Raw genomic sequence first — 72089 nt, 5'->3', positions numbered from 1 at the left:
GTCCTGGGGCTTGGACTCAGGGCCTGAGCACTGTCCCTGGCTTCTTTTTGCTCAAGGCTAGCACTCTGCCACTTGAGCCACAGCGCCACTTCTGGCCATTTTCTGTATATGTGGTGCTGGGGAATTGAACCCAGGGCTTCATGTATAGGAGGCAAGCACTCTTGCCACTAGGCCATATCCCCAGCCCTATATGTTTTTATTTGTAGTTTTAGATCAAGTCTTGTCTTTTTTTTTTTTTTTTTTTTGGTCAGTCATGGAGCTGGTTCATGAGAACAATTAGAAAGTAGTTTGGTAAGATTCTGTCAAATGGGGAATATAGTTACTTTTCATGTTCCCATGGCCAAATATGTGACATAAACAACCTAAGGAAGGTTAGATTTGTCTTGGCTCACAGTTTTAGAGAATTCAGCTCCCAGTTGCTTGAATCTTCATGCACTGGACAGAACATCAAGGTCACAAAAATGTGGTGGAGAAACTTCTTTACTTTATGGTCTACAGAGAGCAAAAAGAGAAGGGGCCAGGAACCAAGCACAGCTTTTAAACACCTGTCCCCGGTGATGCACTTCCTCCAGCTAGGCCAGATCCTGGTTTCTACATCCTCTCAAATAGTACCACCAATTGGGAACAGTGTTTAACACATGATTCTTTTTTATTGAAAATATAACGGTGATGGACAGTACATACCTCTGAGCTATACTTATGTTTGGGGAAGAAGTTTCAGGGACCAGGTTTATGGAGGTACTCAGAAAGACATTCTTGAATAAGGCCTTCTAAAGGATATGCAAAGTATTTTTGTATTCTCATCACAAATTCAGTCAATGAATTAGGAGTTTTGATGGGCTAGTGTTGGGGACAAGGCATAGAGCTATGCTCCATCAGTTGTCCTGTTAAGACAACTTGTTGTGAAACTGATCAATAACTTTTCCTTGTTCTCATCCCATGACTGGGCACAAGGCAGGATTGTGGCCTGATGGAGATTCACTTATTGGGCAACTTTGGCTTGGAGACTCTCTATTGACCTGAACAAAATTTCTCAGGATGGGCTGGGCATATGGCCTAGTGGCAAGCGTGCTTGTCTCATATACATGAAGCCCTGGGTTCAATTCCTCAGCACCACATATATAGAAAAGTCCAGAAGTAGTGCTGTGGCTCAAGTGGCAGAGTGCTAGCCTTGAGCAAAAAGAAGCCAGGGACAGTGTTCAGACCCTGAGTCCAAGCCCCAGGACTGGAAAAAAAAAAATTCTTTGGACTGCATTGTCATTGTATTTGATGTTGTTTTACCTTCCCTTTCTCCTTTCATTCATGCCAGCCCTGCTCTTGATCTGAAAGTGCTTTCTACAACTCTTTTATTTTTATTTTTTGTGCCAGTCCTAGTGTTTCAACTCAACTCAGGGCCTGGGCACTGTCCCTGAGGTTTTTTGTTTTGTTTTGTTTTGCTCAAGGCTAGCACTCTACTACTTAAGCCACAATTCCATTTCTGACTTTTTAGGTGGTTAATTAGAGACAAAAGTGTCCCAGACCTTGCTGGACTGGCTTTGAACCACAATCCTCAGTCTCCTGAGTAGATAGGATTACAGATATGAGCCACCAGCATCAGCTCAACTTCCTAGAAATCTTGTTACCTCCCATTTACCTTTTACTGGTATCTCCCCAACAACTCTTTTATATGTCTAATCTCTCTTGACCTCTCTTAGAGAACTTAATGTGATGCATTTGTCCAAGTGGTTTAGAGGTTTAATTACTTACTATCCCCCAATTACCCACTCACCCACAGCTGCATACATATACACTTCTATATGCCAAGTGATATCCTCAGTAATTCACATTCATTATTTTATTTAATTATTACAAATTAAATGTGTGGTTTAAAGTGGTTAAATAGAAACTTTCAGGGACTGAGTATATGGCTCAGTAATAGGGTACTTTCTTAATACACAGTCTTTGGTTTAATACCTAGCACCATAAAAAGGTAGGAGGATAAATCTTAGGTTATATATATTTTATCAGAATTAAATAGTGGAAAAATTTGACCTCTCAAGGAAATAAGCCTTTTTGTTTGGAAGTCTGCATGTTTGGTCAATTTACCTTAATAAGAGAAAATATTGTATTTTGCAGATGTCCTATGCCAAATATCATCCCACAAATACATTCTTATGTTCTTAAGTTCTAATTTATATAGAAGTTGTAAGCTAATTAAAGTAATGCTTTCTCAGAAAAAAAAAACCCAGCACCTAAACATAGCCTTCTGGATCCAAAATAATCATTACAAGTATTCAGCTTTCCAATGGATCTAAGTGGACAATTTTTAGGAATGGCTGGACAAACAAGACTCCACCATATCACTCCAAATAGACTTCTGCTCTTGGTCAGGGGAGTTTAAGGTCAAGGCCTTCAGGAAGTACTAAGCAGGTACTGCATGTCTTGCTTATGGTTAATCCCCACCTCATATAATAAAGAGCCCCACAAATTGATACTTCATTTGACTTCTGTTTGGTCGTGAGGATGAAACTGTTGCTTGATTAAGACATTCTACTTTAAATACTTTATTTTAAAATTATTTTAAGTAGTTGTACAAAGGCACTTCAATTTTTAACAGAATTTCCCAGTTCTATTGCTTGGAAAAATGTTTTTTCCCACCTCCCCACAGACATGCAGACAAACCAAAACTGCTAATCAGAAATGTGAGTCCACTCAAGCATAGAAATGACTGGTCAAACCTGTGAAGTTTTTACACTACACCCAGACATGGTGATGATTCTCTTGAGCGTTGTTGAGAAAGCATTCATCTATGGCAATGTCTTATGTATGAAGAACATTGAGAACTGAGATATCCTCTGTCTACTGGTGTTTAAGGATTGTTTTAGATATGGAAGTGGTGCTAGTTTGAGAGTAGGGGTTTTACTGGTGAGGGGCTACCTGTGAAAGAAAATGAGGAGCAAGCCAAGGAAGGCTGGGAGCGCTGTCAGTTTATGAAGTAAGTCTGATGAAGAAGAGAGGGAAGGAAGTTGGTGTGGAAGCAAACTCAATGCCTGGAGCTAGTGGCTCACGCCTATAATCCTAGTTACTTAGGAAGCTGGGATCTGAGGATCACAGTTGGAAACCAGTCCAGGCAGAAAAGTTCCCATGAGACACTTATCTCCAATTAACTACCAGAAAACTGCAAGTGTTGCTGCGGCTCAAAGTGGTAGAGCACTAACCTTGAGCAGAAGAGTTCAAGGACAATGCCCAGGCTCTGAGTTCAAGCCCCACAACTGGCAAAAAACAAGATCTGCCTTTTTTCATTGTACTTGATATGTTTCAATGTGCATGATCAATTATACTTCCTATAATTAGATTGAAGGTTGGAAGGACATTCTCAAGGTGTTCACAGAAAATTATTCCAGCAAAAGGAATATGATTCTAATGACCTTCCTGGAAGCTCTGGGGAGAACCTTAGTCTCTCTAAAGGTCTCAAAGCTGAGCCTGAACAAAACTAAGGATCCATGCTGGGCAGTGGGTTGCAGTTGTTAACATGGTGCAGTGGCAACCATGCCTCTCATGAATTGCCTACAGCTGGGAGGATTTTTAGACTTCCTTTTTCTTTCCCTTTCTCCAGTCTTCTTTCTCCCTGTCCCCTCTTTTTTCTACTTGCTTTTTTTTTTCTTTATCTTTCATTCCACACTTATGCCAGATTTGTTCCCACTGCCCCAGGTAAGGAGAGGTTGCTGACCCTGGTTATTTACAAGTTAATCCTGTCTAAAGGTGAATGTGACTAGTAACCCCACCATTTCTGACCAGGTTTCAGACTTTGACGTAGGTTAACCAAGGACACTGGGAACCTGGTGTTCAGCAGCCTGAGGCTCTCATCATTTCTTTCCTCTATCTTGTTTCCATTTCATGTCTTGTCTTTATTCTACCCTTCCCCTATGCATGCTCACCCTTCCACACTTTCATTCTATAATCTCCATGTTGCATTGTTATTTTGCTGTCTCTGTGGCTTCTCTCAATGGCATTCAAGGCAGCAGGAGGAAAAAAAGCCTCATATTTATCATTCTTAGTGTACACTTCGTCCTGGCACTTGTGGCTTCCAATGCCCACATGTGTTCATGATTCCTGTGGGTTCTGCATGGTGAGCAGTTGCTGGTGGGGGGTCAGGAGAAACGGTCTGAATCACCAGAGTCAAGACAGAACAGTCCATAGGATGTTGGGTCTGGAACAGAACTCATGGAAGAGATCTGCTAACACAAAGCCTGCCAACCAGACACAGCCTTCTGCAAGTCCAGATTCATAAAATGACATCAAATTTGAGCCTTTCAAAAGCTATGCTCTTGTAGGTGATAGCAAAGTGCAAATACGTATTTCTCCATGAAGACAAATTGTATCATGTGTGCCTAAGATATCAGAGAAATGGAAACTTGCAATAGTAGGAATTTAGTTCCCTTTTGTTATTTTTATCAGCAATACCTAATAGCTATTGACGTGTCTTTCAGTTGCTTTGCCTCTTTAATCCTTCCAGAAATGTTAAGGAATAGATATCATTATCATTCCCTTTGTACAGTCCAGGGATATGAGGCTTAGAGAAGATAAAAGCTTCCCTGAAGTCACAGGGCAAATAAGTAGCAGACTAGGATTCAAACCAGGAGCTCCATGTACTGTTCTGCAGGCTGTGCACTAGATAATTCCTGGGATAATGATTCCGAAACCATGATGTGAACAGCACTCCCTAAAGTTGCATAATGTAACAACCCAGACAAAACAGTGCCTAGCACATCACTAGGCTTTTGAGTAAATGTATGTAACAAGAGAAGAGCTTTTGAAATGTATATGTAATATGTATATATGAAGCTCGAGAATGTACTCTTTAAACATTAAACAGAAGAATCAGATTACTTAGACTGTATCTGAACACATCCAGTATCTATGTTGTGTTTAGACTTATTACCACTTTACTTTGTGCATGCTTTAGCTTCTATTTGTATCATACCAGAAGTCGTAGTTTTATTTTTAGGAGTCCTAAAGGAGACAAACAAAAGTCCAGAGCAGCTAATGTTAGAACTTTCCCTCTAGTGTTTTGCCTGAGTGCAGATCTTTGGACATCACTATTTACATCATCCTAGGAAAGAACAAACATGTCTCTGACCTATGCATCCCAGAGAAGTTTGTCCAACAACTGCCAAGTTTGGAGGTTCTCGGGCCACTAGGTGTTGTTGACCAGGGTCACTAGCCAAAAGGATATTGGCAGCAATCTCTAACGCCTGTGGTGTCCTTTCTAAAAAGGAATGTTATTAAAGCATTTGGTATTTTTAATTTATGGGTAATATACAAAAAACCAGATCTAGATCTTATCTGCCTATTTGAATCTCTCACAAAATAAGAAGCAATATAAACCTGGGTAACATACTAGAATATACAGAAATTCAGAGTGGGATAGGAAGGTGGGAAAGAGGAGGAAAGAGTTAAACTCTTGCTTGCTTCTTACTCCATCTGTGGGAAGCATAAAAACCTTTATCTTCAATCCCACCTTGAATATATATTTACATTGAAAATGAAAGTATAATTTCACTGTCTTTTTTTAATCAGTACCTTTTTTTCTGAAAAGATAGATCTAGGTTTTCTTTGGGGATAGATATTTATTTGGAGTTGGGGGGGGGTTCTTTGAATACATATTTGATTGTGCTAAGAGCCTAGCCAGTCTAAGAAAATCAGGTACTGAACAAGGTAAGCTAAACGTTTTCTGCTGGTAATTATAAAAGGAGGGGTTTCTTTTCTGGAGAGATTGCTTTTATATTTGGTTTTCCAGTGAGACTCAAATTGCAGTTTTGAAGCTTGGAGACAGAGGGACAGAAAGGGGAAGGGAGGGAAGGGGAAAGACGGAGAAGGCCGAGAGACAGTGACACAGGGCAAGATAGCTGGGGACAGGAAGTCTCGCCCTTGCCAAGAGCTTAGCCAGTGGGCTGGAGGAACAGAATATCTGAAATAAAATCAGAAAGCTTTTTTTTTTTAAAGTTTCTGGCCACCCCATGAGGGTTGACTCTCTTAGGTTGGCACTATCCTGCCTTCCCCAGGTTTCTGTAACTCAGTTTCTTATTTGTTAGATGTCATTTTAAGCTATACATTAACAGAGTATATGTTTACTGCCACCTACATGCAAGAATGTAGATTGCTCAAAGGCTGTTTGTATTCCTTATATTTACTCTGATCTTACTGGTAAGCTATTAAATATTAGCAAGCCTCTACTTTCAAACACTAACAACATTTTTCAATATGGAGTTAATGAAGTTATACCATGAGACTTAGTCACTTAGTGGCTTAGGGAATCCATGCTTTGAAACAAGGAGAACCTGAGAGAATATGGCCAACATCCCAGAAAAGGACTAGGAATTAAGAAGAATGCAAAGTGTATGAGCATCCTTTGGAAGCTCTAAGAAACCTTGGAGAAAGGACTGAAGTATGGGGCTTGGGTTACTTTCTTTTTTCTTTTTTTTTTTTTTTTGCCAGTCCTGGGGCTTGGACTCAGGGCCTGAGCACTGTCCCTGGCTTCTTTTTGCTCAAGGCTAGCACTCTGCCACTTGAGCCACAGCGCCACTTCTGGCCATTTTCTGTATATGTGGTGCTGGGGAATCGAACCCAGGGCCTCATGTATATGAGGCAGGCACTCTTGCCACTAGGCCATATTCCCAGCCCCTTGGGTTACTTTCTTCAAATGTTAAAGGAAGAAACTGGAAAACTCACACAACTTGATTTCACTCACCAGAATCCAGAAGGTTTAACAAATGTTGACTCAAGCCAGTAGCTCTTTCCCCTGAGTTATTATGGAATCCCATCCCTATATGTTACCCCCTCTCCCTTCCCATCCTCTGCTCTATCCTGAGAAAAATTACCCATGGAGGAAAAAAAATTAATATAGCTCTAGGAAAAGAGAAGCAAGAAGAGTAGAAGAAAACCTGATAATGGGTAGAGAAACACCAGAAGTCTGGATTATTTTTGCATATGCATAATCTACCCCTTGAAAGGTGGCAAAGAGAAACAAAATCCCAAACAGGAGCAACTGCAGAAACAATGCAACAAGCAATTTAGCTATTACTGTTAAACTGTAAGCAACACTTTGTTGCAATGGAATGTTTACTCTGGTTTTTTCAGTGACCTAGCTTACAGTATGAAATGCATGCTTACCCATCCCCATCCTTAGCACTTCTGCCAGCCCTGTCCTACCCAAGAAGGCAAGTCCATGCCAGTCTTACTCCATGGTGAATACATGGGTATATGGTGAAGGCAAGCCAATCCTGAGATACTACCATGTCAGCAAGGACACACACACACACACACACACACACACACACACACACACACACACACACACACTCCCTGAACAGAAAAGTTTATTTGGAGGTCCACTATTTTCTTACTAGGCTTCTTATCTTTCCTTGATAGAAACTGCACTTGTTTAGTAAGCATACTACTAATTACCTACAAAACCAGAACTATAACCAAAGGCCTCAAAATTTTAAAGTTGTAAACTTAAAAATTGACATTGTGTTTCTAGGACATGGTTTCTTTTAGTCAAATATCTCATCATATGCAAGTATCTAGACTTTATCAAGAGGCATTGCCATGATATAAACCCCCTTAAAAAATTATTTTATTGTCAAATTGATGTACACAGAGGTTATAGTTTCATACGTTAGGCCTTGGGTACATTTCTTGTACTGTTTGTTACCTCCTCCCTCATCCCGCCTTCCCCCTCCCCCTTCCCCTCTCCCCCTATGAGTTGTTCAGTTGGTTTACACCAAATGGTTTTGCAAGTATTGCTTTTGGAGTCATTTGTCTTTTTATCCTTTGTCTCTCGATTTTGATATTTGCTTTCACTTCCCTAGTTCTAATACCAGTATATACAGTTTCCACTGTATTCAGATGAGATACAGTGATAGCACGAGTATATCCACAGGAAGGGATACAAGAGGATCATCAACAAAAGAAGCTACGGTTTCACATGGCATGTTGAAAGTAATTACAACAGTGATATAAGTCGTTTCCATAACATGGAGTTCATTTCACTTAGCATCATCTTATGCATTCATAAGGGGCATAGCTATTTCAGGGATCATTTCTATAGTATTTAAGCCCCTTTTTGAAGATTTAGTGGACTTTACTGGTAGGAAATTTGACAAGATTTCAACATTGATTTCCTTGATTCCCCAGCAGAGAATGTATGAGAACTGAGACTGTGGACACATTCACATGAGGTAAGGTTCACAGTAGAGCTCCAGTGTGCTCAGTATGGGCTTTCATGGGGCTAAGCAGATGGAAGCTATGGGGTAGAAACAGAAGGAAGAGAAAAATGCCCAGCACTGAATGAACTTGGGTTGTAGCAAAGAAGATCAAAAGCCCTTGGAAGCCTGGTGGTCACATTCTGGTGGAGTCAGTCATTAGGACACAAGACTAAGCTGTTTCCAGCCTGAAGGTAGGAACATAAAATATGGTCACGTGGATCATGTGAGAAATGAGTTCATCAGAACAGTAGGGAGATTTGAACAAGAATAAAGCGTTTTTTTCAAACTGGAGTTTTAAATCCACATAGGAAACCAATTCCATGTTTTCAGACATACATCTTTGCTTTTAAAGCTCCCGTTTCAGAAATTCAGCAACTGGTCCCAGCAAAGAGAAAGAAAACACACAGCAGGCACTAAAATCAGCCTTCTAAATCCTAACACCTTCCTGCTGTACAGCTCAAAAACGATTGGAATTTGCAGTTATTTGAGTTCTTGCAGTTTACAAGAGTATATCCAAATAGAAGTTGTATTTCATTTGCAGGAAATAAAAGGCATTTCATTTTCAAGGAATGAAAAACTGCTCTGAAGTATTCTATTACTCATTAGAATAACGTTAATATTCAGGAGGGATATATGTGAAAGTCTTTAGTATTTAAAATTATGTCTGAATTTTGGCACACAGAAACTTCGGTGTAAATGTTGTACCCTGAATTTCTTAGGGTAGCAAACACTTGGTAACACCACCACATGTGGTACAGATGTCTGCTCCAAACCAGGTGTTGACTTTAAATCACATGAGTTGGTTTCACACATAGGAAATAACACCATCAGCACATAAAATTTCAGGTGCCTTGGTCAAGACTGCACAGCAGTCTTCCTCCTTTTATAGGGTGCACTCTACTTTTCTTAACACACCAAACTTATATAGGGAATTATCTCTTTTTCCCTGCCCCAATTCCTATCATCTGTGTCTGTCAGCATTATGATACTGAAAATGTTCTTAACAAATTTCCAGGAACCTCCTACTTATCAAATCTAAGAGTTTAATTGCGGGCATCCTTCTTGCTTTCTCAAGCCACATTTGTATAGCTGACCATTTCTGTGGGTTGAATTATGTCCCCTTGAATTCATAGGTTAAAATCCTCAGTATCTTGGCAAGTGATCTTTCTCGGGAACAGAGCCATTTACAGATTTACTTAGTTAAGATGAGGTCATAGTGAAGTCAGGAGAGCCCCTACTTCATCTGACTGGTATCCTTATGTAATGGGAAGATGTGAGGGCAGACAAACTCAGACAAGATGATATGATGAGACACAAGGAGAATGCCATGTGAAGGCAGAGTTAGGATGATGTACCGACAAGCCAAAGAGTGCTAGATTGCCACCAGACCATCAGAAGCTGGGAAAGAAGTATGGCACAGACCATGATAGCCTGCAGAAGAAACTGACCCTGCCAGCACCTAGGTCATGATTTCTAATCCCCAGAACTTTAAGACAATAAACATCTACTGTTTAAGTCACCCAGTTTGTGGCCCTTTCTGGTAAAAGCACTAGCACACTGATATCACGCATGTCTGGAAGCTTCTGGTGTAGACAACATTGGCCTTGAGGTTTTAATTCCCTAATCAGTTATTGCTTTCTCGTCCTGTTTTCCTTATTCTATCTGTTCTCTAAATGTGTAAGTTTCCTATAATTCTGCCTCTATCCTCCCAATGCAGAGGCATAGATTTTAAAGTTAGACCTCCTTGCTAAGTGACGTTGGGCTGTAAGTGTTGATTTCGTTTTCTGGCCTGTAAACCAGCAGTTTTTACTTGACAGAATTATTTTAAGAAGTAAATTTATTTCATATTTTTGAAGTGTTGAACATGTTAATGCTCAAAAAAAAAAACCAAACCATTCTCTTCTTATTTCCTCTGACAATCTCAGCTTCTATTCTTCTAGTGATCATTTGCTACACCTTTTTGCCATACTTCAGACTGAACTCCCTTCTTTCATCTTTTAAGAGCATCTGCCTGCTACTACAAAGCCCAGGTTGACAGTCATGTATCTAGCCGAAACATAGATATTCCAGTGGAACCTTCAATACTTGAGTTGGTTGCCAGTGAGAGGATGAAGTCTCTCATGGAGCCCTTCTTCCTACAGTGGAAGAATCACTTCCAGTATCCAGAAGCAGCTGGAGTAGAGGCTGATGGTAGCATCCAATGGCACATGTTGGCTACATTGGTTAAATTGGCTACAGAGACTAGGCCCAACCCTGCATTGTGATTTAGGAACTCTTCCTTATAATATAGTCTCCAATATTGCTTCACTCATCTTTCTGGAAAGTCTATAAGCTATCTATTATTGCTCATAAATTATTCTCTTGCTTAAACTAACTAGAATTGGTTTATATTGTTTGAAACTAACAACTTTGATGGATACAATTATAATTTCAATGATTTTACGTTGATAATTGATAACTCCCCAAACTAGGTCTTTAGTCTCTACTTCTTGCTTAGAATTGTTCTCTGGAAGCTGGGCACTGGTGGCACATGCTTGTAATCCTAGCTACTCAGGAGGCTGAGTTCTGAGGATGGCAGTTTGAAGCCAGCATGGGCAGGAAAATTTGTGAGACTCTAATTTCCAATTAATCACAGAAAAAGCCAGAAGTGGTATTATAGCTCAAGTGGTAGAGTGTGAAGCTTGAACAAAAGGAAGTTAGGGACAGAGCCCAGGCTGAGAGTTCAAAGCTCAGGAAAACTTCCTCAAGCAATGTATTCGTAATTTATTAGAATTATCTGATGCTCACATGCCTGTAAGCACAGCTTAGGTTAAAGATGGGTGGATAGGGGGATGGAATGCTTTATCTGCTTCCCAAATTAAGGGAATCATTTCTGTTACAAACATGAAAACAACAATTGCATGAAATTTATATCAATTATCAAGCTTTATAAATCCATTTCAGCTTCTCCATAACAGTATGAGTCACGAATACAGTATTTAAAAAAATACAAAGTAAGCCTGTCATGGTGGCATATGCTTATAATCCTAGCTATTTAGAGGCAAAATTAGAAAAATCATGGTTTACTATTGGACAATTATGATTGTAATTGGGTAATTATGCCTATAATTTTAACTACTCAGGAGGCCAAGATCGGAGGGTCAACAGTTCAAAGCTAGTTTGGGCAGGAAAGTCCATGAGACTCATCTCCAATAAACTACTAAAAAGTCTGAAGTAGAGCTGTGGTTCGAGTTGGAGAGTACTAAGCTTGTGCGAAAAAGGACAGCATCCATGCTTTGAGTTCAAGACCCAGTACTGGCATAAAGAAAACAAAACAAAAAATAAAGCTTTCCCCAGCTTTAGTGGGTTCAAGTGGCAGAGCATCAAGATGCCTGGGTTCAATTCCAAGTACTGGAGAGGTTGTGTACAAAGTAACAGCCAACATTGCAACATGAAATGAATCAGTAACCTCCCTTCAATGATTTAGCCACACAACAACCAACTGTGCTCTTTTCTCAAACTATAGTCAGTAATTGCTCTTCTAAATCCACCTACAAAATCTTAAAGCCTCCTAGATTTACCTGTGTTATTTCTCCATTTCCATTGTCATGGTTTATTGGTTTTGTTTTGCTTTTTTTTTTTCTAGTCCTAGGGTTTGAACTCAGGGCCTGGGCACTATCCCTGAGCTTTTGTCACTCAAGTCTAGCACTCTACCACTTGAGCCACAGCGCCACTTGTGGCTTTTTCTGTTTATGTGGTACTGAGGAATTGAACCCAGGGTTTATGCATGCCAGGCAAGCACTCTACTGCTAAGCCACATTCCCATCCCCATAGTCATGATTTAGACAATGATCTCTCAAGTGTAATCTGTGTTATCATTTTGCAGTGGAGTTCTCTTTTTGCTTCCTCCTACATCTCAGCCTGAGCCAAATTAGGAACCACTGACACCAGCTTTACCCTTGTTCTCTCTTGGTTTACCTTCCAGTTATCTGTATCTCATTTTAAGGTATGGATAGGTACATCATAGAATTTGTTTTATGAAATTATGTAGTTTTTTTAAAATATGGTTCAAGTCTAAGCTATAGTTCTTGAAGATCTTGGCATCTTGGTTCTCTGGTTTCCTTATAATAAAAATTTCCAAAACTAAAGCCATTCCCTTTAAAATCAGGAACAAGGCAGGGATGTCCACTCTCTCCCCTGTTCTTCAACATAGTACTAGAATTCCTAGCCAGAGCAATTAGGCAAGAAGAGAATATAAAGGGGATCCAAATAGGAAAAGATGAAGTTAAACTTTCTCTCTTCGCAGATGACATGATCCTATACCTAAAGAATCCCATAGACTCTACCCCCAAGCTACTAGAGCTGATCCAAAACTTTGGCAAAGTTGCAGGATATAAAATAAACCTTCAAAAATCAACGGCCTTTCTCTATGCTAACAACCCAAAGACCGAGGCTGAAATCAGGAAAGCAACTCCTTTTGCAATAGCCCCCAAAAACATAAAATACCTAGGAATAACCTTAACCAAAGAAGTGAAAGACCTCTTTGAAGAGAACTTTAAAAGCTTGAAAAATGAAATTAAGTCAGAACTAAGAAAATGGAAAAACCTCCCATGCTCCTGGATTGGGAGGATTAATATAATCAAAATGGCAATATTGCCAAAGGCTATCTACAAATTCAATGCAATACCCATTAATATCCCAACACCATTCTTTAATGAAATAGAGGAAGCAATCCAGAAATTCATATGGAACAATAAAAGGCCTAGAATAGCAAAAACACTCCTAAGCAGAAAGAACAGTGCTGGAGGAATTACAATACCCAACTTCAAGCTGTATTATAAAGCTATAGTAATAAAAACAGCTTGGTATTGGCACCGGAACAGGCCTGAAGACCAATGGAACAGAATTGAAGACCCAGAATTAAACCCACAGAACTATGCCTACTTAATCTTTGATAAAGGAGCTAAAACAATAGTATGGAAGAAAGATAGCCTCTTTAACAAGTGGTGCTGGCAAAACTGGCTCAACACATGCAACAAACTAAAACTAGATCCTTATATATCACCCTGCACCAAAATCAATTCCAAATGGATTAAAGACCTTGAAATCAAAACAGGCACCCTGAAAACACTAAAGGAAGGAGTAGGAGAAACACTTGGGCTCCTTGGCACAGGACAGAACTTCCTTAACAAAGACCCTGAAAGGCTACAAATCAAAGAAAGGTTGGACAAATGGGACTGCATCAAACTCCAGAGCTTCTGCACGGCAAAGGACATAGCTCTGAAGATAAACAGAAAGCCCACAGACTGGGAGAAGATCTTTACCGGACATTCAACAGACAAAGGCCTCATCTCTAAAATATATGCAGAACTAAAAAAATTACCTTCTTCCAAAACAAAACCGCAAAGAACCAATAGCCCCCTCAACAAGTGGGCTAAAGACTTACAAAGAAACTTCTCTGATGAGGAAATGAGAATGGCCAATAGACATATGAAAAAATGCTCTACATCACTGGCCATAAAGGAAATGCAAATCAAAACAACATTGAGATTCCATCTCACTCCAGCAAGAATGTCATATATCAAGAAAACTAATAATAACAATTGTTGGAGGGGATGTGGCCAAAAGGGAACCCTACTTCATTGTTGGTGGGAATGTAAACTGGTTCAGCCACTCTGGCAAGCAGTATGGAGATTCCTCAGAAGGCTCAATATAGAACTCCCCTATGATCCAGCAGCCCCACTGTTGGGTATCTATCCAAAAGAACACAAACAAAATCACAGTAATGTCACCAGCACAACAATGTTCATCGCAGCACAATTTGTCATAGCGAGAAGCTGGAACCAACCCAGATGCCCCTCCATAGATGAATGGATCAGGAAAATGTGGTACATTTACACAATGGAATTTTATGCCTCTATCAGAAAGAATGACATTGTTCCATTTGTAAGGAAATGGAAGGACTTGGAAAAAGTTATACTAAGTGAAGTGAGCCAGACCCAAAGAAACATGGACTCTATGGCCTCCCTTATTGGGAATAATTAGTACAGGTTTAGGCAAGCCATAGCAGAGCATCACAAGGCCCAATAGCTATACCCTTAGGAACACATAAGATGATGCTAAGTGAAATGAACTCCATGTTATGGAAACAAGTGATATATCACAGTTGTAACTACTTTCAACGTCCTATGTGTATGTGTAGTTTCTATTATTGATGATGTTCTTGTATCACCTTCCTATGGTTGTACCTACACTATCTCTGTAATCTTATCTGAGTATATTGGAAACCGTGTTTACTGGTATTGGAAGTAGGAAATTCAAAGGGAATACCAAATTTGAGAGACACAGGGTAAAAAAAGAGAAATAACTACAAAAGCAATACTTGCAAAACTGTTTGGTGTAAGTGAACTGAACACCTGGGGGGGGGAGGGAAAGGGGGGGAGGGAAGGGGGCATGAGGGACAAGGCAACAAACAGTACAAGAAATGTATCCAATGCCCAACGTATGATACTGTAACCTCTCTGTACATCAGTTTGATAATAAAAATTTGAGAAAAAAAATTTCCAAAATAATAGTGATCCATGTGTGGTTGCCAAGGTTGGGGGAGAGCAGGGAACAGGGCACAGGGAAACTGTTAATATGTTAAAAATTTTAGCTCACTACTCAAATTACTCTCCAGAATCTCTCATCTCCAGAAATTATATGCGTGAAAGAGTCTCAAGAAAGCAGCCAACAGATTGCTGAGCTGAGTTGTAAGCCAGGAAATAACCGAATGGAGACCGAATGGAGATGGTAGTCAGTGGTGCTGTTCACTTTGCAATAACAAGTGGCCAGGGAGCCTTTGGTCCAACATAGATACCAACAGTGGTATCTATGGGGAAATGTTTCAAAGTAAATAATACTTTTTTAATTTGTCGATAGCATTTATTGTATATTCACAGATAGAATAAACTTTTCCAATAATATTTTCCACTTTTGTTTTTATTATTTGGGGCTTTTTGAACACCAGTAAATAGTGTTAAAACATGATTAAATAACAAACATGCCTATAAAGTTAGAGTATTGCTGAAGAGATTGAAGACTTAGCTTCCCTAGAACTATTTGCTCCTCTCCTCTGGAGACATTTGATTATATTCTAAGCCATGATAAGATCAGCCTCTGCTTCTTCTCCCTTTCCCTCCCCTTCTTTCATCTATCTGTCTGTCTCTCTTACACACACACACACACACACACACACACACACGCACACACAGACACTTTCCAACTTGAACTCTATTTGGGGAAATATGCTTTAACCACAGGACTTTTGTTCTTACCTCGCCAGATAGTGTCATGGCTGTTTTCCTCATTCATTTTACTAAATATCTTATAGAAACCCTCCCAGATCACTCTATCCTAAACACAAGACATCTTTCATCACTGTATCCACTTAGCCCACTTTACTTTCTTTTATTGAATATATTCTACCTGGTAGTGTTTGCTAATCATTTAATTATTGGTCTCAACTTCAAATATAGCTCCAGAAGTAAGCTCAGTAAAACAGTTTGAGTTGTGTATTGCTATATCTCCCACTGCCTTTAATAGTGCTTGACACACAGTAGGTACTCAAGAAATTGCTTTTAATGTTGTTATTATGACTCAAGTCAGCTTTTTGATCCTGACTTTGGCCTTTCAGTCTTTAAGTCTTGTCATTTCCTCCTGAATTATATCTGCTGTTTGATCTTAAACTACATCTCACTGCATGTGTGTATACCTTGGTTTTGTCCCATTTCTATCTTCCAGTCAAGTTCCATGGGTCTCTTGGTAGTGCTTTCCCTTCTCTATGAATCCCAAGGATTTTGCATTCCCATGGATTCCAGATTCCCATCCCAGCCTGTGGCTAAACAAGCCTGGTCTACTGTAGAGTTCCTGGTCAAGGGAAGGCCTCATTCTTCATGGAAATAGGTTGTTGTAGTCAAATCTTAGATCACTGAGGCTCAGTGGGAAAGGCACTACTTGGCACCTTCCTGCTTTCTCAACTGGAACTCACAGCTAAGAACATAAGGCACCAAATACCCACACTCTAAAGTTCAGGTAGATAGGAGCTGTGGTGCCAGCCAGTTCCCCACAAGGTTTCAAGAACTTCTTTTCAACAGAGCTAGTACAACAATCCCCTGTTGTTCTCCATCAGACTTGCTTATAGAAAAGGGTCAGAAATCCCATTTATGAAGATACATTATGCAGAGTACCCTAAATCCATGTGAACTGATGCATTCCCCAAGTTTTACACAGTTGACAAGAAACTGGATAACTAAATTATGGTATAGACATGGAATGAGATATGACATGTAAAGAAAGCAAGAAAGCTCACCATGTATTGTTAGGGAAATATTCCCAAGCTACATTGTTCAATGAAAAAAATGTAGAATAGCTGTATAAGATGATGTTTCTTATAGAAAAGGGTAGGAAACAAAAGTCAATATAAATTTTGTTTCTATATGCATTGAAAACCTATGAAAGATGCACACAAACTGAAGAACTAAGAGCATATGACATATAGAAGTAGTAGAAACTTCTTATTGTATACTTTCCCAGTCTTTTTGCAATGTATGTCAATGTATTTCATATTTTAAAAGTTGACCCACCTACAAATAATGGGAAATAGAGAACATGGGGTTGGAGGCATGGCTCACTTGGTAGAACACTAGCATCTGGTACCAAATTTGAGTACTGATCTCAGACCAAAAAACAGGATAAAAGAAAATAAAAATAAGAGAATTATTTTGTATCTGATATGTAGAGATGTCCAAGCCATATTAAGAAGTAGAAAAAGAAGCCAGGCCCCCATGGCTCACACCTGTAATCCTGGTTACCCAGGAGGCTCAAAGCCAGCCCTGGCAAGAAAGTCCATGAGACTCTTATCTCCAATAAACTGTTCAGGCAAAGCTGAAAGTGGCACTGTGGCTCAAGTGGTAGAGTGCTAGCTAGCCTTGAGCACAAAAAGATTCAGGAACAGAGCTTAAACTCCAGGACCAGCAGAGAAATAAAGAGAAGAAAAATATGTAACTATATAAAACCATTTATGAACACACACATATAAACAAATGTATGTAAATGCTTGCTGTATGTATATACCTATGTAAGGGCATATTTGTAATAATATAATTTTGTGACAGAAAGCAGTTGCCTCTACTTACTACTTCCTTGCCCATCTATACCCATAGTCATTTTTAAAGTGACAAAAAAGAATTGTAACTATCCTAGCCAACTGTTTGTACTCTTAAAACTAAGTAAGCTTTATGCTCTGTCTGCTTCATTGCTTCATTTTTGGCAGTTTCTCTTCCAAGCTCACTGACTCTTTCCTTAGCAATGTCTACCCTCTATTTATTTTGTGTGGTGAAAATTTCATTTTAAGTATTGTAGTTTTCCATATATAGAAATTTCTTTCAGTTTTCCTCCAGGATTTTTGTTTTCCATTTATTTCTTTATTACTTTCATATTTGTCTGTCTGCCTGTCTGTGCCAGTCCTTGGGCTTGAACTCAGGGCCTTGGGTGCTGTCTCTGAGCTGTTCTGCTCAAGGCTAGCACTCTACCACAGCTTTTTGGTGGTTAATTGGAAATAAGAGTCTCACAGACTTTCCTGCTCAAGGTTGGATTTGAACCAAGAATCTCAGATCATAGCCTCCTGAATAGCTAGGATTACAGGCACAAGCCACTCAGTATCTGTCTTCTGTGCAGATTTCTAGGTCTCTGTCTCTGTCTGTGTGTGTGTGTGTGTGTGTGTGTGTGTGTGTGTGTGTGTGTGTGTGCAAAGCCTCTTCCTCATGACTATGATCTCTGCTCCCATCCAGCAAGACTAGGCTCTACTTGAGTTTTCCTTTCTTGAATTTCTTGCAGAAATGAGAAAAGACCACCAGAGCAATTGTAGGTTCTGTCATGTTTTATTCCCTTCTGTTGAACATCGTAGTGTGGCATTAACCTATCATCCAATATCTGGAATGGCTGTTTCACTTTCGCATAATCCTCTAGGATTTTCAAAAATGGAATTGTTGGGGTGAGTACAGACCTCTGGTGGCTCTTTTGAGGGCCGCTGTTTTCCATATAACTTCTCTTTTCAGCATCATATCCATCTGGGCACTGTGGTTTCCATTTAACCTCTCTTTTAAGGATTATATCCATCTGGGCACTCTGATTTTTGGCTGAAAACAAATGAGACCAAGATAACCTACATTGGATTGGACTTCTATTTTCTAAGCAAGTACTAAGGGTATTTTAACTTAATAAATATGGCAAGCTAATCTTCAGAGACAACTACCTTCTGTTTCTAAGTTCTTTCATCATCAGGTTCCTACCATCTCTATTCTTTTTATCAAAATCTTTTCCTCAAAAAGTCTAAGGCATTTTAAAAATGATCAAGCCTTATCAGAAAGAAGTGAAGATCCAGTGCAGATAAATGTAAGCAGATGGTAAAAAAAAAAATGAGGCAGGCAGAGGAGCCATCTGGTAGGATTCATCCATATAGTTACCTACTTATAGACCCAGAGAGAGTTCTGATTTCAAGCACACTTTCAAACACGCTTGCTTCCATTGAGATTGGTGTTTCCTGACAGTTTTACTGTTTCTTGGTGAAAGTTCAAGTATATGAATTGCACATGGATTTGTAAGTTGCACAAGTTCTGTGACCCATCTTCACTTAAGAGATTGTGTCATCCAAGTTGCTGAATGCTATATTCAAAGATCCAAGTTAACGGAATGGGGTGTGTGTGTGTGTGTGTGTGTGTGTGTGTGTGGTGTGTAGCACTGGGCCAATATTATGTCCTTGGCAGACTTTATAGAAGCAATTCTGCAATGTCCTGGTAGTGTCCATGTGGGAGTCATCACAAGCACTTGCGCCATTTAGTATTGCATTATCTGAACAAACAGCTCCTCAGAACTATAGCGTTTAACTCACCAGTAGAGTGACTATGAGTTTAAATTATCTCTTTTTCTCCAGATGGAGCCAAGGCTTAAATTAGGCAGTTTATTTCCATGAGGAAAGTTATAGCTTCAGGAACACATGGCCAAATAATAAGTGTGTGAAAAATCAGCTTGACATAAGCTATGTGCTATTGAATCTCCATTCATCAAGACTAATCTTAAATACCACTTCCTATAAAGTTGGTGGTTAATTTTATATGTCAACTACGCTAGACTACTGCTATAAAGATATTTTGTACATGTGGTTAACATCTATGAAGGGCTGATTTTCAGTAAAGCTTACTCTTTATAATGCTGGTAAACCTCAAAAAGCCTTAAGAGGTTACTGGAGAAGAAATTCTGTCTCAAGCCTGCAACTTAACTCTTGCCTGAGGTTCTAGCTTGCCTGCCTACTTTAGACTTGCCAGCCTCCACACCATATGAGCCAATTCCTTAAAATAAGTCTCTGTTTGTATATAAATGTAATTCCACATGCATGAGTATACACACACACACACACACACACACACACACACACACATACAGGTAGATTTGATTTCTCTGGTGAAACAAAAGTCTTTTCTGAAATATCAAGCCCAAAGTGATTTCTTCTTCTGCATTAGCACTTATCAGGAACTACCTTTATTTTTATGATTTCTCTCTCCAGATATGGTATATATGTTTTTAACATATGTGTACTCATTGAAGGACCGGCTAAATTGCTGTAATCAAGAGACCTAGAAGTATAGTGACTTAAAGCATGACTTTCGCTTTTTCCAGCATTCAGAGAGTGGGAAGTTCAGGCCGACAGTGTGGTTTTGCTCCAGGTGGTCAAAAGAAAGCCGGGATTCCTACTGTTGTTACTTCCATAGCAACAGTTATCTTTACCTGATGACAAGTCACCATTTTGCCTCTAGCTATCTAAGATAGACAAATTTCTAGTCTGTAGGTCTATGAACCCATGTCCATTGACATACTGCCATTTGCCCACACTCCATCTTCCAGTCTATGTGGCAACACACCCGACTAAGGTATTTGAAAAGCAATGTCAGTTGCTTTACTTTCTACCAAGAACCTGGCAGTTGTAATCATTTATCTTTCTGCCACATAATTTTTCAAACTCCACTGCTTTTCACTTCCTATTCCATGTGAACGATGGATCCTGCTTTTTTCTCTCACTCTCTGGTACTATGAGGCCATGAAAGCTGTTCACTTCCTAAGAAAAGGGATTAAGGGTTCCAAGAAGGACCTCCAGGAAAATCTCAAACTGGCCTAAGACCAGCACAAGAGAGCATCAACTCAGGATGCATTTTCACTTAATTTGTCACCCTTCTAGTTTTGTTCACACCACCAGTAGTCACTGAGACCCTATCATTGTCCCTGTATCCTTATTTCCTCCTAAGAAGCCTGGTGAGGTAAATGTGCAGGTTATATAGGGAGAGTTATATAATTAGTAAGGAAATGATATGTCAGTGTTAAAAGCATTCTAAATCTGACTATATTCTGTTGTGTTATGTTGTAAGTGTGTGTGTTTATGTTTGTGTGTGCCAGTCCTAGGTCTTGAACTCAGCACCTAGGCACTGTCCCTGAGCTTTTGAGCTCAAGGCTAGCACCCTACCATTGGAGCCATAGCTCTGCTTCCCACTTAACTGGAGACAAGAGTCCCAGGGACGTTCCTGTTCCAGGTGGCTTCAAACCATGATCCTCAGATCTCAGCTTTCTGAATAGTCATGAGCCACAGGCACCTAGCCCCTGACAGTGAGTTTGATATTTCATGCATTCATGTTTCTTATTGGCTTCCTTCCATTTCAGTTTAAGTAACTCCCATAACATTTCTTCTAATGAGGGTCTTATGTTGATAAATTCCCTTAGTTTTTGTTCTCTGGGAAGTCTTCTTCTCTCCTTTATTTCTGAAGGATAAATTTACTGGTTCGAGTATTTTTGGTTGGCAGGCTTCTTTATTCCCTTCAGCATTTTGAACACTATTTCACTGTCTCCTGGCCTGCAAGATTTCTACTGATAAGTCTTTTGGTAGCTTTATAGAGACTGCCTTGAAATTCATATAATCCTTATGAGTTTCTTTCTTTTACTGCTCTCAACATCTTTTCTGTCAAAAATCTTTTTGACAATTTTATTATGTGTCTTAGTAAAGTCCTTTTCAGTTTAAACTGTATGGGAATCCATGAGCCATACCAGTATGTTCAATTTCTCTTCAGATTTGAAAAGTTTCCAGCTATTATTTCTTTAAGCTTCTTTTCCCTTTCCTTCTCCCTTTCTCCCCTATAAGGAGCCACCCTATGTTGTCCTAAAATTCACATTCTTTCTTCTTCTCTAGATAATAGCAAATTATCTTGGCATTCAGATTGTTTCCTTTCCATTGTCAAGTCTGATATTGATGCTGCCTACTACCTTTTTATTGGATTAAATATATGCTCCCAGTTTGGAAATTCTGTTTGATTCTTTTTTTTTTTTTTTTGGCCAGTCCTGGGGCTTGGACTCAGGGCCTGAGCACTGTCCCTGGCTTCTTTTTGTTCAAGGCTAGCACTCTGCCACTTGAGCCACAGCGCCACTTCTGGCCATTTTCTGTATATGTGGTGCTGGGGAATTGAACCCAGGGCTTCATGTATAGGAGGCAAGCACTCTTGCCACTAGGCCATATCACCAGCCCTGTTTGATTCTTTTCTTGTGATTTCCATCTCTCTGTGGAACTTCTAATTTTGTGTGTGTATTCTTTTCTTAATTTCATCGAGTTGTCCATCTATGTTCTGTTTGGCTCACTGAACTTCATTGAAAATTGCTTTACCGTCTTTGTTCAGAAATTCATAATTCTTCATTTCTCTGAGGTCATTTACTGTAAATATGGTATTTACATGTAAACATGACATCACATTTATATAATTTTTTTGTTTCTTGTGCTATTGTGTCGATACCTGAGGGTTTTTGTTGTTTTCTGTTTAGCATCTTTTTATTAGGTTATAATAGTTACACAGAAGGAGATTTAATTGTTTCATTTCCACATGCTATCCTCATTCTTTTTTTTTTTTTTTTTTTTTTTTTGCCAGTCCTGGGGCTTGGACTCAGGGCCTGAGCACTGTCCCTGGCTTTTTCTTGCTCAAGGCTAGCACTCTACCACTTGAGCCACAGCACCACTTCTGGCCATTTTCTGTATAGGTGGTGCTGGGGAATCGAACCCAGGGCCTCATGTATACGAGGCAAGCACTCTTGCCACTAGGCCATATCCCCAGCCCACTATCCTCATTCTTTTTTTTTTTTTTGCCAGTCCTGGGCTTGAACTCAGGGCCTGAGCACTGTCCCTGGGTTCTTTTTACTCAAGGCCAGCACTCTGCCACTTGAGCCATAGTGCCACTTCTGGCCATTTTCTATATATGTGGTGCTGGCCAGGGCTTCATGTATACAAGGTAAGCACTCTTGCCACTAGGCCACATTCCCAGCCCGCTATCCTCATTCTTAATGGAACATTCTTTCTAGATTTTACAGGTTGGTTTTAGTGAGGACAATTCTTTATTTGAGGGGGTTGTGTGTGAGAGCATTGTGTGATGAGAGTATGGATTTGTTGTCTTTGTATGTATAATAGCATTAATTATTATATTATATACTATTGTTTTGATCTTAAATACCTTCAAAGTCATACATGTTAAGGCCTCAGTCCCTAGCTTGATGATGATAGGAAGTCTTCAGGTCATTCTGAGCATGTCCTTGAAGACCTCTTCAAAGGATGCAGTTTTTAATTCTGGTTTTCACTTCCTAGCCATGAGATGATTGGATTTGTTTTGTTACATGAGCCAAATAATCTGTTTTTTCTTTATAAGGTGATAATCTTAGGAATTTGTTAAAGCAAGAGAGCTGACTGACACATCATATAAAAAGTATAATGTAATACTCAAATTATTACTCTCCCTTACTGAGTAAATAGGTAACAGGTGCTAAAACATGCTTTTTTTCTCAAAAGCAAGCACTGACTATATACTTAGGCCCACAAACAACTAAATGCAGGAAAAAGCTTTCCATGCCAACCTCCATTTTATATCTGTGTCCTTTGTTTTAAGCTGTTCACTTTGTAACCTCAAATCCAGGCAAGGACAGGTCTGATCAATAACATCTTTATGACAGGGAACCAAAATTATCCCTAAGAGAGCCTTACAGGCCGGACCATCCTTGTCCCAGCATGGGGACAATTACCTGTAATGATGAGGCTATAGCTTGTAGCAGGAGCAAATCACTGCACGGAAACTAGATTGTTCCCCTCACGTGTTGACAGCAATAACTTCTCTGAAACTCCAGAGAACAAGGAGTGAGATAATTGTCAAACAGGCCCCTCTTGACCAATTCTTTGACAATGGACTATCAAACTACCTGCCACCACCTCTGACCACTAAGAGATACCTGTGACTAGGGCTTCTCTGAGCAAGCACAAGTTCCTGAGTTCAAACTCTGGTAACACAAATAAATAAATACATAAATAAATAAGCAAGCAAAAGGAAAAAACATGGTGAAGAGCAGAAAAGGAGATTTACCATATGGTAGCCACCTTAGACAGCACTTCAGTATATCTTTATCCATTTTGGGAGTACAGGTAAGGAATTAGGCAGGGGGGGAAATGGTATACATTCTATGCAAAGCCTGGTTGATCATTATTCCAGTCATTTTGGGAAAGATTCCAGAGAAATTGTTATTGCTGTCATCACTGGTCAGGACTGAAAAATCATTGTTGCCTTATCCATCCCAAGGAAGCTCTGTTGTTCCTTAGGGGTAGTTTTGGTCCCTATGTAGACGTGATTGATCAGTGGTAAGTCCTGTCCTTGCTGGATTCCAAGGTGATGGCAAAGTCATCACAGAGTGAATAGCTCAGAGAAGAGACAGCTGCAAAATGGAGGCAAAGACGTTAAGATTTTCTCCCATTTTTAGTCAATTCATGTGCCCAGAAGAAGCAGCTTTTGAAGCATTTTTTTTTTCCTTTGGCTAGTCCTTGAACTCTGGGCCTGGGCTCATTCTCTGAGCTTATTTTGCCTTTTTTGAGTAGTTTATTGGAAATACAATTCTCATGGACTTTTCTGCTTGGGCTGGCTTTGAATGATGGTGCTCAGATCTCAGTCTCCTGAGTAGGTAGGATTACAGTTGTGAGCCACTGGTGTCTGGCTTTTTAAAGCACTTCTTATAGTAGAGGCCATGTAGATTGATGGAGGTAGAAGAAAATGTGTATTCTAATACGTGAAATTCCCTGTTAGGGTCCTTAAAAAAAGCTATTTGAGTAATTTTCTTGTATCATTCAAGTTACTCATGATCCAGCATACTGATATAAGCTTACAATTCCTATTTATCCTTTATTGCTCTTTTCTTCCTCCCAGAATGATATGGGGTGGGGGAAGGGAGAAGCAAGTCAAGAAGTGAGAGATTCAGAGAAAAGGAAAATGGATTTTGAAGTTCTGATAATGGTTGTATTTAATTAAATTACATTTTTACATGGATCAGCATGAAATGGGCTCTCTTCACACCATACAATTTACAATCAATTTAAAACAAATGAGTGATCTTTTCTCTATCAAGAGTAACATATTTTAAAAGAGCTTCAGTACCCAAGCTTCAAAAAGTGAGTCAACCAAATGTGTAATTGAGCCACCTAGAGCTCCAAGTGTGTTGAATGAGAAATTATTCTAACCTATTAGTGATCAGCACCTAAGGGATGAAGACAGAAGGTAATCACTATTCAACAATTATAGTAAGTAGACCCAGAAGAGAAAATGGAAAAAAAGGCCTAACACCTGGGCAATTAAATTCTTAATAATAAATTGTGACCACACTTCTTTGTACTGTCTGTGTTGAAGGAATACACTGACATTCATGTACCTAGTTGTAGATTGCACCCCACCCATAAGCTATTAAGTTCAAAGATGCAGTTTACCCCCAGGAAATAAAGCCTTGCAGATAAAGCCTGCCTGGTCTTCCACTCCACTCTGTGCTGGCAGAGTTTGCATTCTAAGCACTTGCTACAGCATTTTGTGGAATCTTCTTCTCAACAGGACATTGATATCTGTGCAGAATAGAAAATTGTTCCCATTTTCAACTCAAAGGTGGTGTATTTACATAAGCTTGCTTTTCATTTAAATCTGTCTTAATCCTTAAAGATTTAGTAGTTGAGATGCAAAGTGCATTTTGAATAAATAAAAATACATACAATAAAGCAAACTCTACATATGAAAATTAACAAATCACCATTTTTAGTGTTGTTGTTCCTAAAAACAGTGTGTTACTTACTAAATATTAGTTTGTATTTTCCCTATAGAAGAGTGAAATGCAAATTTGTATGTCTATGAATATGAAGGGACTCCAAATAAGCTCACTCCAAAATATGCTGCTTTGGCATATTGGTTGTTTTGGACCAAAGGAAATTGAGAATTGGGTTTTGATATTAACTACCTAAAATAAAGTATACATTCCTCTTTTGTAAAATAAGTGTACATTTGTTTAAGAAAATATTAGCTATGTTATCTGTACCAGGAAGTGTTAGGAAAATGGAGGAGAAAGAACATGCCAGACTCAATCTCAATAGGTGAGGACTATTTTTTAAGGCACAGCAGCAAAAGGCAAGCAATCTTTCTGCCAGTTGAAGGTTGTTTGAGGAGGTGACTTTTGGGGTCAGGCTTATATTGGTCTTCATGAGGAAATAGAAATTAAGAAAAACAAAAACAAAAAACAGGCTGTGGTCTCTTGGGGACCAAGGGCGGTGGGGTGGGGCTTGTCCAAGCCCAAGTTCTGCCTGGGTGAGCAGGCCTAGTCAGAATGACCTGTGTGTGATCAAGCACATATGCATGCACTTGGTGTTTTGCTTGACCTGGGGAAACAAGGCAGGAGTCAATCCTTCATATTCAGTCTCTGGATAGATAGAAAAATTGGACTGAAGCTAAAAGGGGAGACTGGGAAGAGAGTTGATGATTGTCCTCCTTAAGTTTCTTTCTGATGATGAGGGATGACATTTAGGTGTTGGTTTTGGTAAAGTCTTGTGTTGGCCAGGTCCTCTTTGTTGAATAGCTGGTATTCCATGGACACAAGGACTTGGTCATCCATTGGGATATGAAAATCCATACAAGTTACTGGGGAAAGTCAGAAAAAACATTTGACAATACAGGGCCAACAGATATTGCCAGTATGATCATGATAATTGGGCTCACAAATGGCAAAAGAAAGAGTGGAAAACAAAAATTGGATGACTTGACTAGTTCCTGTCTCCTGTGTTTCAGGAGGTCCTGGAGTTGGTGGATCATGTCCCTAACTACTTCTGACTGATTAACATCTGGAGACTGGGTCAGGGAGAGTATGGTGGGCTACTTACGAGTAACCAGCCAGAAGCTGGGACTAGTTTAGAGTGGTTAAGGAATTGGTAGGAGCCTTAATCATTGCCTGGAACTGGACTATCGATGTCTGGACTATACAGTATGGATAGGAGACACACTATAAATAGAAATAGCAGGTAATCAATACAAGTTCCTGTCCCATTATAAGGTAGATGGGTATAAACATTACATAGATATACTTATTAACTAATTTCTTTTTTTAATTTTTCTTTTTTCTTTTTTCTTTTTATTATTTATTGTCAAAGTGATGTAAAGAGAGGTTACAGTTTCATATGTTAGGCCTTGGGTACATTTCTTGTACTGTTTTTTACCTCCTTCCTCATTCCCCCCTTCCCTCGCCCCCCATGAGTTGTTCAGTTGGTTTACACCGAATGGTTTTGCAAGTATTGCTTTTGGAGTTGTCTTTTTATCCTTTGTCTCTCGATTTTGATATTCCTTTTCACTTCCCTAGTTCTAATACCAGTATATACAGTTTCCAATGTACTCAGATGAGATACAGTGATAGTGCGGGTACAACCACAGGAAGGGAATACAAGAGGGTCATCAACAATAGAAGCTATGGTTTCACATGGCATGTTGAAATATGCATTCATAAGGGCATAGCTATTAGGCTCTTGTGAATCCTCTGCTGTGACTAGCCTAAACCTGTGCTAATTATTCCCTAGGAGGGAGACCATAGAGTCCATGTTTCTTTGGGTCTGGCTCACTTCACTTAGTATAATTTTTTCCAAGTCCTTCCATTTCCTTACGAATGGGGCAATGTCATTCTTTCTGATAGAGGCATAAAATTCCATTGTGTATATGTACCACATTTTCCTGATCCATTCGTCTACTGAGGGGCATCTGGGTTGGTTCCATATTTTAGCTATGACAAATTGTACTGTGATGAACATTGTTGTGCTGGTGGCTTTAGTATGTTCTTGTTTGTGGTCTTTTGGGTAGATGCCCAAAAGTGGGGCTTCTGGGTCATAGGGAAGCTCTATGTTTAGCCTTCTGAGGAATCTCCATACTGTTTTCCAGAGTGGCTGAACCAGTTTTGACTTCCCAGCTCTGATTAGTTTTAGAGCAAGCACAAAGTGATTTCCTTTAGGATCTGAGTCCATATGTTTTATCTGCAGTTTTTTCAACTGCCTCTAGGTGAGTTCTCATTGCCAGGACAAGCTTCCTCCCAGGAGTATCTGTTTCTTGCTGGTATAATGTCCTAGTTGGCATCTCTTTTATCATTCATGGGTCTTGAACTCAGGGCCTGGGCATTGTCCCTGAGCTCTTTGGCCCAAGGCTAACGCTCTACCACTCTGAGCCATAGCACCACTTCCAGAATTCTGCTGGTTAGAGATAAGAGTCTCACAGGGTTTTTTCTGCCCAGGCTAGCTTTGAACCACAATCCTCAGATGTTAGCCCCCTGAGTAACTAGGATTACAAGCGTGATCCACCAGCACCCAACCAATTGCCATTTTTTGCTCATTGGAGGGGGGTGAATAACAGATCAAATAAGTCTTTCCCAAACACATATTTCCAATTGAAGCAACAAAGCAGGGATTATCTGGGACTTGTTAAGAATAGAAGCTAAGTTTGACCAATAAAGACTTGTTAGAGTTATTTATCCCTCTGTGAGTTTGACTAAATGCTGCAGAGGCTAAAATCTGTAATGACATGAGTCAATAGTGGTCATGATGAAGTTTTAAAACAGTAACTGATTAAACAATTTGGTTAATATTTAACTGAATATAGCATTTGGGGGGGGGGGTTCTGCAGTGGAGGCAGAAGAAGGCTTGGGTGTAGGGCACCTCGAATCATTTGCCGTTTTGTTAAGTCAGTTAGAATGTCAAAATGGAAAGTGCCAAAATCAAACCCAAGTTTGTACTGAGGCCAGATCTGGGTACAAAATTAATTTTGGGGAGCTGCCATTGAGAACCCATTTTAGAAAATTTGGAAAGATTACGAATTGATTTGACCCACCACCAAGGACATGCCCGAGGCTTAGGGAAGGCAGAGAATGAACCTGTAATTAGGTGTCCCCCCACTGCCAATTAAAGGATGTCTGGGGGGGGGGTCTATCAAACATGAGAGGCTTCCAAAGTCTCTGGGGACCCCATAGATCAAGAGAAAGTAGGGAACTCCCAGAGTCCCCAGATTTGTGTCAGGGTGCCTCTGTCTGCCATGGATCCTGAAGGAATATCTGTGTAGATGCAGAAGGTTCAAGGCTGAAGGGCTTCCAACCTGGAGAGTCAAGATTTTCAGGAACAACATAACAAACAGATGTCTGTCACCAGCTTTTACATCATGTTCCAGGTCACTTAGAAGCCTCTAGTTACGTCCCTAAACCTGAAGGAGAACTCAGTCACTGTGCTCACTAACTCCATTGGGCCTTTCTGACTTGTTTTTTTCTCTGTCATCCTCTCCCACAGTTACTATGAATCCCAGGGACAGTTCTGATTAATGTACACCTTGTGCCAAGAGTCAGAACTGTTCACAGGCAATGGCAACAGAATGGACTAAGCTCCGCATGGCTGATCCTAAGATAATGACAACCAGTCCACAGTTTAAGCAAGACTACTTGACTGCATGCTTCTTTTTTTTTTTTTTTTTTTTTTTTTGCCAGTCCTGGGGCTTGGACTCAGGGCCTGAGCACTGTCCCTGGCTTCTTTTTACTCAAGGCTAGCACTCTGCCACTTGAGCCACAGCGCCACTTCTGGCCATTTTCTGTATATGTGGTGCTGGGGAATCAAACCCAGGGCCTCATGTATATGAGGCAGGCACTCTTGCCACTAGGCCATATCCCCAGCCCGACAGCATGCTTCTTGACCCTTTATTTGTTCCTTTCCTATAGAAGCCTGAAGCATTTGTCAGTACCAGAAAAACAGGGCCTGAGAACACTGTTCCCCAAGTTCCTCTCTAGTATGGCTGCACTGAATAGTGCAAAGTCCTGTTTTATCCATTTTTAAGCTAACCTTTTCTGCAACTTATTCCAGCTTTATTTTTACTTTCAGGAATGTTGGAGAATAGCATCAAGCAAAACTTTACATTTCCTTGTCATTAGCTAAATTATTTACAAAAACTGCCAAAGTATTATTAGATAATTTCAAAGATTTACTCCAGCTTCAAAAATACTTTTATAGGTTATACTTTCATTTAGCTCTTTCTACATAGTCATTATGTACATTTTGTGGGGAATGGGACTGGGGTTTGAAATCTGGGCCTTGTGTGCTTGCTTGGTGCACTGTTACCTGAGCCAGGTCCCCTGCCTTCATGCTCTGCTATTTTTTGAATAGGATCTCTCCTATGCCCTTCTTGGAATGCAACCCTACTTTTGTTTCCTTGGGATTACAGGGAGATATCAGTGCACCTGGTTTTTCTCCCTTGGCTGAAATGAGAGCTCATGAACTTGAATCACAGTCCTCCCGAATAGCTAGGATTACAAGTGTGAGTCACTGAGTAGGGCTTATACTTTGAAGAAATCTTTTTTTTTTAATGTAGTGTTAAAATAACTTTTTTCATTTTAATGCAGCAGAGATGGCTTCTTCCACTCAAGATAGAATTTTCAAATGGATGTTTTTAAAAAATATTTATTATAAGGCATAAAAGATAAATGATTCACATGTGAACATTAGACTTATTTTTGCTTGCTAAAAAGGTATCTAATCTTTATGAGGCTCAGATGAGGGGCCACTAGCTATTGTCTTCTTAATTCTATTTTGAACACCTTTATCTCACCTCCCATTTGCTATGGGACTCTACTAGTCTTTTCTTTCAAGCAACAGGAAAAGCTTGTCCAGCTTCAGGGCTTTTCCGTTTATTATTCCCTTGGCAACATGTGAGAATCTGTAAGTGTGGAGCCATGAGGTCTGCCAAAGAGAATTGGAACGCCAGTCTCCGACTCTGAGAAGGCTGAGAGTGGCCTGAGAAAGATCTACTGCTTCTAGCATTTCAAAGACCACAGATTCCACCCTAGGGGTGAACTATTCAGGATCCAAATTTCCCTAGGGGCCTATTCCAAATGTGTTTGTTTGCTGCTCCCCTTCACCTCCTGTTTATAGGAGGTCAACAATTCCTAGGATTCTTCCCCCCATTCTGGTGTTAGTAACTTTTAAGAGGCTGCTACCTTGCATCCTGCATGTACACCCGTTTGATGATCAATAAAGGCTCTATTCAAGGGACCTTGGCCCTCTTTCGCTGGTGTGAGGAACAGAGGTACCCCCAAACCGGTTTTGTGGTCCAGTCTCATCCATTGCCTTGCTCCCCATCATAGCTGTAGAAGGCGGCAGTTTCCAACAGCAACAAGGGAAATAAGTCCTCCACTCTGCCGGGCTCGGGTCGCCTCCCCTGGGGCGGGGATTCAGGCTCAGCTATGCTTCTAACAGCTCCCTTTCTCACCCTCTCCCCTGGTCACCCGACCCGCAGGTAAGGCCAGGGTGGAGTGGGGGGCTCAGGAAAGACCTCAGGTGCACCGGGCCTTACGAGATCGCTTTACCCACCTCCTTACCCGTGAAGAAAGCCAGGCGGGCGTGGATCTCGGAGAGGCTTCGTGAGCAATCTGATTTATTAGGGCCGGGCAAAGGCTAATGGTAGGAAGGGACTAGAGAAGGGTGATAGGCCAGAACACTGATAGGCTTGCGAGCTTGCCATAGGACCCCCTCATGAGCTAAGGTCACTTGGAAAGCACCACGCCAGGGGTGAAAACCCGCGAGACATGGGGGCACAAGTTTGGGGGGCTGTTCCCAAAGCCGGTTCTTCTGGTTCCAGACCCAGAGAAATGTGGCCTGCTTCCGCATTCCCCAGAGCTGGGGGAAGGGCGGCGTCTGGGGTACGCTCTCCAATGCCCTTCCCCCTCAAGGCCAAGGGTGAACCCCAACACCACTCCATTCGTATTTAGTTCTTAACTCCTCAGACAGACTTAAAACCATCTCTATCTAAATAGATTGTCACCCCTACTATCTTCTTCAGATTGCACTATTTCCTCCAAAGACCTTACTGTAATTTATGCATGTTCGATGATGCTAGAATTAATCACTGTCCTGGGACAGCACAGTGCATTGCATAGATACATTTCCCTTTTGAATAAATAATTGAACAAGGGCATATTAACAGTGAGAAACTTTTTTCTGGAAACTTCCCAGCAAAGTTATGATACTTTTCCATTCTATTTAAAAGGTCATGTCTGACACTCTAATAATAAAAAGGCCAAAAATCCAGATAAATTTAATCAAAGTTTTAGTGATACAGGAGCCTTCAGACTGCAGATTCCAAAGCAGTGAAGTCTCCTTGTTTTCATGTTTAGGTTCAGTGAAGAATGCATAGTCTTGCAGAAATGTGATTGGACAAGATATGATCTAGTAATAGGAATGGACCCAGCAAGTCCTGCCTCTTTGTTCATAGTCTTCTTGTCCTAAGTACTCATTCTATCCCTTTCTGTCTCCCAAAACATGGGGTAGGACCTGTTTGTTATAAAGAGGATCTTCAAATGCAAGGGAGAGAGTAACCTTTATAAGTTTCATGGTTTGCTTTGGGGTATGTGGGGGGGGAGGGGAGGGGGAGTAGTTGTTTGTATGACTCACCTTGGAGAGAATTCTTATTTCTGTAACCATTCTTAGGAGAAAACAGGATCGGTGAGAGATAGTAGGAGAGAAGATTCTTCTGGACAGCTGAAGCACTGTGGGGTACCATGTTCTGAGCTCCAACCATACCCTCTCCATTTAATCATAAAATAACAGTTCATCTAACTCTCACTAAAAGCAAATAAGACTCAAGGGTGATAATACTGTGAATAATGGTGCTTTGGCCAGATTCCCCTTTAGCACTCAGCTCCCACCCCATGGGTTTTCTTTTACAGTACTTCCAATACCTAGCAACTATGGTTCTTTCCAGAGGACTGTTTCTTGGGCTCTGAGACCTTTACTTGCAGAACTAGTAGAACTAGTAGGAGGTGATTAGAAATTACCATCAGTGCCAGGCTCCTTGGTTTCAGGACTTTCCTAACTTACTGAGCCCAGATCCATTTTTGATTCCATACACCAGGGCTTGCTTTCCTCCCCTCTCCCACCCCTGCTCTTCCTCCTCTTTCGAGGGTTCTTCTGGGAGTACTGCTTACTAAGAAATCACACGCAGCTTAATACTCCAAGCCTTATCTCATGGTTGAATTCTGAAGAAGTAGTGCTAAGAACTAGTACGAGGACAGAGAGGTTCTTGTAGTCAGTGAACAGATAATAGCTACCTATACATTAGACAAAAACAGAGAAAAGCACTCTGAGCAGAGAAAAGCAGAGACAGGGAATCATGCAGGAGGAACAGGCTACAGGTAATCTAGATCTCTCCAGTAACTTTAATACATCCATACCCTCTATCTCTAATATTTTCCTATGTTTCTAATTAATAGAACCCTATTGATTAATATTCTCCTGAGTAGCTAGAATTAGTCTGATATAGGTAATTTTAAATAACAAATCTAGGGGCTGGGAATATAGCCTAGTGGCAAGAGTGCTTGCCTCCTACACATGAAGCTCTCAGTTCGATTCCCCAGCACCACATATATGGAAAATGGCCAGAAGGGGCGCTGTAGCTCAGGTGGCAGAGTGCTGGCCTTGAGCAGGAAGAGACCAGGGACAGTGCTCAGGCCCTGAGTCCAAGGCCCAGGACTGGCCAAAAAAAAAAAAAAAAAAAAAAAAAAAAAAAAAAAAAAACAACAACAACAAACAAATCTAATCAGCAAGTATTTGTGCATCCATGAGGACTATTATAGTAGGCCCTGAGAGATCTATGGTACAAATGTCTATTATGTTTTGGCAATGCAATAAGCACAAGAATGAAAAGACAGGTGCTGTTGGCTTATTCTTGTAATCCTAGCCACTCAGGAGGCTGAGTTCTGAGGATCATGTTTCATAGCCAACCCAGATAGGAAACATCTTTGAGACTCTTATCTTTAATTAACCACTCAAAAACCACAAGTGGAGCTTTGGCTCAAAGTGGTAGAGTGCTAACCTTGAGCAAAAAAATAAAAGCTCAGGGACAGCGCCCAAGCCCTGAGTTCAAGCCTCACAATGGACAAAGAAAAGAAGAATGAAAAGACAATGCATCCTGTTCCCATAGAAAACAAAGGACTATTTAACACTGTGTTTCTAGAAATAAGCTTAGACTACAAACATTAACACTACAAAAACTTCTGTGATATCTATCTATCTATCTATCGCCAGTCCTGGGGCTTGAACTCAGGGCCTGGGTGCTGTCCCTGAGCGTTTTTTGCTCAAGGCTAGTGCTCTACCACTTGAGCCACTGTGCCACTTCTGGCTTTTTCTGTGTATCGAACCCAGGGCTTCATGCATGCTAGGCAAGCACTCTACCATTAAGCCATATTCTCAGCCTTCTGTGATATTTATTGCTTATGAAATGTAAATGATTCATTATTCTGCTACAGAGAAATAGAGGAAGACTTATTGCTATCATTTTTCTATTATGAAAATGACTATTCTAATTTTATCCAATGACAGAAAACTGTTATCTGCAACTTAGTTAACTGCTAATTTTAAAATCAAATTTTCCGAAAATCATGAATCTTGAAGGCTTTAAAAATTAAGTGTCTTCCTAATGTCAATAATTGAAAAACTATATTGATTCATTATCACAGAAGGATTTCCTATCCTATTTAAACATGTTTATGTTTTACTTCAGGACATTTTCAAACTTTATTACTTTTTTCCAGAATTAAAAATAAATCACAAACCTTTAGGCAAGCTAGGACACAAGCAAGTTTGTTTTCTGAAAGAAAAAAACACTAAACTAAATATTAGCTAGAAATTAAGAGTCTGAGTCACTCTCACGCGAATATATATTTTTATTTTGAATGTAGCTATAACAGCATGATTGTAGACGTTCGCTTGCAAATCTGTACCACTAAACACACAATCTTTAAAATGCTTGGGTTTTTTTTTTCACAAGTACTTTAAGTACAGCATTATTGTTATTTTGCACTAGAGTCAAAGACGACATTTAGATTCCTCAGCTTTTGGGTATTTATTCACATCAAAATGATGGCCTAGTCATGCTGAGGAAAGGAACTCAAAGGCAGTTTCCTTTTCTTCTGTCAGTTCTTTTGCAGTAAGATCCATCTTTTCACGTGAGAAATCATTAATCGGGAGACCTTCAACAAACTTCCAGGTCTTATTCTGTTTGAAAAAAATTGCAAGTAAGAGATTTATAATGAAACTAAGATTGATCTGTCAGCAGGCAACAATCTACTTGGAATTTGTGGCTGTTTGTTGCTGTTTTAAAGTCTGATTCTAAAGAGGTAATCAGAAACTACTGAGCATAATCCCAGCCCAGAACCCAACACTTAATTAGCACAGATGATTCTGATAAAAGTCAATACTTGAATTTAAAATCCACCCAATGTCAAACAAACAAAAAAAGCATACAAGCTTGTTTTAAACAAAGAATAACAGTGATGAGTACCATTGCTTCATTTGGAAATGCGATAGATATTATTTGTTGGTATCTGATACTAGAGGTATAATAATATAATGTGTCTAGTGGGAATAGAGTTTCCTTTCTAGTCATCTCAACTTGAAATTGTGGTGTATAAAATTTTAAAGCTGAGAATTTTTTAAAAACCATTTTATCCCAAATTATACCATTTCTGAGGGGAAAAAAAGTGACTACTTTCTCACAGGAGTGGCTTCTCCACCTCCAAACACCATCCAAATACCTCCCCCCAAAAACCCACCCTTACCTTGATTACAACAGGGAATGAGTAGAGAAGATCATCAGGAATACCATAGGAGTTGCCATCAGAGATAACACCCATAGACACAAACTCCCCCTGAAAAATATTTTGCATTTTCTTGAGGCACAGTGATTACTTTTTACAACCACTGACATATAAAATAACAAAAGAAAACCAGGTGACTTCCTTAACTGTGTATCTAAGGCACTTCATCAGTACCATGCCTTTTCATGACAAATTAATTTTATAGACATTATCATATTCAACTGTTCCAAATTAGATGTCAGGAAGGCCAAAGAAGTATCATCTTTATTTTACACGTAAGGAAAGTCTGGTCCAATATTGGTTTTACGAAGAAAAATGGCTTTCTAAATACAATCTCATTTAACCTGCACAATCCTGTGTGATAACTGTCACGTAATGGATGACATTGGCTTAGCAAAGTTAAATGAGTTTCCTGAGGTTACTTAACTATAGACAGCTGAGTTGGAAAATGAACCTACTTGGCTTAACTGCTAAGGCCAATCTATTACACCACCAGGGAATAAAAAAAAGGAGTGGCCTGTGCAAATTGGGGTCCTTACCTCCGGGGTTCCAAACCAGATGTCTCTGATGTGGTCACCGATGGCCTTTGCAGCAGACATGGCACTGGACAGTTTCCGAGCCTTGATGACGGCAGCGCCACGCTGCTGCACATTCTGACATGAGGGCAGGTAGAGATAGCAGTGTTATTTGACCATAACAATATTCTCATCAGTTCCAAGTTTACCCTCGGGTAAAAGGCTGCAACTCTAGCTTAATATGTTCTTTGCACAATCATTCAACCATCCAGTATTGAGCATATGAACCTAATTCAGTCATATGCACATCTTTTTTTTTTTTTTTTTTGCCAGTCCTGGGGCTTTGAACTAAGGCCTGTGCACTGTCCCTGGCTTCTTTTTGCTCAAGGCTAGCACTCCACCACTTGAGCCACAGCACCACTTCTGGCTTTTTCTATATATGTGGTACAGAGGAATTGAACCCAGGTCTTTATGCAGGCTAGGCAAACGCTCTACCACTAGGCCACATTCCCAGACTGACGTGCATCTTCTTGGAAAACAAAAAACACCAAAACAAATTTCTATAGAACCTTTATCACATTAAATATGAAGAAATAGGTCTTGGTATACCAAATGATTCAGTTTTTTCTCCATTTTACTATCGACTTTAATTGCTATATAACAGTTAAGATCAGAGTAGATCACAACTGGCTTTGTAGGATAATGAAATAAAGAATGTAGCTATCAGAACAACTTGGAAAGACATTAGTCTTTGAGGTTTCGCCTCTTCCCTTCAGAGACAGTCAGCTGTGTGGTATGACTTGTAAGAGTTCTTAAGACTTTTTTTTTGCCAGTCCTGGGGCTTGAACTCAGGGCCTGGGCACTGTCCCTGAGCTTCCTTTTGCTCAAGGCTAGCACTCTACCACTTGAGCCACAGTGGCACTTCTGGCTTTTTCTGTGTATGTGGTGCTGAGGAATCGAACCCAGGGCTTCATGCATGCTAGGCATGCACTCTACTACTAGGCCACCTTCCCAGCCCTCTTAAGACTTCTTACCGTAATGAATTCTCCCTTGAGCCAGCTGTCATCTTTCAGAGCTTCATACACACCAACTTCCTTTCCGTGCAATTTCACCTTGGCATGGCAGACATCCGGATACTGAGTGGAGGAATGGTTTCCCCAGATAATGACATTCTTTACATCATCAGAGGACACACCAACTTTAAGAGCAATCTGGTTGAATTGAAGCAAACATACTACTTAAACAAATGATTCTTATTTTCAAAATGTTACCTATTTTACTAAGGCCCTTAAGTAAAGATAGAAAGCTTTTGAAACTTCCAGAGGACACAGGTTAAAATGATTGGTTTTCTACTGTTTAGCATTTTTCTAAATAACTTAGTGGCATTAACAACTATGAACTCCAAAGGCAGGGAGTATCCCACAATTTGTAATTATTAGTGTAGTTAAATTTAACAAATATAAAACATCAATTAATATTTCTTGAATACATAAATGTAATCTTTCTTTTGTTGTCAATACTTACACGGAGATGTTCCCTTAGCACCTCTGAGCAGTCATGTATTTTAGGTACATTCTCACTATCTAGATGAAATTTTTTATGATAAACCAGATACAAATTATTTTTCAGGTAATCCTAAATATGAAATTTTAGAGTTTCAAGGGACTTGAATTATCAACACATGACTCTCCCATTTTATAGATTAGGAAACTGAAGGATAAAGGTTAGATATACACACCCTGCTTATGATGATAACACTCCAACAAACCCATCACAAGTTGAAAATATTCTAAGTCAAAATGATTTCAGCATACCAAATCTGATGAAGACCGGCACTTAGCCTCACTTACCTTAAATGACAAAAAATAGTCTAACATTTCATTATTTTATAATAATAAGGTTCTAGAGTAAAATGTGAAATATTAAAAAATATTCATATATTTTATCAATATCTGTATTTATATTTATACATCGGGCAAGTAACCCCAGATCTGTTTTTACTAAGAACTTAAGAACCTCTAACCCCCTTGAATGTCAGCTTCAACTGTTCCTAAGTACAGTGAAGACAAATTGCCTCACTCTCTCCCTCCAAGCCTCCATGGTTCCTCTAACTTCCTTCAAATGTGTTGACTAGTTTCTTTATCTTTTGAGCTAATCCAATTTTATTTGGACAGCCAAGTCCAGGTATGTTGCACCCAGCAGATGTTATTTCTGAATATCTTAATGTCAGAGCTAGTCTGTTATCCAGGATAAATAATAGTCTTTTGCTTTCTGAGACATTTTCAGGTTTGCATATAGATCTGTTGAAAGTTGGCTAATTCTCCAGCCCCAGTGAGTTTCTTTTCCCTAATACCAACTAGCTGGCAGCACTGTCAATTATTCAGCTCTGGTTTGCAAATACCCAGCGGTGTGCTGCAGAGAGCTAAGACCCGAGTTTCAAAACAGTTATATAAGACTAGTTATTCTCCATGTACAAAAAAATATCTAAGGGTTTGTTATTTTCTCACTGGATAAGTGACATCAATAAGAAGAGGAAACCATGTCTTCCAAAACTTCCTAAAAGCTGGACTGACATGCTGAAACAGTGCCTATCCATTTGCCTGTTAATCACAAAGAATGTGTGCCAAAAGTGATAGCCAAAGTTTGACAGGACAGCCTCTTTCCTCTTAGCTCATTCATGACTTTTACTCCCACAAAGAAAATTCTTGAGGAACTGGGACAAAGTGCCATTGAGAAACAGCAACAGACATTTCCAGCATCTGCTTCTACCAACAAGTCAGAGAAAACAACAAAGGAGGAGGTTTGCCAGTGATTTCATTTTACCTTTCTTCCTGCAAGAACTAAGTCACATAACTGCCTGGCTACAAGTAGACCACATATATAGTACCTCTCCTTATTCTTATAATTCTCCCACAATGGTTAAATCTTCTGTTTCTATACTTTTGTTACTTTCTAGCCACCAGAATCTGCCTACAGCCCCAAACCTCTCAGACAATATTTAATATTTAAATCTTTTTTTTTTTTTTGCCTATCCTGGATCTTAAACTCTCAGCCTGGGCATTGTTCCTAAGTTCCTTTGCTCAAGGCTAGCACTCTACCACTTGAGCTATTGTGCCACTTCCAGCTTTTTCTGTGATTAATTGGAAATAAGAGTCTCTAGACTTTTCTGCCCAGGCTAGCTTTGAACCTTGATCCTCAGATCTCAGCCTCCGGAGTAGCTACAATTACAGGCCTGAGCCGTTAGGGCCTAGCATACGTCTTACATTTATTATTCAATAATCTTCTAAATTAACTAGAATGATGAGAGGAGTATTTTCCTAAGATGTGGCTCTTTTCAACTTCAGACACGTATCCCTCCTAAGTGTAAATTCCTTTTTTCTTTCACTTGTTGTTCCAGGGCTGAAGGATAAAGTCTCGGTTTAAGACAGCAGTTTTTCAACTTCAGCCTTATCTTCTGGTTAAAAACATAGCTCTCTTGAAACTAAATTAAGCTGCCATTGGATAGAAGCTATGATGAGCTAAGGATGAAGAGTGGTGGCCAGTAAAGATGGGGGGAAAAGAAAGCAGGGTTGTCTCAGAGTTTCAACTTTCTCATGACTTCCAGAGTGCCAGAACCACTAGATCTGAGAATGCCTAAGAAACTAGCCCAGGTGACTGACTTGGTTTTTAATTTTTTGAAAATTTATTGTTAATCTCCCAGTCATTAACTCGTTGGCATGTTTATTTAAAGCTCAAAGGGATAAGGCAATTAGCAAATGAAGTTTAGTTCCTGATTGGGATTGCTTAGCTGAAGGGAAATAAAAATGAAGCAGAATCACACAACATACAAAACTCCTTTATGTTATAATCTTCTACATAGATGACAAAATTAAACTAAACAATGTGCTATGTGAATTATTTGTACTAGCAACTCATTTTTAGCTGCTGTGCCTAAAGAACATTAGCAAGTTCATTTAATTGTAGTTTGTAACTGAAATATAGTTGAAGATAAAATTCAGTAGGAAAGATGGCTCTTATCCTTAAAATAACACATTTAAAGTCTCTCTAACAAATTTAATCATAAACAAAAATCTTCCTAATAAACACAACTTATTTCAAGGGAAGAAAAGGTTTGAAAGCAGAAACTCCTGGTTTCAAAGGCCTTTTTCTTACTTGAGATTTAGCTCGGTTGTGGTCCAAGCGAGTCAGGCAGCTGAAGTTCTCCTTGGGGATGGATGGAGCTGACTTGGCAGCTGTCAGACAGTTGGTATTGGCTGGGTTTCCCACAACGATGACCTACAATGCATGGGAGGCACAGGTTTATAGGCTGTATAGTTAACACTTTTATCTTAGAATTTTGCTAGCAAGGACTAACAGCTTGCATATCAAGTTTATCTAACCCAGATATATAGAACCACCACTGGAGTTTGTTTGAGCCAAACATATAGAACCACCATTGGAGTTTTAAGGGGATTTTGGTCTTCCTTTCTAAAAACCATTTTTTCCCCTTTTTCTTTTTTGGTTTGTTAGTGTTTGGTATTACTCAAAACATGTCTTTGAGAAACCCACTGTTAAAAATGGCAGTCACTTGGACAGGGCTAAGACTTAAGGCATATGTCTATTTTGCTTTTGTGCTGGAGATACAACATTTATCCATCTATCTACTTAGCTACAAAAAGCAAGTAATCTAAGTCAAGTCATTCAAAAACTTTTTCCTTATTTTTGAGTTGGTGACAACAATTTGTATCTATGAAGTAGAAGCGTTTCTTAAACGTGTCTAATCCTTAGCAATAGCTGGACCATTTCTCAAGTACAGATTACTAATTATCTCATCTCACAAACTACCTAACCATTAATTTTTAGGAAAAAAATATTTTAGGCTATTTTTTTTTGTTTTGTGGAGGTTTAGTCAACAATGAACCAAAGGGGCTGGGGATATGGCCTAGTGGCAAGAGTGCTTGCCTCGTATACATGAGGCCCTGGGTTCGATTCCTCAGCACCACATATACAGAAAATGGCCAGAAGTGGCGCTGTGGCTCAAGTGGCAGTGCTAGCCTTGAGCAAAAAAGAAGACAGGGACAGTGCTCAGGCCCTGAGTTCACGGCCTAGGACTGGCCAAAAAAAACAAAAACAAAAACAAAAACAAAAAAAAACAATGAACCAAAGGCATAGGGAAAGTTATGAGAATCTTTAAGAAAATAACTTTTAAAACCTTATTTTGAAATATTGTCCAATTTATAGAAAAAATGGAAGCATATTTTAAACATGGACTCCAGACTCTCTCCTTTATCCAGGTTCACCAATTTGCTCCATCCCTCTTCTTTTCCCTTTCCCTTTCTCTTTTCTCTCTCCTTTTCCTCTTCTCTCTCTTCCATTCCCACCTGCTCACAGACACATAACAGCTAATATATTTCAGTACCCCTAAATATTATAATGGCATTGATACTTGTCCCTCAACAAGCACATTAGCAGCAGAACTACAAAGCCAGTCAGTCTGGAGCCTAGAGCCCAGCAGTATGAATGATCTTGTAATCTTACCAAGAAATCTGTGCTTTTCTAACTCAACTCATTTCTACTAAATTCTTTTTTTTTTTTTTTTTTTGGCCAGTCCTAGGCGGTGAACTCAGGGCCTGAGCACTGTCCCTGGCTTCTTTTTTGCTCAAGGCTAGCACTCTGCTACTTGAGCCACAGCACCACTTCTGGCCATTTTCTGTATATGTGGTGCTGAGGAATCGAACCCAGGGCCTCATGTATATGAGGCAAGCACTCTTGCCACTAGGCCATATTCCCAGCCCCTCTACTAAATTTTTTTAATGATAGGAAATAAAAGCTAACTATTTAAAGTGACGCCTACAGGAAACAAAAAAATTTAGAAATCTGTGAAGTATCAGAGATAGAACATTATAATTGCCAACTTGAAAATTATCTTTTTAAAACAAAGACATTTTCTTATACTTTTTTAACAAGTCATTGATAGAAAGATTTTTAATGCAATAATTCAGTTCTAGTTAACAGTTACTTCATTGGTAAAAGGCAGTGTTTTGTAGAATTAAGAAAAATTTAGAACCAAATGAAAACATCTTGAACACAAAGAGACAGAACAGGAAGTCATAATGATTCAATTTCTTCTTCTTTTTTGCCAGTCCTGGGCCTTGAACTCAGGGCCTGAGCACTGTCCCTGCCTTCTTTTTGCTCAAGGCTAACACTCTACCTCTTGAGCCACAGCGCCACTTCTGGATTTTTCTATATAAGTGGTGCTGAGGAATCGAATCCAGGGCTTCATGTATATGAGTCGAGCACTGTACTACCACTAGACCATATTCCCAGCCCTGCATATGGATTTCTATACTACAAAAAAGGAGATCCTGAGAGACTTTATCAAGCAAAACTCTGTGTCTGTATTTACTATCATTGCACAAAATCAAAAACCCAAAGACAATTTTTTCACCTAAACACTGAAAGCAGAAGTTTCAAAGTACAAATAACTAAAATCCCCATTTAAATATGGTATTAGTCACCTTCACTGATTTCTTAGCATACTTATCCAAGGCTGCACCCTGGACTTTGAAGATTTTCACATTTGCTTTCAGTAAATCTTTCCTCTCCATGCCCTCCCTTCTTGGCATGGAGCCCACGAGGACAGCAACATCCAGATCTTTGAAGGCAACATCTTCTTTGTCTGTTGCGATGACATCTGTGGATACAGCAGACAACATGCAAAGCTACTTATTAAATACCCACATGTGAAGTTTTCATTGTTATACTGAATCTCCTCATTTGTGCTTTGACAGAATAGCCAACTTTTACTTTTACATTGGGAGGCTGATATTCCCTTTCAGGACTGAAATTTAACCAGCAGAAACGGCAACATTTATTTTTCATTTCTTATTTCAATAATTAACTTGATTTTGAAAATTCATTATCCACAGCTATATATAAAATGCAAACTTTAATATAATAATTTTTGATGCAACACGTACTTTGTACATATTACTACAGATAACATAAAGGAGCAACTAATTAGCCTTTTAAATTACAATTGCCTTAAGGTTTAAGATATCAGTCATGAATTGAAAATAGCAAATGTTTATTGAGGAATATACCAGAGATAATGCTAAAAGATGTATATTATAATCAAACTTAATTTATAGATGAAGAAAATTAAGTTTAAGCAGCTGAGCTAGTCACTATGATATAAGGCTGTAATTCCAGCCTAAGTCAGTCCAGAGACCAGAGTTCAATTACTATGATACATTGTCAATTTAATAATAGTCAAATTAAATCAAAATCTGGTATGATATTTGAACTAACTTTTCAATCAAATTTAAGTCTTTGGTCTTACATATGAGTAGTAGTTCAATGATTCTCAAAGGCATTTATCTGAAAGCCTATGGATTTTTATCAAATGACATAGTTTATGATTGGGCCACTTTCCACTATGTCACAACCTGATGGCAGATAGGTGGGATGGGACCACATATAATGGAATTGCTAATGTCTGGGGTTGTGTATGGCTCTGAAGGACATCCTTCGGAATTGAGTTTCTGTTACTGTCAGCATTAGCACTGGGTTTCTATTACTATTAGCATTACTATTAGTATTAGCCACAATATTGGCAATCCCTAGTTAATATTATACCTAATCAGTATAATAGGTTATATATAAACATTGAGGAAAAAGAAGTCCTTTACTTGACATGAACTTTTGCCCCTATTTATTTAAATGTACTTGTGATTAAAGAAACAAAAATATCTTCATGAAATAGTTTATAATTCAGTCTTTGACAAAAATTTCAAATCTATTTTTTGGCAGGTATAAAATACTATGAAACCCTTTCCCCACCTTACCTCTCAAGAGAGGAAGGGCACAGTCTTGCAGTTCCATTAGGACACCTTCCAGAACACCCATCATGGGAGTAATATCCAACAGCACAAGAATTATAGGCTGCCAAATAACAAGGACAGTATCTGTCAGTGTAGGTTAGGTCTTTTACTCAGAAAAAAAGTTCTTTTACATAGTTTGTTTACATATCTATAATTTCATTCATTAGTCACAATCACTGTTCTAGGAGCTCAGGTAGGTAATACTATACAGCTTCTGCAAAAGGAGTACTACAAAACCAGTAATGTTTTGTTAAAAGATGCAGTGAAGGGCCTGGGAATGTGGCTTAGTGGTAGAGTGCTTGCCTAGCATGGATGAAGCCTGCGTTCAATTCCTCAGTACCAAATAAACAGAAAAAGCCAGAAGTGGCGCTGTGGCTCAAGTGGTAGAATGCTAGCTTTGAGCACAGAGAGGCTCAAGGACAGAGCCCAGGCCCTGAGTTCAAACCCCAGGATCAGAAGAAAAAAAAAAAAAAAAGCAGTGAAAGAGCCCGGGCACCATGCCTGTAATCCTAGATACTTCGGAGGCTGAGATCTGAGGATCGCAGTTCAAAGTAACCTGGCAGAAAAGTCCCTGTGAGACTATTATCTCCAATTAACCACTCAAAAATCAGAAGTGGTGCTGTGGCTCAAGTGGTAGAAGGCTAGCTGTGATCACAAAGAGGCTCAAGGACAGCGCCCAGGCTGAGTTCAAGCTCCATGATTGAACAACAACAACAACAAAAAAAGAAAGATGCAGTGAAAGGAATTATTTTACTGAGGACTTTGTGAAAGAAACATCAATGTGAAGTAAGATGCCAATAGCTTGCTCTTATTAATATAAATCAACCATTGAAGTTCGTGGATAGCTATGTATAATATCTGACATGAAGGAAAAATTCACCTATCTCTATAAAGCAAGAGCAAGAATGAATGAATAGTAGTGCATATTAGTCAGATTTGCTAGAATTGGGGATGTCTGTTTCCTGCTGGGTAGCAGATTTTCTATTTGACTATTTTTGGTTCAAAAGACCATTTGTGAATAAGGACATGCTAATTCATTAATGTCCCCAGAAGTCACTGTCATCAGTAATATCAGTGACTGTCACCTGCTGGTTTCACCAAGTTAACTACATTAGCAGATTATTTGCAATGCCTGGAGGGATGCATATAAACACATTGCCGGTTTCCATTTATAGCAAACTGTCTATTGTAGTCAACTGGACCACTCATTCCTGCACCATGAATTTGTGTGCAATTAAATACAGGGTTTTTACTAACAACATTCTTATTGCAATAAAGATGCCCCTACCTGGTCTTTACCAAAGATGGATCCATTTCCGATACTGTATAACAGTGAATATGCGATTTGACCAGCTGCACCAGTCACAAGGACTCTGATTGGTTCAGACTGTAATGAAAAAGATTCATTCACATCTTATTAAAAGTACTATTTTAAGAAAGCTATGATTAGGATTTTAACAAGGCAAACGTATATTCAAAGTGAAAATAAGCCAGGTCCAGTGGCTCACACCCATAACCCTAGCAACTCAGGAAGCTGAGAACTGAGGATCAAGGCCAAGGAGGAAAGTGTGTGTGGTTATCTCCATATTAACCAGAAAAATGCCAGAGGTAGAGTTATGGCTCAAGTGACAGAATGCTAACCTCGAGGAAAAAAGCTCAAGGACAGAACCTAGGCTATGAATTCAGTTCCCCAAACTGGTGCACACATGCACACATATGCACACACAAGCACATGCACACACATACACACTTACAATCCTAGCACTTGGGAGACAGACTCAGGAGGATCACCAGTTCAAGGCCATCCTGGGTCACACACATATGGGGTTATAGGCCAGACTAAGGCTAAAGTAGAGAGATCTATCTCAAAGAACCTAGAGCTGTAGCTCAGTGCTTTAGCAATTCCTAGCACCAAAAGAAAAAGTGAATGTAACCTTTTATTCTCTTTATAACTACTTGTTCCACTCAATATAGTAGATACAAATAAACAAAACATGTATCTTTTGTCTGCATATTTAGTTAATTGCACAATATAGTGAAAATGGTACTTTGTATTTACTGATACAATCTTACCCATGGGGGGGTATTTTACTACTAAAATAGGCTTTGCAATGATTGTGAGTTACAAACCTAGAAGAACTTCACAAATCCTTATTATGCAAATCCCCACGTGCACCTGCTCACTAGACTCTTTCACACAAGGACAGAGTAACCATGATTAAGACTTTCCATTTACATTAAGCCAAGATGTTTTAATAAAACAATCATGGTGCAACAACATTAACCACCTAGAAGAGGAAAACTATTATTCTTCAAGAAAATGAGAACATCTGGATTATAATGAATTTTAGTATTTAATAGCAATAATGATAATAGTAACATGCAGTGACAGTTAACATCAGATTCCAAAGGAAAACTTTTTTGAGAAAAATTAATTTTAAAGGGGGTATGAAGCCATACAAAGAACACTATACTTACAACAGAAAGTAGTTTTATAGGCTGGAACAGACTTTGAATAAAATAATATTCAAAGCAATGGCCTTAAGTCATTAACAAATAGGTTAGCTTAAGCTCAGCGAATTAAAAAAAAAAAACCACACAAAACAAAACAAACAGAACATGAACTATTCCTTTTCCAGTACCACATAAACAGAAAAAGCTAGTAGTGGTGCTGTGGCTCAAGTGGTAGAATGCTAGCTTTGAACACAGAGAGGTTCAAGGACAGAGCCCATGCCCTGAGTTCAAACCCCAGGATCAGCAAAAAAAAAAAAAGAAAAAGAAAAAAAAAAAAAAAGATGCACTGAAAGAGCCAGGCACCATGCCTGTAATCCTAGCTACTTAGGAGGCTGAGATCTGAGGATTGCAGTTCAACATGTTTTTCTAGTCTGTCACCCCCATCCCTATCTGTATAAGAAATGGTCCATGGAACTGACTGGAGACACAAGTTTTATTTAGAATTCTCCAGATGAGTCATCCCCTGAGCTGGAGAGAAGATGGATGACCTTGAAGGAAGGTGCCAGTAAACTCTCTAAATCCAAGCTCAGAAGGCAGCACCGTGATATTTATTGTAGCTATCAAGATGAAAAAAAAATCTCAGCAAAGTGTCAACTGTTACAAAGAGAAGTAAATTTGATTATGGTTGAGTGTTCATGCATTTCTTCTTCAGATATGCCATCCAGCATGGGAATAGAGAAAATCCCAGAAAATTATGAACAAAGTTTCTATATGAACTCCTGGGTCTCTTCCCCCCCCCCCCCCAACTTTCACCCCAGGTTTTCATATCTCTGAATATGCAAAATGTGATTAACATTATAAAATAGCCAATTTTAACTATTAATTTCATATTCCTAGATTTATGAAGAACACTGTTACTATGTATGAATATTTTCTATTATATAAACCTCCACAATATTTATGTTTTGATCTATCATTACTAAGAGTTATTACAACTTACAGAGAGACCTTTAATGCCCTATGCATATTTTTCAGCTACTGCCCTTGAAGCCAAGTAGGGAAGATGAGAAAAAGGGAATAAAGAAATTATTCTTTTCTTCTCCTTTAGTATATATATGGGCTACTTAATGACTTTAAAGAAAACTCCTTTCTTTATATTCTTAAGTAACTGAAATACCTGGAACATTAGTTGGAGCCTAAGTATTTACTTTTGAAATAACTGGATCTTGTGCATATTGCTACCAAATGATTAAAATGTTTAAGCATCATTTAGGAACATATGGATATACATTAAAAAAATTTAAAGGTATTTTATTTCATTCATATTTATATTGAGAAGGTTGGAAATTGAAGGACCATAGTTTCAGCTACAGTAAGCAAAACTATGGCACCATTTCTAATGGTAGAGTTCTAATTGATAGTATTTAACTCACTTATTAAACAGTACACAATTGAATTCCTAGCATGTGCTTGGTAATAATTTAAGCTAAGGAATTTATCTGTGGACCAAGTGATTTAGAGAGGATAAGCCAATTGTCTAAAACAGTACTAGAGGCAGTATAAAGTAGCAAGCAATCAGAGATGGCCTCTGCCAAACCTGGCCTCAAGTCTGGGCTCCGCACTTCATTAGTTTTCTGATGTTGGGTAAATTACTAAATCTCTCTCTATTGTTTCGTCATAATGAAATGGATTTAATAGCAGCTACTTAACAAACAGGGTTTGTTAGATTGAGAGAGCTGTTGCAATTATAGTTTCTGTCATCAAAGAATTTTCCTTTTAAGGATTCTTACAGCCTGAATTTTTACATGTTTGTTACTCTTGAGAATATGCCATTGGCTCATATTTACACTCTCCTATCAGTGATCAACTAAAACTATAGTGGTGAATGAAAGAAGGCTTAGAAAAGAATGAGTGGGAAAGGACACCATTTATCAGCTTAATCTCCCAGAAAGTCAAGTAGATGGCCAGAATAGTCAATTTTGGTTCATTTTTAGCTTCTAAAAAATGTGTTCACAGTCCTTAGTGAAGAGGCTGTGGCCAACTAATGAACAACTAATTCAATCTCAGCAGTTGCTTTCCATGTTTCTGGACAGATTTTCTCAGGTAGGCAATTCTATCTTGTTATGGATAATATAAAGTCTAGTTAGTAACTGAATGTTTGAGGATGAAATAGGTAAGGAAGCACATATTTGGTCCTTTTCTGAAATACAGCAATTGAAAAGCAGGACGGTGGGAGTCCTACTGACTTCTCACAATGTTTCAGTGCCAATGCAGGTTTCTATTCTTTGCTCAGATTCTGGGCAGTCTGCCAAAATCCAAGAAGGAATGTCTTTGCTCTTGGCAGGGGACTAATGACCTTCCTGCAGATGCAGGGTTCTATCTGGAGAATGTGCTAAAGTCTCAATTGCAAAACTAGAATTTAAGTGTGTCTTCTGTTATTCCACAGAAAAATGCACATATTCCTTTCTAATTTACATGTATTTCTGTAATACAAATGATAAGCAGTGTCAGATTCTTTCATAGCTTTTTGTGCAGTTATTCTTTATGAACACAAGCAAAGAATCCCTTCCACTACACACTGCTTCAGACTGGTTTACAAAAAGGCTTTCCTTTTTTGAAAATAGGTCTTTTTAGTCCAAGCTGGCTTCAAATTCTTGGTCCTCCTGCCACGTGCTGGGATTACAGGCACACACTACCTTGTCAGGCTTCTTGGTGGCTCTCTTCTAAGAAATCAGTGATTTTCTTCACATATTCTTCTGAAGAGGTCAGAAACTTCTGAGTCATGTGAGGCAGTAAACTGACAGCATTCTTACACATGGACCATTTCTGTGTTACCAGGTGCATTTCAGGGGTTAGGATTGGCTGTTCTACTTTGTGGAAACAACACAGAATCAAGCCACCAGATCTGTGATTTGGGGAAAATCATTTGACCTCACCAGGCTACAATTTAAGATTCAATGAAATCTCCAAATGCCACTCAAATTTCTGAATTCTAATATTCTGAGTTACAAGGAAGAAGGGCAATAGATATCTATGTTCAGTGAAAAGTGAGTTCCTGTCTGCATCATAATGAACTTGTATCTTCATCCAGAACGTCAGCTACTAAAAGTAAAATTTCACAATGATTTGATAAGCACGTAACAATATTGTATGTGGCATCCTTGGTACAAACCTTGTGTGACCTTGAGCAAATTCATTTTCTCTGGGTCTCAATAAACTTAATTTTAATAGTTCAAGTGAGCATGTTTGTCAAGATGTTCTTTTAAAGGTTGCATCCACTTCTAAAGTTATAGTCGTAGGTTTTCTGATAATAAGTTGTTGTTTTTTAAGATAAGGACAGAAACCACTGCAACTAAAATTTAAATGACTATTTATCTGACAAATAAGTAGGAAACAATTACCATGAAATAATATTGTCCCCTTTCAGTCCTTTATAAAGGTTGAGCGCGTAATGCCTTTGCCTTGAAAACATGGGTTTTATTTTTTTCAGGTTCTGGGACATTTCCAGTTCATGAAAACATTTTTTTTTTTTTTACAGTCCTCACTCATTTTAGTATTTTGAGATAAAGAAGAGAAATGTCTCTGGATATAAGTACGACCACTGAAGTAATTCTCCCAGTCTGGTGACAAATGTCACCTTCAAACTGCACAGATTATTCCTACGTCAGAGCTCCCGGTTGCCTTCCGCGCTACAGCAGGGACAAAATATGGAGATCTAGATCCAGACCTTCAACCACAAGATGGTTTAGTTCGCTACAAGTGGTGCTTCCAGAATTCATAAAACAGGCAACAGTAAGGAATATCTGCACTAGTTTATTTGGCTTGTGAGGCTAACGTGTCTCCGGCAATGGGAAAGGAGTTCAATGAACGGGATTAAATAACATTTAGTGAAACCAGATATGGCGGAGACCTGTCTCCTGCAAGGTGAGTAAGCAGTACCTTAACGGCCCTGGGCTTTTGCTTTCAAGGGCTGTGTGACAAAAGCTCTTAATAACACAATGACTTAAGAAAGAAAAAAATTAGAATACAAGATTAGAATACAAGTTTCCCCTCCCATCAAACCTCCACGTTCTTATGAAATCCTCCATCGCCCTTAGGAGACAATCGGGTCTCATCACTGGTCCCTTGACCTGGCAGCAGGCTCGCGACTACACTTCTCCAAGGCAACGGATTTCTCCAGAGGCCTTCGAACAACTCCCCAGGGGAAAATCAATCTCCTCCCGATTACTAGGTTACTGCGACAGTTCCCAGAAGATGCTTTACAAAAGGCGCGAAAGGCAACGGCCTTGCACTACTGGGGCCTTTCAATAGCTCTCCAAGCACAAGAAGCCCCAGTAAAAGGTACGAAGCCAGAGGCGCTGCAGAAGCCCGGGGCCCACACTTACCATGATTACGAATTGCGCCGACAAGTTCTGCACCTGCCAAAGGAGGCTCTGGTAGTCAGGTCACCTTTACGGCGGAACCGACTCGGGGAAGACTTGTGTGGTGCTCGCTAGAAAAGGTTCGGCTCCCTGCCGAGAGGGCCCCCGGGAAGTGTAGTTTCGGCGGCTCAGACGCCAAGGTATTTCCTCAAGGTTGAACTACATTTCCCGAAAGTACGACGTATAATCACGCCTTTCTCCTTACGCCCATCAGATATTGCAAAGTAGTCCCCGAAGATGAGCCTCTGATTGGAGGACAACCACAAGCGGATGCTTTGGGTCCGGGAGGGGAAAGATTGCCTGTTGGCGTTCAGCAATTGGCGGGAGAGAAGGCGTGTGTAACTTGAAAGAGGACAAGACAGATCCCTGAGCGACATCACCTTCACGCGCGCCGCCGAGATTATTCAGCTCTGATGCAGAGCGTGGGAAGCCAAGAGATCTTCCGCTACGTCAAGCCGGCCCGACCCGGAAACAAAACCTTTTAAAAACATTGTGCACGCTTGTGAAGGGCGGAGGGAACGGCTGGGTCGGGAAGACGCTACGGCTTCTCCCGTTGCTAGGCGACGCGGCACCAGCACCTGAGCGAAGGCGGTAGCGGCGGCTTCTAGACTCTCGAGAAGGGGCGCGCGACTCGCTGGGGCAGCTCCTCGCGTTCGTAGCGCCACGTGTGTGTGGCACTGTCGGAGGACTGGGAGAGTGTTGGCGGGGCCCCTCCTCCAGGCCACCTGGGCCTCGCGTCTTCCCCACTTCGGACACAGGTGAGGCCAAACTTTTCTCCTCAGGGTCGGTCACGCGGTTGTGCTCGGCCCGTGCAGCCGCTCCGCTGCAGGTGCCGCCAGGCTCAAGCCGCGGGTGCCTTGGTGTGCCGCGGGTGTGGGGGAGGCAGCTGGGTTCTAGAGTGCCCCTGAAAACATCTCGGCGCTTGATGTCTTCCAAACGTGCATGCCAAGAAAGAGAGGCAACTGACTGGGAGACACTGGTTGTTTCAGGCAGAATGTCAGCTGGTAAAAACAACTAAAGTTTTCATTTAAAATGAATGATCTCTGAAAGCTGTTGCGTGTGGAGAAGTGTGACGATGCTCTGGGGCAATATAGAATGAATATGAATCAAATGTGGTAATTGAAGTAACTGCTCTAACATTTGGATTTTCTCGAATACTAGGAACGCCAGGTCGTCTCTTCCTGCTTTTTTGTTGCTTTTGTTTGTTTGTTTTCCTTTTTGGAAGACTGACTATATATTGGGGGAAGAAATACAATGCCTTACTTTCGTCCTTGATTTTTCAGTGGCGTTTATCATACTTGAGTGATAATGTCGAATCTCGTTATTCAATTGTCTGTCAGGGAACATACTTTGCCTGTTTTCCTCTTGTATAATTGGTTGTGCCTTCTCGGTCCTTCCAAGGTTGTATATCTTTACATGAGAGTGCCTATATAGTGTCTACACTGGGTCCCCAAGTGAACGCATTCATGAGTTGCATTGACTAGAAAAGCTACCTCTGTGTTACAAACTATCAAGTTTGTTGCTAGTTCTGAGTTTCAAGGTATGCTTAAGTAATTGTTTTTTCTAATAAGAAAAAGCTCTACTGTTATTAGAGCATTTTCTACTGAACAACTATATGTATAGACATATCACACAGCCTTTGATACAAATAGCACGGCCAGCCTTCTTCCATGATATTGGTTGAGGGTGAAATTACATATTTGCAAGTGGCCCAGTGTGGTGGCTCTGTGGTGGCCTATAATGCCAGCTACTTAGGAAGTGGATCTCAGGATTGTTGGTTTGAGGCCAGCACCCCAGTGTAACAAAAACAGGCAGTGTTTCACAGCTATAATTCTAGCTATATGGGTGGCAAAAGTAGAAGGACTGCAGCCTAAGATAGGGCCTGCGCAAAGAAGAGAGACCCTATCTGAAAAAAAAAAAAGAAAGAAAAGAAAAGCAAAAAAAAAAAAAAAAAAAAAAAAAGGGCTGAGGCTGTGGTCCAAGTGATAGAATGCCTCCTTAGCCAGTTCTAACCCTGACTTCAAACCCCAGTACCAACAAAGACTCCAAACTGTGAAATAATGAAGGACTGGGACTGTTGATTTAATACATTGCCCAGGGGAGCACAAGAGTAACTGTGGCACTCTGTTAAGCTCCAGAGATTCAGATATGAAAATGATATAATTGCTGACTTTTAGGCGCACTGGATAGCATGGAATACAGATAGTGAAAGTGACCTGGTTACTAATAGTTAACTCAGGGGTGCCAGGGCTTTAAAAAGAAATGGTGCCTGCATGAAGCAATGTGCACACCTGTGCTAGGCACAAGGTAGGTAGGTAGAACTCAATTTGCAACGTTGGAGGTGATGTTTGGATGGCAGCAAGAAAACATACATACACCCATACTTCAGCTTCCTGATTTAAAAACAGAAGAAACAAGGGACAAAATCAAGGCTCTGGAGCTGCATTGTCAAATACTATATAGCTCCTAGTCCCATGTAGCAATTTCAATTTAGGTTAATTCAAATTTAAAACTCAGTCCCCCAGTCATACTATTCACAGCAAGGACATATGTAACAATACACTTATCACAGAAAGTTCTGTTTGCACAGCACTGCTAGACGTAGGAGAAACAAGATGTGATGCAGAACAGGAAAAGGAGCAGTATCTCTTCATGGGAGGAAAAAGGTTTCCTTTTACCCTTGGTTTCCTTCTGTAAATGAAACTTCTGTAATACTTACCTTGCAGCAAGGGTCCTGTTAGAGGAAAGGAAAAAAAATGATTCTTGCCTTACCCAATTATTACCCAATTATTACCCAATTATTTTCATTTTGGAACAACACACATCTATTGTCTCCTTGTGATTAAAAAGAATGTTTAGGAGTATGACACTGTCTTGAATCTTAGCTGAAGTTACCATCAGCAAGCTCACATCCTTAGGAATAGTCATTTCCTGGGTGATTCTGAGTGGTATCTGTCGGCTGCTCTTGAGTATCCTAGCAAGTCCATGATCCTGCCTCATTCTTTAGTAGGTGGAAGGCGATATGCCCCATGTAGAGGCTTGGAATAAAGTGGCAGGTTTACATGGTTGAGAGAGGAGCCTAGCTTGTATATGCAACAGATCTACATTCATGCACTTGGAAGGCAGATGCACTTCTCTTAAGCCACACGTCTAACTCTCATATGTGATTTTTTTTTCCTCTCCTTTTTGGCAGCCTGGGCATTGAACTCAGAGTCTCTCACTTGCTTACTAAGACAGGTGATCTACCACTTGAACCATGCCTCTGTCCCCTTTTAGTCTTGGCTATTTTCAAGGTAGGCTCTTGCTTTATGCTTGGGCTGAGGTCCTCCTACATGTGCTTCCCTGTGAATTTGGGGATGACAGGTGTGTGATACTGTTCCCCATGTTTGTGCTTCCCCTGTAACTGGAATAGCAGGCAGTTGCCCATCTATTGACTAAGTTGGAGTGTCATGAACTATTCTGTTGGGGCTGGCTTTTGAACCTCATTCCTCCGATCTTGGCCTCCTGAGCAGCTCAGATTAGAGGCATGAGTCGCTTTTTTTTTTTTGGCCAGTCCTGGGCCTTAGACTCAGGGCCTGAGTACTGTCCCTGGCTTCTTCTTGCTCAAGGCTAGCACTCTGCCACTTGAGTCACAGCGCCACTTCTGGCCATTTTCTGTATATGTGGTGCTGGGGAATCGAACCCAGGGCTTCAAGTATACGAGGCAAGCGCTCTTGCCACTAGGCCATATCCCCAGCCCATGAGTCACTTTTTAAAACAAGAATAAAGTCAAATTCTTTGAAATTATTTGATCAGTTTAGATGACATATGGATTATGTCTTAAAATATTCTCAAGTAATTTTTAAAATAAATGTGTAGTATTTTTAAAAGGATTGTTTCTGGCATATGACTCATACCTGTAATCCCAGCAATGCAGGAGACATAAATCAGAGGCTCACAGGACAGAGTAGCCCTAGAGAAAAACATGAGCCCTTAGCTGAAAAAGCAACTAAAGCAAAAAGTGTTGGATCATGGCTTAAGTGATAGATCATGTGCCTACCAAACTCAAGGCCCTGTGTTCAAACTCTAATACCCTAAAATAAAAAAAAGTCACATTCACTGCAATCCTCAAATTAAATTTGGCCATAGTAAAAAAGTGCTTATAATTTAATTTAAAATTGTAACTAAATTGAAGACAATTTTATTTTTATTTTTAATAATTTTATATCTATATATTTAAACACATCCCAACATATTTAGCATGTGTGTATGTGTATTTTTTTTTCATTTCTTTATTACCAAAGTGAAGGACAGAGGGGTTACAGTTTCATATGTAAGGCAGTGAGTACATTTCTTATCCAACTTGTTACCTCCTCCCTCATTTTCCCCCTGCCTCTCCTCCCTATTTCCTTCTCCCCTCCAGAGTTGTACCGTTAGTTTACACGATATAGTTTTGTAAGTATTGCTATTTATTGCATTGGTTTGTCTTGTGTATGTGTATTGTTGAAATAAGCACAATTACTAAATATTTTACTAGAATTTTAAGAATGGAGAAATATAGGATAGTACAACCGGATCACTATTAATCATATAATTTATAGTAATGCAGTTGTTACAAGTAGTCAAGGAGTAGAATTGAGTGAAATTAGTGGCAACATCTTCTTTTTAAACCATTTACTTTTTTATTTCATTTGTTCATTCAGAAATCCTGGGGTTGCACTTTGGGCCACCTAGGGCTTCATGCCTGCTAGACAAGGGTTCTACCACTTGAGCCATGCTCTAGTGCCTTTTAAAATTTTATGTAAAACAAGAGTAAAACATTACTTATTACAATTTTTAATAATTACATTTTTTCTGGGTGTGCTCAAGGAAACCTTGAATTTCCTCCTTTTTCTCTGTTCTTCCTTTTTTTTTTTCCCCCAGTCCTGGGGCTTGAACTCAGGGCCTGAACACTATCCATGGCTTCTTTTTGCTCAAGGTTAGCAACTCAACCACTTGAGCCACAGCACCACTTCTGGCTTTTTCTATAGATATGGTGCTGAGGAATCGAACCAAGGGCTTCATGTATATGGGGCAATCACTCTACCACTAGGCCATATTCCCAGCCCCAATTTCCTTCTTTTACTTGGAAGCAGTAATATTTATTGTATTTTACGCCTACTATTTAGATGTGTGACCTTGAACAGGTTTTTCTTGGTCTCGGTAAGCCTTAATTTCTAATAGCGGAGTGACCATAAAGTTCAGAAACAATGAAGTAATTACCCTCATATAAATATTCTTTTTAATCAGGACATGTAGATGATATTTCAAGCTACTGTTTCTAAGAACAAGATTTTGGAAATAAGCCTTATGTCTAGAATGAATAGGTAAGTTGAAAAATGAATGGACCATAGCAGTATTCATTCTTATAGATAAGTATTAAAAATATCATATTGGGTGAAAAATTACATAAGAATATATACATTTTGTCCATCTTTTACAAAAATAAAAAGTGTGGAAATGCTATTGTTTGGATATGAATTGTACCTCCAAATTTCATTTGCTTTTGGTTCTCAAAGTAACAATGTTGGTAGGTGATGTTCTTTAATGGCGGGTAATTATGTTATAGGAATACTACCCATATTCATCCTTATATCTCAGGAGTGTTGATTTTGAAGGAATTGAATTAGTTACTTGAAGAGTGAATTTGTATGCAGCGAGGCCAGCTCATATAATGGCCTGGATTGTAGGGGTTTGGGTCATCGTCCTGAAAGACACAGTCCTGAATGTTATACTCTTACATGTGGAAGTTCTGAACGATCAAATCCCTAGAGAGTAAAATGGCAAAAATATAATTATGGAAAATAATTTATTTGAGACATTTGTTTACATTTTTGGAAGAGGAATTATTTGAGAAATATTTAAAGGCACAACACAACCTCCCCATAGGCCATAAAACATGTATATTTTATACAGCAGAAACACTGAAATATACTAGTGACAGCCAAGTGGATAACAATGATAAGCAAGTAGTGTTCATAAACAGGTCAAAAGTGAATTATATAAATGTATGTCATTGTGGTTAGTAATTATGTGCGCTCAGCTTTATAATTGCAGTTCTCTGAAATACAGCCATGGATGGCCTTAAACTTTCATGAAATCAATTAAAAACCACAAAGTCTCACCACTACATATGCTGTGCCTTAAGAGCTGAGATCTTGAAATATTTTTTTCTTTACAAATGTAGTTGTATAAAAAGGATGTCTCTGTTTTTTTTCAGGAAGTTTCAATATTTCTCCTACACGCACAGGGATTACACAGAAATCAACATTGTTACAATGAACTTTCATAGAGCAAGTTAACTAAAGAATGGATGAAACAAAATGGAAATGATATGGAGTATGTAATACATTGATTGCATAGAAAACTGAAAAATAATAATGAAATGTGGCACATCATATATTTACAAAAAATGATTCAGATTCATTTATAAAATTACCTATTGGAAGGCCTTAGTAGGGGGAGTCAGATATTTTTATTAGGGATAAAATAAAGAAAATAATGTAGATTATTTGTTCATTCTTTATGGAGATTGTAAGCCAGAGGAAAGGGAAAAGAACTAGTCTTGAACAGACATTTTTTTAAAAAGTACCATTATAATCTGTAATGAACACCATAAAGAAGAATTTAAATTAGTAAGGATTGCAAACAAAAGAACTCACCTGAGCATGAATATATTGGTAAATGTTTTCATGAGTTTCATTTCAAACATTTCAGAAATATTTTCATGAGTCATTTATTGGAGTTTCTTCAGGATTTTTATTTCATTGGCAATACACAAATAGTTGTAGTGTTTTTTGTCATTCCACTTGGTGCTGTTTATTGGCTGATTAATAGTAATTGGTTATTTTCATGACTGCTTTAGGATTCATAGCATACATCAGAAGTTTACTATCCCAAGATACCATAACACTTCATAGTGAGTTGAACAGCCTTATATTATGTATAAGAACATTTTTATACTATAAGAAGTGTGATTTGCTTTCATTTCTGCTCCTTCAACCATTGTGATATGTATGGTTGGCATGCATCTTACTTTTGGATAAGTTATGAATCCAATAATAACTTACTATTTTTTGCATTTGAACAAATACCTTCTAAAGGTATTGAAATATAGAGGAAATGTTCATCCATATAGTTACCTTTTTCAGTACATTGATTTCTTTATGTAGATTCTAGTTTCATTGATGTGGTATGATTTTGCTCTTTTTCTCCCTAAAATGCTTTGTTTTCAAAATATTTCTAGTAGTGTGGACTTACTGATGATGTATTCAGCTTTTGTATGTCTGAAAAAGTCTGTTTTTATTTTCAAACATATTTTCAATAAGTACAGAAATGTAGGTTGATATTCTTTTTTTTCTTTCAGTAATTTAAAGATTTTAGTCCATGGTCTTAATTTGCCTTGTTTCTGATGTGAAATCTGCTATTATTCTCATCTTCCCTCCTTTGTACTCAAGTATCTGCTTTTCTCTAAATCCTTTTAACATGTTTCTTTTTATCTTTGGTTTTGAGTAATTTGATGTGCTTGAGCATAGTGTTTCATGTTTCTTGGTGTTCAATGAACTATTTGGGTAGAGTTGGGGGAAATGCGGAACTTCTTTAAATCTTCTGCTTGCCTCCGATCTTGCCAGCATTAAGGATTCCAAATGCATAGATAGCAGACCAGCTGAAGTTGTCCCACAGCTCACCGATGCTGTTTTTATTTTTGAGATTACTTTTCGTATGTTTAATTTCATAAAGTTTTATCTTGCATTCTTTAAGGACACTAATTTTTTTTTACTGTGTCAAATATGCTGTTAATTCTATCCAATGTATTTTTTAATCTCACATATTATGGTTTTTATCTGTAGTGATTTGACTTAGGTCATTTATTAGACTTCCATGTATACTACATTTTAAAGCATATTGAATATAATTATAATTGCTTTTAAGATTAGGCAAGACTTTAATAGTGCTCAGTATAGAACTTACAAGTCCCCATTCTTGAGCCAAGACTTTTCTGTATACTCAATGAATCATGAAGTTTTTCTGTCAGGCTGCCGTGAATAGGCACTATTCCCAGCCTCGCATGAATGCCAGCCACTGTTATCTGTAAGCATTCTGATTGTTCTTTCCTGGGCCCTGTGGTTTTCTCGTGTACAGTTCCACCAGTACTCAAGAGAAAAGGAGCTATCTCTGAAGTTCTTGAGAATTCCTTCTGCAACTCTCTTCTTGCCAGAGAACTCTTAAGGACCTCGTTCTCCCTTATAGTCCTGTTCTATCTCCTCAACTCAGTTTGTCTGCCGGGCTTCTTCTGGTTTAACATTTCCTCTGCTGAATCTCCCCTCTTCTAACACAGTCCCCTCATATGTTTCCTGCTCTTTACTTTCTCTTTTTTGTAACTTCCTTTTTTCTTGAATGTTCTGCTCTTTTTTTTTTGTTTAATTTTGAAATGATTTAGAACTTACTGATCAGTTTTAAAAGAAGTAAAAAGAACTTCTGAGGTCCCCTCAACCAGATTTACCAGTTGTTAAAATCCTGCCAGCAGTTGCTGTATCCCTTATGTTCCCATCACCACACATCCCATACCACATTGTTTTTTTCAGAACCATTTGAGAATAGATTGCAGAAGTGATGTCTGGTATGCCCTTATGTCCATCCATAAGTGTATAGTTTTCAGGACAAGGACATATTTTAACATAACTACCAGTCATACCATTCAGAAAAATATGACAGTGATGGATACAGTTATCTTATATATTCCATGTTCACCTTTTACAGTTTCAATAATGTCCTATAGCATTTTTTCCATGATAGAGAATTGTGCATATCCTTTAGGTGTCATGTCTCTTTAATCTCCTGTAATCTAGAACATCTCTCTTTGTCTTCATGGCACTGGCATGTAGTCTAGTTTTCTAGAATGTTCTTTAATTTGGGCTAATTTGATGTTTCTTGTGATTAAGTTTTGGCAGGAAGACTGAATTACTTGTTCTGTGGTGTAATCAGATTATTATGCTATTTTGCCTTGTCGTTTGTGATAGTAATTTTCATTGCTTAGGATAGTCACCAAATTTATTTCTTGCAAATTGTCATTTAAAATAAGAAGTAATCATTGGGAACATACCACAAGGCTTATTAATATACTGTTTCTCACCAAATGCTTTGTTTTAGCACTCATTGATAAGTTTTGCTTCAATTAGTTATTATTATGGTTGTAAACTTATGTCTTTAATTTTTCAAATATTTATTATGTGATATTCTATTGTGTTTGTTTCTCTGTCCTCCTTCCCCTTTCTTTATTGCTACCTTCTCTCCCTCCTTTTCTTTTTCTATCAGCTGTACAATCTAATGAGAATGAAAGCATGGGTTCTTTTTTTCAGTAGATTACATGAGTACATTAAGGTTTTGTTTTTCTTTGAGTAAATATAGATTGTTTCTAAGTTGGCATGACTTAAGAGGAAATGAACTAAAAATCACACCAAAAACTCTTCTATTTATTACTCTTAGTTTTTAGGAACATAAGCGACCTCAGATACTTTGTAATAGGAAGCTATACTGTAAGGGTATATGTGATAATGAGAAAAGGCAAATCTCAACTAGTTGACAAGACCTCATGGAAACCTAGGAAAAGCCAAACTGAAATTCTAACCCTATCTTTCCCCCTATTAAACAAGAACAAATAGGACAATTACATGAGCCTCATGAAGAAGAGAATGGAAACACCGTTCTTGAATTTCAGAAAGTTATAAGTTTTGGTTATCTGTCCTTCTGGCTTCAGAAATTCACCAACCTTATTTTAGTTCAGTAACCTCACTTTTAAAATCTTTCCGTTTTCCTTCTTACTTTGAACTGTCTGGCTGTTATCAGTAGTTCCTTAAAGAAGCTGAGTTAGATGAGCCTGGGAGGTCATTCCTGTTACTCGCTGGGGTTTCTCCTACAAGATTTCTCCAAGTTTGCTTACTAGCCTCTAGAATGTCCCAGGTACCCATTCCCAACCCACTCAGATGTGTATAAGGGGCACATCAGAAAGAATGCTGATATTCTTTTTCCTGGGCTGTCCTGTGGCAGAATCTGTCTGCATTCTGCCAAAATAGTACACTGTTCTACTATAGGCAGTATAGCTGAGTGATTTAGTTTTTGAATATTAATGCTATGGTTATTAAATTTAAACGATAATGTTGACAAAATTTTTGGTAATTGAATAGTTTTATTATTCTTTAAAATTATTGTGAAATCATGATTATTAATTAACTCATTAAAATATAAATAAATCTCAGTATTTTCTTATTTATATCTCTGTTATAGTATGGTTAATTTTTCTTTGAAATAGCTCTTCATATTTATGAATATCTGTGTAAAGCAATATGAATATCATATTATTTTATTAATATCAAGATAGTTAAACTAAAAATGGGCAGTTTACTTTTGAAAGTTTCCAGGGTGGAAATGTCACTTGTTTATATGTTCATCTTCTTTTTTTTTCAGTGCTGGGGATTGAACCCAAGGTCTTTAACATGCTAGCCAAGTGCTCTACCACTGAGCTACTTCCCAGTCCTGTTTATGTATTCTTTTTGTTTAATATGAATGGAATACTAATAGCTAATTATTTAAAGTGCAGTATTTAAGTTAATTCCTTGTATAATTAAAAAATTTAAATACATTAACATTTCAAAATATAGCCTGTGATTGGGATTAGGACTATTTGTGTTTGCTGTTCAAATACTCAGTATAATATTTGATGTTTGGATAAAATGCTCTTTTTCATATCAAGTATATTTGTCTAAAACTTTAGGAGAGATAGACTAGGGAAAATGTGTATTTAGCATAAAATTATTCTATTGTTTTCAGATATTAAAATTACAAAACAGTTTGAGAATTTTTCAGTTTTATATAGCCATTCAATTTTGCAGCTTTGTATCCTTTCATGATGTTACTTTTCTTTTATAGAAGAACATTGAATCTGAGTCATGTTTGAAATGAGATAGAGGAAAGGAAAAGTGAGCTGAGATGCCCTCCCTGTTCTTTTCTAGAGGACACAAAACTATTCTATTTCCTTAAGCAGACTTCCCCAAATACTAAACTTTATTTCACAAGAGGAAAAACATCTTTATTTCGAAGTACAATACTTTCCTTGTATGTTGTGTGAATTGTTAAGGGTGTTGACGTTTAAAAAGCTGTCTGACTGAACCAACTATTTACTACAAGCCCAGGCCAGCCACAGCTACTTTGGGAAGGTGATACAGACTCACTGAAGTTAAAACTACTACAAGGCAAGATTACTGTAGAGACATAAAGTCTGGGGTTTGGCTTCAGGAAATATCACTTTAGAAATTACTCCCCAGGTAGGATTAAATATAAAAATTTGAAATATGCATCTAAAATGAGTTAAGTTACTATACATTAGGATTCATTGCCAAGGGATTAAGGAAACCATTTTGGTTACTATTTGACATTTCTTTAAAAATGTTTAAAACTAAATTAAAATTAATTAACTAAATAATTAAACTAAAATAACATGTAGTTTCTGCTGAGAAAATATAATTTGATTATATAAGTTGACAGAAAGTGATTAATTTGTGCATATTCAACCAAAGTTAAGTTAACCTAGGCCTATTATGGTATAACAAAAAACTACATTTGTCTCTGCCCCTGCTTGCTAGTACATAGCTGGTAAAACTCTTGGAATCCCCAGAGGGATGTATCTTCCTGCATGAGACCATTCCTGTCCCTTCCTGGAGAGCCTCAGGCTGGAGGAGAGCTGCCAGCCAAAGAAACAACTATCATGAGAGGTTGGGTCTTTGAGTTGCACCTCTGCTTAAGGAAAGGTGACAGACTTATCTTTGAGATGATCCGCCATTGCCAGTGATGTAATCAGCCATGCCTATGATGAAGCCTCTCTAAAATCCTGAAGGGCAGAGTATTTCTGATTAGTTGAACACACAGAGATTCCTGGGGTGTGGTACATCCAAAGAGAGTATGGAAGCTCCAAGCCCCTTCCATGTGCCTTGCCCTACCCTCCCTTCCCATAACTGTCTCCTTTGTAATATTCTTTACAATAAATGGTAAAAACTGTAAGTAAAGAAATGGAAAGACTTGGAAAAATTATGTGAAGTGATGTAAGTCAGGCCCAGAGAGACAAATGAACCATGTTTTCCCTTATATGTGGAAGCTAGATTTAGCTTACAAACTCATTAGTAAATATGTTGGGTGGTATCCAAGCGTATAAAAATGTATTAACTGAAGTACAGTAGGTTCAAGGGTGATCTCAAATAGTGTAATTCCTTAGAAAGCCCAAATCAAAGTTTAGCAAAATAAAATATCAGGGAATGGGTACTCAAAATGGATAGGGTAGGGTCAAGGGGAAAAAGGGTAAATGAGTGAAGAGAAGAATGCAGACAAGAATCCAATGCACATCCTACAAAATTAAGAGGGGTGAGGGAAGGGGTGAGCAGGGGCGGGATAGATGAGAATGTTGAAAGGGGTGACAATCATGATTTATTATATTAATAAACTTTGTTAAATGGCAACTCCTTTGTACAACTACTTAAAGATAATAGTAAAAACAACTAAAAATAGTAGTGTGTCTCTGAGTTCTCTGAGCTGCTCCAGCAAATTATCAAGTCAAGGATTTCAGTGGCAGCCTCAATTTAGTGTCTGTTTATCAGAAGTATAGGTCACAGCCTGAGGTTTGTGATTGGCATCAGAAGTGGAAAGGGGTAGACTAAGCTCTTAACCTGTGGGAGCTCATACTATATTAAGGGAGATAGGGTCAGAATTGAATTAAATTCCATGACACCCAGTTGGTATCTTCTGAAAATTGCTCCACAGCAGTCTGGTTTCAGAAGTGCTGTGTTGAGTGGTGTGCAAAAATAGGGAAAGACATTTGCGTTTGTTTTGTTTCTGGACTGTGTCTAACTGAAAAAATAAAATTACTTAACTGTATGCTTATAAACTATTGATTCCAAATTATGAATGATGCTCCTCATAAAATGGAACTTTTAAAGTAAATACAATAGTCTTTCTTGGATTTGTAGTTACTTGGTGGCTTCCCATCTTGAATGATATTAATGGTCATTGATACAGATATGCTGTTTGTAATATGTGAAGGCTGTATGGTATATGACAACACAAATACATGTTGTAGAATATATAAGGTATAGTGCCATACAGTATAGGTAGCAGTATAAATGCTGTATAATTCATAGTCTGTATTGTATGTACATATGTATATAGTGTGTATATATAGCTGTGTATATATACATATATACACATGGATATAACTTTTAACATATATACATAGAGAGGAGGGATGGACTGAGAGTATAATAAAAGTATCAAAGAATACATTTGTATGCTGTTTCTATTATGTAGTATAAAGAAATAATATTACTAATCTGTACTGTCCACGTTTGACACAGTTTTCAAGGTTTTATTTCTACTGTGGAATTATGGGTGGCTGCTATGTATATGTATCATTTTCTTTTAACTCTTTACAGACTGTTACAGGACAAATTTTAAAAGTGAATGTGATTTTCATACAAATAAAAAGTGAACATGTGTATTTTATTTAAATCCTTAACTATGTGATTGTTATTACCAGTTGAAGTACCAAACATTTACAATTATAATGTACAATTATTGAAATAAATGAAAACTGGCAAAGCTTATTAATATCCACTGGGCAATAATCATCTACCTTCAGTACCGTACGGTTTTTACATTCTGTGGGCAAGAATCATTTGTGTTACTGTTTGTTTCCTATAAGTTGTAAAATAATCTGCTTAAGGACAGTTAAATGGAGAAACTAGCTAAGACACCCCTTAAATTTCAGCCTTTAGTAATTTTTTTCTGTTGCTCATTGTTAGTACCTTTTATAACTTGATAACTTGATTTGAATAGGTGCAATAGAGAAATGAGAAATACTCAAATATTTTAATTTTATGATGTTCTGTAAGGACTGGCACCACCTTAAAACATAACAATCTGTAAATGAATAATATAATGTTTTAGGTATAAATTCCAAAGTTGATTGCTTAAGTGGAGTGCTGATTGCTCATGCTTATAATCTTAGATACTCAGGAAGGTGGGGTCTGAGGACTAGTTCAAAGCCAGTCCCTGGAGGTAGCTGTGTGGCTCAAGTGGAAGAGTGTTAGACTTGATTGAAAAAAGCCATAGGAAAAGGTGAAGCCCTGAGTTCAAGCCCCAATACCAGTATATCCCTCCTTCCCACACAGAGTTTATTGGTTAAAACCTGTATCTTTATTTAAAAAGTGGAAGGTACGTTTTATTTTTGTAAATTGAATCTTATTTTAACTGTAGTAGGGGAGCTAATTATTTGAAAGAATTCAGTAGTAATTATGAAATGTAATAATCTTCTAATTGATGTTATTTTCTATTTGTTTTGTAAATGAGAGCTCTGCATATCAGATTTTAAGTTGGATATAACTGTTAACTTCAAATAATTAAAGCCTTGAGCCCGGGAAGAAGATGTTATTTTTATGAAATGATCATATTGCATGGTTCTTTTTATCATGTTGTTTGCTTTCTTCCTAATAATTTATTATATTTTATATTTAATAATATGATACATTACATCTAGAAACAACTTGCATCTGCATATCCTCCTTGGTGTGGAGAGAGGGCAAAATACCAAGTAGGATGAAATGGGTTTTGCTTACACCTGGCATCTGTGGGCCAATCAGACAGTCCTGTGCGGGATACTGACTCTTGACTGTTAGATGTTTCATTAGTTGATTAGTTTCATTAGCAACTGTGGGTAACTGAAAGTCCAGCAGTAGCAGGGAAGGAAGTAAGGATGCATTTTCAGTGGATTCCAAGGAATATTGTACTTGAGTACATGTGGTTTTACACCATGGCTGCCTTTCTTTCTTTGGTTTCCTCTGGAGCCTGATAGTCTAGGCTTCCAATGTATCTGTGACTCATGTAATTTCCTTGCAAGCAGTTTCTTTTGTACTAAAGTTAAAGGAAGTTGGTTTCTGCTGTTCATTAACCAAACAAACAAAAAGCAAATCAGAACTTTTGTAGAAGAAATGACTGCAAATCAGAACTTTTGTAGAAGAAATGACTATGTACTTTATGTTTCTAGGTAGTTGATCATTATAATGTTTACAAGGAGAAAATAAACTGTATTTGTTATATGGAGGAAAAAATAGAAACAATGCTTAATAATTTGAGCTGATTATAACCTAATAGGTCATGGGATTTAATTGATGGACTAATAACGATAAATGAATACATTATTTTGAAGTAAATAATACATATTTCACCTTAAAGCCACATGTTCAAGAATAATCCATTTGTTCTTCATCTTTATTTTTGTTTTTCACTTTAACATACCATGTGAGACTTAACTTATTTGATTCTAGAGAGCATTGTGGTTGGAGCAGATTGCCTGGACTCAAAACTCAAGCTCTTTCATGTTCACGTAATCGGGAAAGTTATTTAACTTCACTAGCCTCACCTATTTATATGAAAACTACCTCATATGGTAGGATGGATGAGTTAATAAAAATGAAGTGCCTGAAATATGGAAAACATTGTCATTATCTTTATAGGAAACTCATTTATGCATTTAAATTCACTCTTCATCCCTACTTTTTTTGAGTCTTAACAGCATCTTCATTCAAGTTACATCCAAATGAATCATATAGAATATTTACTTATTTAGTCTGACTCCTACTCATAATTCCAGCTACACAGGAGAGTGAAATATGGAAATCAAAGTTCAAAATCTGCATGAGGAAAAATAATTAGTGATATCTCAACCACAAAGCTGGGCATGGTAGTAACCTACCTGCCTTCTAGCCATGAGGGAGACAGAATTAGGATTATGGAATGTGATATTTTTGGCATAGATAAGGAACTATTTGTAAATTTTTTTTGTAAATTAAATAAAGTACCTACTTGGGAGACTGAGTATGGGAAGATTGTGGTTTAAGGCAGATTGTGGTCTGGGCAAGAAAATTTGAGAGATCTCTTTTCAACCCAGCTGGGTGTCATGGCTGCACGTGTCATCCTAAGCAAATGCAAAGCTGAGGTAGGAAGGACTATGATTTAGGCCAGCCAGGACTGAAAAGTCCATGATACTGTGCTTCACAGAGGAAACCTGAGCATGGTGGTGCATACTTGTGATCCCATTGATGATGAAGAAAAAGGCAGATTGTAGCTTAGGCTTGCCCCTGGGTGGGAAAGCAAGATCTGTCATAAATAACCCATAGAAACAAGGCTTAAAACTATTGTGTTAGCCTAGGAAGCATTGAGTCCTGAATTCAAATCCATTTTTCCTCCCTTCTCTCCCCTCAAAAGTGACAAAGCACCTGTGTAGTAAGCTAGGCCCTGAGTTCAAACTTGTTTCATTAAAAGAAAAGAAAAAAATCATTCATTCAATGAATTAACTGCCTACTAGTTGCCTGGCATTATGCAAAGCACTGTGCAAACAGATCATCAAGTTCTCTGTCATTAAGAAACTTGAGTGTGGTAAGAGATAACTAACAAGCACTTAAAATAACAAATTTCAAACTATTAATTAATGCTTATAGAAGGAAATAATGGGTGATATAAAGGGGAAAGAGCAAGAGATACCTACTTCCTATGGAAGGACTGGGGAAAGTCTTTTTTAGCAACTGATATTTAAGTTGCAGCAAGAAAGGGCAGTCCCTGCAGAGGGTCAGCTTGAGCCTCACTCTTCTGATAGGAATCTGAAGTATTGGGAGCCCAAGGGAAGCCAGAGAGGCCAGAGCTTAGTGAAAAAAGTAGGGGCTACATAAATTAAAGATGGAGAGTATGGCAGAAAAAAAAAACAAACATTTTGTACCTGTTTTGCCCCTAGTTCCTGGCCCACAACTCCTATAAACCTCAGAATCTCCAGTGATGAGAGTGCGTTTTGCTAATGTGGTGTCTTATGCTAATTATATAACTGGTAGCTGAAAAGTTCCTAGATAGCTTCAGGATGGGGCTGTTTGCTAGATGACTAAGGGAGAATTAGAAGGTTGGAACTTTCCACTCTATTTCTTGATCTCCAGGGTATGGAGAGGAACTGAAGAGGGAGTTCAATACTGTTTATGGACTTTATGCTTTAGGATGGAAACTTACCTATTCAAGTATTCTTGTCTTTTTGTTCTATATTTACATGAATGCAACATGTTCTTGATTGTTTTTAGCAGCTGTTAAAGGGAACTTGACTAAGTCTGTTATCTTGTTTTAGTTTATTAGATACTTAATAGTCACTTTAGGGAATCTTCTGTGTTATGGCAAGGAACACTGGGCCTATAAACAGTTCTTTTTTTTTTTTTTTTGTCAGTCCTGCGCCTTGAACTCAGGGCCTGAGCACTATCCCGAGCTTCTTTTTGCTCAAGGCTAGCACTCTGCCACTTGAGCCACAGCGCCACTTCTGGCTGTTTTCTATATATGTGGTGCTGGGGAATTGAACCCAGGGCTTCATGTATATGATGCAAGCTTTCTTGCCACTAGGCCATATTCCCAGCCCCCTATAAACAGTTCTTTTAAACAACATTCATCAGTTCCTGATAGATAGTTTTCTGCTGTTGACAACACTTAGAAATCAAAGTGTAGCCACTTTGTATCTATCTAATAAGTATATGTTTCAGGAAACTAAAATAATTTCTAAATTTGTCTTTTTCTTTCCTTAATTGGGCTTTTGGGGGAAAAGTATGTTGTCTAGTATTCTATTTTTTATTAATTTACTTATTGCCAAAGTTATGTACAGAGGGTTACAGTTTCATATGTAAGGCAGTGAGTACATTTCTTATCCAACTTGTTACCTCCTCCCTCATTTTTCTTCTTCCCCCTCCCCAATCCGCTCATCCCCCCAAGTTGTACAGTTGGCTTACAGCATATACTTTTGTAAGTATTGCTGTTGCATTGGTTCAGCTTTTATCCTTTGTCTATTCATTTTGACATTCTACTTCCCTTCCCTAGTTCCAATAAATGTGTATATAATACTCAGGGTACCAAAATCAGTTACAGTGACATCAGGGGTAAAACCCTGGGGAAGAAAGACAAAAGAAAATGGCATAATTTCATATGGTACATTGAAAATAACAATAACAATGATGATTTTTCTTTCCTTTCTTCCCTCCCTCCCCTCCCTCCCTCCTTCCCTTCCTCCTTCCTTTCCTCCCTCCCTCCCTCCCTCCTTCCCTCCCTCCCTCCCTCCTTCCCTTCCTTCCTTTCTTCTTTCCTCATTTTTCTAAGTCCTGTTTTTTGAACTTAGGGCCTGGACACTGTCCCTGGCTTCTTGCCACACCACCACTTCTGGCTTTTTCTGTGGTACTGAGGAACCAAACCCAGGGCTTCCTGATCACTACATAAGCACTCTATCACTAAGCCACATTCCAAGCCCTCTTTTTATTTTTTTTTTAGGGGTAAAAGTTAGGGTTATTAGTTTATAATTGTCAGAATAATCTATCTAACATCCCTCTCAGCTTTAATATTTTACATCCCAGTGTTTTGTTTTTTTTTAAGTTTGGACACACCTCAATTAAAAAATGTATTATTCAGAAAGATAACTATTGAGTCTTTTCTCTTTTGTTCTTTTGTCCTCAATGGATGAGTTTAATTGAACTTGTAGACCTAAAAATGATCAGTTAAGGCATCTTTAGTGAGGTTTCTGCTCATTTGTATTTGATTTTCTACTCCAACAATTATTATGTTTTTGTTTTTGTTTTTCCCCAGTTCATGTTTAGGAAAAGAAATAATCTCTATCATTAGGTGATACAAGTTCCTATGGTCTTCTAAATTTCCTAGATACTATTTCTTCTTAAATAACTATGTCTAAATCTGAGATTTAATGTTATTAGTATCACAATTTTTTTTTTTTTTTGTCAGTCCTGGGCCTTGGACTCAGGGCCTGAGCACTGTCCCTGGCTTCTTTTTGCTCAAGACTAGCATAGCACTCTGCCACTTGAGCCACAGCGCCACTTCTGGCCGTTTTCTATATATGTGGTGCTGGGGAATCAAACCCAGGACTTCATGTATACGAGACAAGCACTCTTGCCACTAGGCCATATTCCCAGCCCAGTATCACAAAAATCTTATGAGAGCTTTAAGCCCTAATAAGTTTACAAAGTGCTATTGACATAGAAAAAAGGCATTTAAAAGTTTATTTATGTTTTATACTCAAGAAGCTCCTATACTAAGTTAGACTCTTGTTGACTAGTGAAGTGAAAAATTGAAAATTCTGATGATATTCGCTGACCACCATTCTACCTAAGTGGCAGTGTTGTCTATCAAAATTGTTGTGTTTGGTGTACAGAAAAGTCATAGAAGTTTGACAACATAGGAACCCCAAAAAGTTAATATTTAGTAAACCATTAACGAAGCTTACATTATTTGCCTTTTGGTTTGTTTCTAGAAACAGTTTACCTTCTTTTTTTAATTGTACAATTCATATATCATAAACTTTACCCTTTGAAAGTTGATGCATTAGTGAGGTTTAGTATATTCAAAGATTTGCCCCTCTCATCACTGTCTAAAAAAGCTTATTACACCAAAACTAATTCAAGTGCTTTAGCCATCTCTGTTGTCTTCTCTCTCCAGCTTGGTGACTAATCTATTTTTTTGTATATATGAATTTGGCCCATCTGCACATCTTATACTTATGGAATTGTGTAAGATGTGGCTTTTGTGTTAGTTTGGTCCTTTCTTTTAGAAGAATCTATGTCAGTAAGGAAACTTATTTAGCAAAATTTCAGGATTTTTTTTTCATTTTCACACGATGATGGTCACACTATTAAATGGTACATTTTTTTTTTTTACAAGACTGACTACCTATTATGCATTACACGTGTGACAGATTTTGGATGATACTTTCTCATCCAAAAATTTGAATCAGTAAAGGAGTATTCTTGTTTGTCATTTGCTATTACTTACTTTGTCTCTTTTAGACTGTTGTAGAGTTATGCCAAAACTATTGTATATGCATAAAAATACCTTTGTTCTTTGGATGATCTTAAGAAAAGAATTAGAAGTACAATTCTTTTAGTCATTGAACCAGCAGTAGAAAAAGCATGAATTTGTAAATATGTGTGTATATCTACATTTATTTCCTAGCTCTGAGCTCAGAGAGCCTAGAAGCAATGACAGTCTAACCGCAGTGAGCGCACTAGTGCCCATATCTCTGTTTCTCAGTCATTTTCCACTAAGGACTTACTTAGAGAAATGGCATTTCATGCCAAAAGAAGTGAAGTGTTGAAAAAAAATGATAAGACTATGTCAAAAGCAAGTAAGGGAAAAAGTTCATTGCTTGTAAGAACTTCACTGTCTAGATCTGATATTTTGAATATTAAAATAATGATGGGTTTAATTCATTAAAGAATTTAAATCCATGAGTACATATTAATACAAGAATAAATAAAGATGGAAGGACAGAGTGTTCTATCCTAAAAGTAGAATAACATTGTAGAAAAGAAGTTGAAACTAGAAAATTACCTCTGGAGCTAGGTGTGGTTTTGCACACCTGTAATCCTAGCTACTCAGGAAGGAGGAGGATCATGGTTCAACACTAGCCTGGACAAGGTTAGTGTGAGACCCCATTTGAAAACCAGATCGAAGAAAAAGGACTGTGGGCAAATAGCTCAAGTAGTATAGAACTTCCCAGCAAGGTAAGACTTGTGAATGCAATCCCCAGTAAAATGGAGGGGAGAGAGGAGAGTGAGAAGAAGAGGGGGAGAGGAGGAGAGCGACAATTAAGGGGACAGAGAAGAGGGGAAGGAAGGTTTACGGTTTTAAAATGTAGGCCCACAAAATATGTCAAGTGATCAAATTTCCCAGCCACAGTAATAAGACAAGTTGAAATGTGTGCCTTCCGATCTAATGAAACCATAACATCATAGCATAATTCTGTGCTATAAAATGCAAAACATATCTAATTTCAAGGAAATGTCAGAAGAATCCAAATTAAGGAAACTTCTATAGAGTAACCAGCTTTTGTGCTTCAGAAATGGTAAGAAAAGAGGATGGTTCCAAATTGAAGAGGACTAAAGAGATATGAGAGTGCAATACAAACCTTGATCCTGGATTGAATCCAAAGCATCATTAGGATGATGGATGAAATTCTGCAAAGTCACTGACTTAGTGGTAAAAATCATATTATTTTATTTATAATAAATAACAATGATGGTTGCAGTATACTTTTGTAGCATAGTGTCCTTGAGTTGAGGAAATTACACTGAAGTATAAAGGGTAATAAATAGGTAATCTGGTCTGAAACTTAAGCATAAGACTTGTGAGTTCAATCCTCAGTAAAATAGAGAGGAGAGATTGGGGTGAAAGGAAGAGGGAGAATGGAAGAGAAGGAAAAGTTTGGAAATAATGTGGAAAATTATGCATTAGTATGATAAGAGAATGTGTAATATAATGCAGTAAAATCTTAACAACAGGGGAAGTTGAATGAGAGCTTGTTGGAATTCTTATTACTCCTGCAACTTTTTCTTTTAGCTTCAAATTGTTTTATAATAAAGTTTAAAAGGTCTTCTTTTCATCTAATGTTGAATATTCCTGTGACTCAAT

General features: G+C 38.5%; 1 protein-coding gene across 1 annotated transcript; it reads right to left on the bottom strand.

Moving 5' to 3' along the window:
- Window positions 1–34340: 34340 nt before the first annotated feature.
- On the bottom strand, window positions 34341–50662 carry Mdh1 (malate dehydrogenase 1). Its single transcript, XM_048352605.1, has 9 exons — window positions 50508–50662; window positions 44957–45055; window positions 43633–43729; window positions 42304–42479; window positions 39959–40081; window positions 36841–37017; window positions 35831–35944; window positions 35253–35342; window positions 34341–34689 (listed from the first exon to the last, which is right to left on the bottom strand). Exons 1-9 carry the CDS (start codon window positions 50508–50510, stop codon window positions 34564–34566), a joined length of 1005 nt encoding a protein of 334 aa, XP_048208562.1. The 5' UTR covers window positions 50511–50662; the 3' UTR covers window positions 34341–34563.
- Window positions 50663–72089: the final 21427 nt, after the last annotated feature.

Source organism: Perognathus longimembris, chromosome 8, assembly GCF_023159225.1.
Source record: "Perognathus longimembris pacificus isolate PPM17 chromosome 8, ASM2315922v1, whole genome shotgun sequence".
Lineage (NCBI taxonomy): Eukaryota > Metazoa > Chordata > Mammalia > Rodentia > Heteromyidae > Perognathus > Perognathus longimembris.
Note: the sequence above shows the minus strand (reverse complement) of the source record. Positions and strands in the feature narration are given on the sequence as shown.

What these genes read in the sequence shown, in the direction of transcription:
- Mdh1 (XM_048352605.1), bottom strand. An exon ending in ATGCTAAGAAATCAGTGAAG is followed by an intron (nt 40,082 to 42,303) that starts GTGACTAATACC and finishes CATGCATTGTAG; the next exon opens with GTCATCGTTGTGGGAAACCC. An exon ending in TCTGGTTTGGAACCCCGGAG is followed by an intron (nt 35,343 to 35,830) that starts GTAAGGACCCCA and finishes AATATTTTTCAG; the next exon opens with GGGGAGTTTGTGTCTATGGG.